Raw genomic sequence first — 62,835 nt, forward strand, 5'->3', positions numbered from 1 at the left:
TATGTTATATTTGATATAACATATAATATAATATAATATAATATATATATATATATAATATGACAAGTTAGTTATCATATTTATATTTATATTATTATTATTATTTTGATAATAGGGAAGGGGTTACAATCCTATCTTCATCTTTTCTCTCCACCACATTAGTGGGGGTGATTATTCTATTTGGAAAAAAGAGAATAAAAAGAAAATTTTTTTCTTTTTGTTCGATACAAAGAGAATTTTGGATGATTAGGAGAAAGTGTTTTATAGAAGTGTTCTGTGTTTTTGTGTTCTTGAGGGAATTCTCAATCTTCCTTCTCCACCTTAAACTTTCCCTCTTAACCAAAATGGTCAGAGCCCACCACTCTTGGGTTCTCACCCTGAGAATACAAAGGTAACATTGTCGTAGTATCTAGTTTTGGTTCGAGGTTTATCTTGAAGAAAGTCTTCAAGAAGTTCATGATCCGCTCGAGGGAAAATCATGAAGAAAAGGTCTTCAAAGGTGAGGTTTCTTGAAAACTTTTACTTGTAAAGCATACTGTAATTTAGATTTAAATGTAAATATTATTGTTTGTTTACTGTAAAACTTTGTATTCAATAAATTATGGAATTTGGTCAATCCGCTTTCGCTCAAGGTTATCTCATCAGAGTTCCTTCAACTTAAACATGTATGTGGTGACATGCAAGTATATCATGTTTAAGTAATAACCTGAATGGTCTATAGTATATGGATAAGATTGGGTATCTTATCCTAATGATACTATAGATATGGCTCACTTTGTAATTGTTACAATTGTTGTAAAGTATTATAAATGATCTGATTTTGATCATTCATGTGGAGACATGTGAATGGGGGCATCCTATATAAATAATTTATATAAGACTGGACCACGAAATGATTAGTATCTCTTTATAATACTGTTGCTTGAAGAGACTTACATTTCACTAGGATGACCATAGGTAACTTGACCTTAATCCTGAGTGAGTTGTGAACTCTGCTTATGAGGGCGATCCTTTGATCTGTATGGATAAGAGTGGCTAGATTTCCCGACTCAATATGTCTATCATTTTGGAGATTTATCCGGGTAAGGAGCTGGAAACACAGCTTTACAAGATGGAATTTACTCCTTCCCAATCATAAGGTAAGTAGATGAATTGCTCCCTTAAGGGCTGATTCTAGGTCTTTAACAATGAGGCGCCTCACCCTTCACTAGCCAAAGAGGGGTCCAGCTTATAGTTGGGACTATAACTAATTGTTCATTAGAGAATCAGTGGTACTTATGAAGTTAGCTATACCTACAGGGGTAAAACGGTGATTTGACCCGATTGCAGTTACGAGCAATTTGTAAAGGATCAACTTACTATTGATTTGTTATATTCATGGACATAAAAATATATTTACAGTGCGAAAAGTGTAGCTATCGGTCTTTAATGGAGTGACTGGCAGCTAATGAATATTGTTTAATTTAATTAAAGAGATAATTAATTAATTTTGTATCATTAGAGCTTTTAATCAGTAGGTTCATAAGGTTCCTTTGCTAGCTCATTAAAGGTTAAATAAGAATCAATTAATTTTTTGATTAATTTGAATTGTTAAAATTAATTAAGAGAATTAATTGTATGAGATGCAATTGATATAATGTATAAGGATACATTATAATATAAAGTTTGATGAGAGAGAAAAATATTTCAATAGAATTCAAACATTAATTATATGAATGAGATTCATATAAAACTATAGATTAAAATTAATATAAATATTATTCATATTAAAACTATAGGTTATGTAATAAAATATTATTTGAATATGATTCAAATAAGTGATGTTTATATTAAATATGATTTCATATAAAGTTTTATTTTAATTATATTAAATCTAATATAATTATATAAAGTTATTCAACATGCTAATGGAGATTATTTTGAATAACTCCCCATTAGCATGTTGAATAATTTGAATAACTCCCCTCCTTTCTCTCTTTACACAGAACATGACGGGGAATTTCACAGAACAAGAAGAAGAACGTTTTTAACACTCCCTCATCAGAAGAACTCTCTCAAATTTTATTTTACCCACCAAAAAGTGAAAAGCCCACAACTCCTTCTGGTTTTTATCCTTGAGAATAGCAAGGAAAAACTTTGTGTGGTGTCCCATGTTGAAGAATCGTTCTTGCTACGTTCGTGGAGCCACTATTTGTAACTTTTGGGAGAGGAAAAATGTGAAAAAAAAATTCTTCAAGGGTAAGCATTTCTTTTCCCTTTTCTCTCTACAATTTTACTAAAGCATGCTTAATCGTATTTTTGTTTATCCTTCCATATGTTTTTGTTTTCTTTGATTTTGAGTACTATCCAAAATGTAATACACTGGCATAAGGTGATTACTTGCTTCCGCCAAGGATTCAAATCGTACAAATATATGCTATTTAATAATTGGATTAATTAAATTAGGATTTAATAAATTAGATTTATTTAAATAATTAAAAGTAAATAACTCCACTTCAGAGTTACAACTCCCCTCCGGAGTTACAACTCCCCTCATGTATTAAATATGTAGAAGGTCTATATTTTGAAAAGATTATTTTTTTACAAAAAAGAAAAAGAACCCTTTCTCACAAAACTCTCTCAAAACATCACAGAGAAACTCTGCTTTTTCCCTTCTTTTCCAAAAGGTTCTTATTAACCTCCTTTTCCAAAGAGAATAGCAGAGAAGGCTTGTGGTCGTGTCTTACTCGTGGTTCGTGATCCTACTGTATATTCAAGATCTGGAGAGTTTTACAAAGGTAATTAATCTTCACTTTTCCTTGACAAACAATATCCTTAATCTGTTTTTATTTATTCTGCAAATCTTTTATCCCAATTCAAAAATAAAAAACGTAAAATGCTTCCGCATGGGATTCAATTCCTCTATTGTCATCTCCATCATCTCCCACCTTCTTCACTTTAATCAAGAACGGGAACAACAAGGAACAACAACAACAAAACCACCACTGTTGCGTCCTACAATATTGCAACTACAAACAATGTTTCTGCCTTGTGTATTGTTCCATTATCTTCTTCTTTTTTTTTTGGGGAGGCACAACTTTTTATCGCCATTCCATATTTGAAACAATGAGAGATCAGACAGAGAAAAAATATATATTAGCTATTTAAAATATATGTGATTACGAAAATATATATTAGCTATTTAAAATATATGTCATCGTAATCATGTCAACATCTTCATTAGTTATTTAAGGAGACATTAAATTCAATGACTAAATTGAATTACTTCCTAAGTTGAGAATAAGATAGCACAATTTTGAAACTTTAAGATTAAGAAAGCACGATTTTGAAACTTTATGGTGAAATATCCTATTGTTCAATTCTCATGAATCAAAACTGTTTTTTTTTTTTTTTTCCTCTACCGTATTCAAGGTCTCCATTGGATGGTTCAACTAGCTAGTGGACACTGAACTTGTTTGGGGTAAAAAGTTCCCAAGTGAGCACATCGTGGGGACCAAGCAGCACATCTAACAAAGATTAAGATATCAAAAATGTAATTTTAAAATAAATTTATAAAGAGAGATCATATGTCCTAATTTGATGTGATTACATATTTAATAGAAATTGAAAAGTTGGGAGACAAACTTTAGTCAAAAGTGATTTTGCGTGTTTGTTTGGAATTAGTAGTGCACCTCACTGATTGGCTACGTCTACCACTTTCTTACTTTATACCATTTTTTATGGCACCAAATCACGAAGCAATTTTAGGTCCCATTCTACTAAGAAAAATAAATAAATAAAAGAGAGCCTATTTTGGTCAATGAAATTAGGCCAAGTTTATCGATCCATAATTAAATTTATATAATGTAATGTGATTTCATTGATAGATCAATCATAATGGATCACAATTGTAAACGTAATTAAATTATTTTTATCACATTTACTTGGATGTATCTATCACATTTCCTGTTATCATTACAGTTATCATTTGATCCTAACGGTAACAGTAATGGTAATGTAATAGAAAATGTGACAAATTTATAGTTCTCATACTATAAAAACTATAGTTTCTTTAATGATAACGACAACAATAACGGTATCAGCTAGTGAGTTCCACGTGAAGTGGGCCCTACATGTCAGTACGAGTACGGAACACATGTAAACAACAACTAACGTAATCAACCAAGTCCCGCTTTTCAAATTACCATTTATTTATTATGTTTCCGTTAGGGTGAACATGGCCATAGGGTTTTGTTTTATTTTGGCAATTCATATTTATTTCATTAAATACCACAAAGATTTGAAAGGATCGAATCCCTAGCAAAAGCAATTGATTGCCTTTTACTTTGACGATTTAATTTAGAATTCACAGCACAAAAAAGAAGAACATACAACATTCACGATGCACTAAAATAGACTAAGCAAGAAAAATTTATAGGGAAAGAAGAAATTTACCTTTGAAGAAGCTTTGGCGTACAGTAACATGACACCTCCATAGGGTTTTCTCAACTATTCTGTTGGCAATGATCGGTTTGTGAACCTCCTTTTGAAAGAGAAAAGGGAATTTTTGTTGTGGAGGAGAGTTTTTACCGAGGAAACATTTTCTCAGTTAAAACTTGAGAGAAAGATAAAAGTGAAAGAGTGAGTTTTATTCTGCAAAAACTGATCCTTCATAAAAAAAAAACTTAGTGAATGACGTGACAATTAGTGATTGGTCCAAAATTTTTCCTTCAACAAATGCCCCTTTTTCGAGATTTATGCACATATGTGGGTGGATGAATCTCGAAAAAGATGAAGTTGGAGTCAAAATACAAGTTATTTGATCTTTAAACTCCATTTGATGTGTCAACCAAACTATGAATTTAGTACTAGAATTTGGAATATGGTCAAATTTTAATTTTAGATTTGCCTCTAATTTGATTTGGACTGAGGGCAAAAGTTAAACTCGATTTAAATTTGAAATAAAATTTGGAATATATCCAAATTTTAATTTGAAAGAAATTTTAGATTTTACCTGCAATTTGATTTAGAAATAGGGATAAGAACCTAAATTTGGATGAATTTGAGATAAAATTTGAAAGATGCCCAAATTTGAATTTTACATCATGAGACTTTGTCCTTAATTTAATTTGACTTGAGGATAACAATGTTTGTAATTTGAATTTTGGATAAAAATTGGAATATAGCAAAATTTTAATTTGAGATGGATTTGAGATTTTATTCTTAATTTAATTTGACTTTGGGGATAGGAGGATAAATTTGGATGATTTGAAATCGGGGATGAAATTTGAAATATGTCCACATCTCACTTGAAGATAAATTTGAACACAAAATTTAAATAAAAAATTTTTTTAAAAAAACTTTGATAGTGGCAGAATCCTTAATTTGATTTTTTTTAATGTAATCCAAAATTAGGATAAAATTAAATTAGGAAATCTAATAAAATCTAATAATTCAAACAAAATTTTTATCTCTATAAATAGGACCCCAAACCTCTGCATTCCCAATTCAAGCAGCCCTGCACAAAGGTAAAAAATAAAATAAAATAAATAAATAAATAATTTCTTTCTTTCTTTCTTTCTTTTTACACATTTTTTTCTTCATCTTTTTTTTTTAAGAATTTTTTGCTTTTTTTCTATTTTTTCTATTTTTTTTTCCTTTTTTTCAAAAATTTCCTTTTCGTTCTTCAATCTTTTTTTTTTTATTTCCATTTTCTATCATTTGGAATTTAATTTCTTTTACTAATTTGCCCCCATTTTTTTATATGAATTAAAGCTACTCGTAACTTGCATTCGAGGGAGTAACTATTTTTATCTCACCAACTCATTATTTATTTTGCAAAGGGTGAGTTTTTTTTTTTTTTTTTTTTTCAACAATGTCCAATATGTGACCGTCGCCTTGACACACATGGGGATGACCTTGGAAAGGTCTAAACAACCCTATTATATCGTCACTTCTAGATCAACATAGGGATGGCCTCGAAAAGGTTTAACAACTCTATTTGATCAATATAGGGATGACCTCGAAAAGGTCTAAACAACCCTATTATATCGCCACTTCTTAATCAACATAGGGATAACCTCGGAAAGGTCTAACAACCCTATTTGATCAACATAGAGATGACCTTGAAAAGGTCTAGACAACCTTATTACAACACTTCTTGATCAACATACAAATGACCCGAGAAAAGTCTAACAACCCTATTTGATCAACATAGGGATGACCCCGAAAAAGTCTAACAACCCTATTCAGTCAATATAAGGATGACCTCGAAAAGGTCTAAACAATCTTATTACATCATCACTTCTTGATCAATGTAGGGATGACCCCGGAAAGTTCTAAACAATTCTATTACATCATCACTTTTTTTATCAACATAGGGATGACCCCGAAAAGGCCTAACAACCCTATTTGATCAACATACGGATGACCCCTGAAAGGTTTAAACAACCCTATTATATCATTTCTTGATCAACATAGGAATAATCCTAAAAAGGTCTAAACAACCCTATTACATCACTTCTCGATCAACATAGGGATGACCCTGGAAAGGTCTAAACAACCCTATTATATCGTCATTTTTTTTATCAACATAGGGACGATCCCAAAAAGCTCTAACAATCCTATTTGATCAACATAGGAATGACCTCAAAAATGTCTAAACAGTCTTATTACATCACTTCTTGATCAACATAGGAATGACCCTAAAAAGGTCTAACAACTCACTAGAGATTAGTATATAATAAAGTTTTATGAGGCTTACTCTTATTGTTTTTTTATGTTTAATTGCCTATAGATTATGTCATCGAGACTCATTCCTTTATGGTAGTTTTTTGTAGAACGATGGTTCATTTTACTGAACACATCTCGTCTGGTGAGAGATACCTCATGATTTTGGTGACGCCAATAAAAAAATGGACCTAGCTTTCTTGTGGAAAATCATTAGTTGGCCCTTTTGCAGATCTCTGGCCAAATTTAGACAATAACATGATTCTTCCTAAATTATCAATGGAAGTGCCTTTGACTTAGGGAGAATGCGTGTGGGTCTTACAATCTTCCATTCACGACAAGGTCCCTACTCCGACCAAGTGTTAACTCTCAGACATTGTATAATTGAAGGTCAAGTTCACTAGAATGCCATAATAAAGGTTCCTAGAGAATTTGGCTTTACTGATTGCTATAGGGAGTGGCTTGAATTCGTAGTCAGCCAAAATGAGTGATTCCTTTACGATGTCAATTTATTTGGTGCAGTGATGGCTTCTCTATACACATATGATCATAATAGTTATCGTTCGAGCCTTTTGCAAAGCTTGGTATCCTTCAACCAACATTTTTCACACTATGGAAGGAAAATTATCAATTTCTTTATGGGACCTATGGTCATTTGGAGGTTTTATAATCAGGGGGAGCTTTTATGAGGTGGTGATTCCTTCCCTGGAAAAGGTCGAATCATCTTGCCCTTAGTGAGGGTCGAATCATCTGACCCCTAGAGAAGGTCGAATCATCTTGCCCTTAGTGAGGGCTGGATCATCTGACCCTGATGAATCGTCTCACTCTTAAAAAGGGTCAGTTCATCTGACCCTAATAAATCATCTCACCCTTAGAGAGGGTTGAATCATCTGACCCTACCAAATCACCTCACCCTTAAAGAGGGCATAAACTCGTTAAAGCATCAATGGATCTTCGGGTGTAAGCTTGGTGAATCATCAATGGATCTTCTGACTTAAGCTTGGTGAAGCATCGATAGATCTTCGAGCATCTGCTTGGTGAAGCATTGACGAATCCTTCGCACTTGAGCTTGGTGAAGCATTGGTGAATCCTCTACACTTGAGCTTGACGAACCATCAACAAATCCTCCGTACTTGAATTTGACGAACCATCAGCGAATCTTCCGCATTTGAGCTTGATAAAGCATCAATGAATCCTCCACATTTGAGCTTGACAAAGCATTGGCGGATTTTCTGCATTTAAGCTTGACAAGGCTCAGCAAATCCTCCACATTTGATTTTGACGAAGCATCGATGAATCCTCCGCATTTAAGCTTGAAAAAGCATTGGCAAATCCTCCGCACTTGAGTTTTACAAAGCATCGATGAATCCTCTGCATTCTATTGGCTTCGATCTTAGTGCTTGAGCTAATCTTGCATATAAGGAAAAGTTTGGTAGACCGAACATGGAGTCTGATAGATTAGACTTGATCGTGCAAATGAAGCAAAGCAAGGCAGACCAGACTTGATTGTGCAGTTGAGGCAGAGTCAGGAAAATTGAACTTAATCATGTAGATGAGGCAGAGATAGGCAAATCAACTTGATCTCTAGAGATGAGGTGGAGCCCAGTGAAATATATGAGGTAGAGCCCGGCGGACCGGAGTTGATCTTGCATATGAAGTAGAGATAAACAGGTCGAAGTTGATCTCGCATATGAGGAGGAGCTAGACGAACTGGAGTTAATCTCGCATATGAGGCAGAACCAAGTGGACCAGATTTGATTTTTGGAGATGAGGCGAAGCCAGACGGACTGGAGTCAATCTCGTATATTAGGCGGAGCCAGCAAACAAGAGTTGATCTCGCGTATAAGACGAAGCCAGGCGGACCAAACTTGATCTTGCATATGAGGTGGAGCCATACCAACATTTTTGGAGAGGAAGTGAAGTTGCACCGAAATTTTGGAGAAGGAGCGAAGCTGCACCAACATTGTTTGTGAGGGAACAAAGTTGCACCAACATTTTGGAGAAAAAAGGAAGGTGCACCAATATTTTGTAGAGGGAGCGAAGCTGCACCAACATCTTTTGTGAGTGAAAAAAGCTGCACCAACATTTTGGAGAAGAAAGAAAGCTACATCGATATTTTGAAGAAGGAGCAAAGCTATACTAAAATTTTAGAGAGAGAGCGAAGCTGACTTCAAAGAGGAAGTGGTGAAGTCTCCGAACTTGAAGATGGAAGAGCATTGATGAAACTTCTGAACTTGAAGATGGAGGAGCATCGACAGAACATCTGAGCTTAAATTCGATGAAGCATTGACAAATACTTCAAACTTGAATTTGAAGAAGCATCAGCGAATTTTTCAGGCTTGATTTTTAACATGCTTCGTCGAAGCCTCTGATCTTGAGCAAGTGAAGTAAAGAGACCCATACCAGAATTTGAAGCTGAAATGCCACTTCAGATAAGCAAAGCCTCAATGTTGAAGATAAAGGATGCCTTAAACCTAAGGATGAAAAAGCAACAATGAAGTCTCTGAGCTTTAAATTTGATGAAGCATTGACAAGTCCTTCAAACTTGAATTTTAAAAAGCATCGGAAAATTTTTTTAACTTGATCTTGAATAAAATCTATAGCTGAGGTTGAAGAGTCGAAGTATAGACGAGTGATGCTTTGAACTTGAAATAAGTGATGCGTTATTTTATGAATCGAAATATGGATGATATGCATTGATGGATTGCGTTGTGCACTCAAGTTTCCCCAGCGGAATCCAAGTGTAAATTTCTCTGAGTTTCTTGATAAGTCCAAGGTCAAACACAGGGACTTGTGAAAATAGTTGCGTTAGTAATGTTTATGAAAACTTTGTGGTAACCAAGTAAATAAATAAAGTGTGGGTGTGTTGTTGCATTGATGAAAAAGAAGTAAGTAAAGTCAGCGGATTTGAGAAAGATAGTTGCGTTGATAGATGCAATGAGTATGCGATGAACGGATTGAGAATATCTTTAGCTAACGTTACTCAGGAATGCGTCAAACTTTGCGATCATGTTATAACCATGCATAGCAAGTCATTTCCCAAAGTAAATGCGATGCTCCTAATTCTAGGATGCATGTATTGAATGCAAAATATCCATAGAGCTTATCCTTAAGTCTCTACTCTTGTCCTATGCATTGATGCAAAATGCATGAAAGCAAGGTGACCGCATACAATCATATCTTATTGCTAAGATGCATGCGATGCGTTAATAACAAATAGTGCACATTTCTAAGCGCCTATCTTCTATTTATGCATTCTAATCTGGTTTTTCCAAACCTAGATTTTGACCTGACCTTCCCAAGTCTAGATCCTGTCTTTAGACTACCCTCCCGAGTATCTCTAATTGACGAATGAAGCATATATAAATAAGATGATCGCAAAGATGAAGATTCTCTCGTTGTGCTAGCTAACTACTTCTCAACCCATTCAACTAATTTAGCTACTCATGCATAAATAACAGAGAGTGAATAGATATAGAGAAAGACATTCAATTCTTATAACTGAGTTGAGTACAAAATGACAATGGAAAGTAAAGGTAGAGAGCCTGGTAGCAATTCTTTGCTGAATGAGGCACTGAATCTCTATTCTGATCTACAAATGTTCTCGCTTCCACAGGCGTCGGCCCTCTCTCTGTCTTGGAGCTTCTGATGCTTTCCCAAGCTTACTGGAATGATCTACCGGCACACCTTCTTCCTCGCGTCCGCCGTAAAATGAAAGAAAACTATGGACAAAGGCGTGAACTTGTAAAGTGATGAAGTAATCGACTGCTTAACCCCTTCTCTGAAGAACACACTTGGTATTTATAGAGCTTCCATGGTGAAAGGCGGTTTCTCTCTCCCGGTTGTACAGATGGGATAGCTTTAATTCCTGATTGATGCGTCGAATAATTATTACGAATAAAGCTAAATGTACTTTGTGATCGTTATCGGCTGTCAACTTAATTTGGATCCGACTGTCATCAGCTTTCTATCCCATCGCTCTTAATTATCCTTTCACCCGGATGTGCCCACCATGTTGCACTAACCAAGTTGCGGTAATTCTTCTTGGGCGAATGTTTGCGAGCACGATCAATACAAAGTCTTGCGGTGAAGTTGCACTCGACCAATGTATTCCTATGATCGCACTCTTTGCATTGCGTTAACGCATATTCTGCACAAAAAAAAATGTAAAGATAAACTGCTCTAATGCGTTGGACGTATGAGACTGCAATATTATAGAATTTATGCTTAATGGACGCAATTTAACATATTTCATCAACGCAATCCAACATTGTTTAAGAACTTAGTACTATGATAACGTGCATTTCTACCCATTATCACACCCCCAAATTTAAACAATGCTTGACCTCAAGCATAAGCTAAAGATTCCTTTAGCAAGTTTACCGCAAAGTTTTCTTTCTCTAGATTTCTCAAGGATACTTCATTCAAATCCTATATGCCAGAATTTCCTTAAGTCTAATTCAAGTCTCTTCCTAAAATATTTCTAAGACTTAGGGATTGCAAGCTTAACTTCAAAAGAACTTTACTAATTCCGAAACATCGCATGATTTATTTCAAAAAGAAAATTTTCCTCCAGGGTGTCAAATGATTTATCCTTGCACAAAAATTTTCTTTATTGCTATTTTTTTCTGACCTTCCGCTGATCCGAGTGCCTTGCCTTCATTTTGGTTTGCTCCCACGTGTGTCATGCGGACATCCAACTACGAGCAATACACTCTTTCTCAGACTAAACTCATATCGATTTGGTAGTGGAGTTGTGATCATTGATTTATACGTTGATCTTGATGACTTACTTTCGTTTTGGCTTGCCCCACGTGTGTCATGCAGACATCCAACTACGGGTAAGTGCCTTTCACAACTTAACTCTTATCAATCATGGGTTTCCCATTGTGTTGACAGTGGAGTCGTTATTCTCAAAAAAAAAAAATTATAGCAAGGTCGAAAATAAATACCACACCCTTAAATTTAAAATGCGGCAATATCCTCATTACCAAAAGAAATTAAAATAGGTCATGCGATGGTCATAAAATGCGTTGTAAAGAGAGTTTGAAAGAAAGCTAGCAAACCCCTAACTTCTAGAAATATTTCATAAGGTGACTATCTTAAGATTAAGTTGACTCTGATATATACAAAAGACATAGAAGCATATTTTTCATCATTGAAATCTTACTTGGCAAAGAAACTACATGCGGTAAACTACTAAATTTATCTACTTGTCAAATGATTGTGGTAATCAAGGAGGATGCGGTGATAAAACTTTGAAAAGTGAAACACAATGTGATTGCGCAAAATTTGAAATAAAGATAATGAAGAGTACACCCCCCAAATTTGGCATTGTCGCCCGCATTGTGTATTGATGCATCCATCCTTACGGCGATCTTTGCTTCTATGGATTGCGGTCATAAAATGAGATCATTTGCTCATTGCAATCTTGTGCTTTAATCCTTGTAAATAGACAAAGAGATGGTCAAATGATTTTAAAACAAAACAACAAGTTTTTTTTTTTAGAGAAAGAAATAAGTGAAATACAGATAATAGTAAAGTGACGAAGAGTTAAATGTTCAAGAGTTGAGTAAGAGATAGTCCGGGTTTTTCAACTTTGCAGAGACTGTTTCTGGCTGGAAATCTCCTCTACAATATGCCTTGATCCATTGTCCATTAACTTTAAATATTCGACTACCATCCTCGGTGATCAGTTCCCACTACACCATGTGAAATATTTCCTTGATGATGAAGAGACCGTACCAGCGCGATTTTAATTTTCCTGGGAAAGAGCCACAATCTCGAATTGAAGAGTAAGACTTTTTGCCTGACTTGGAGGTTTCTATCGCATATGCGTTTATCATGCCAGCATTTGGTGCGCTCTTTGTAAATCTTCGCATTCTCATATGCGTTGACCCTCTATTCTTCTAGCTCGACCAGCTGTAGTTTTTGCGCTTCCCCTATTTTTTTCAAATCAAAATTCAGTTTTTTGACCGCCCACAATGCTTTATACTCCAGGCTTCAAGGCAAATGACATGCCTTGTCGAATACCAACGCATAGAGGGACATACCTATTGGTGTTTTAAATGTGGTCCCGTATGCCCACAACGCATCATCAAGCTTTATTGCCCAATCCTTACATGAAGGTTTTACTACCTTCTCAAGTATCAATTTAATTTCACAATTAGACACTTCAGCCTGGCCATTTGTTTGCGGATGGTATGCGGTGGCCACTTTGTGAAGGATATTGTACTTGCACAGCAGCTCCTTTATATTATGATTGACAAAATGTGATCCTTCATCACTTATGCCGTGCCAAAACGAGTGAAAATATTTTTCTTGAGGAACTAGAAGACTACCACCACATCACTTGCGACACATGAAATTGCCTCTACCCACTTAGAAACGTAATCGACGGCCAATAAGATATAATTCTTGCCATGCAAAGGAGGGAATGGTCCCATGAAATCAATCCCCCAGACGTCAAATAATTCCAGCTCCAAGATAGTGTTCATTAGCATTGCGTTCTACCATAAGATTTTGTCGGTGCGTTGACACCAATCACATTTCATTGCGTAGTCAGCAGCATCCTTAAATAATGAAGGTCAAAAGAATCCACTTTGCAAAACTTTAACTGAAGTGCGTTGCCCTCCAAAGTGCCTTCCATATGGCAAATTGTGGCACTGTGACAATATGCGTTGTTGAGCAGCATTTGGTACGCATAATCGAATGATTTGATCTGCACCTCTTCTATAAAAATTCGGTTCATCCCAATAATAGTGTTTGTAATCATGCTTGAGCTTCCTCTATTGATGGTAGTTGTAATCTTCAGGGAATTGTTCACAAACCAAATAATTAACGATGTCCGCATACCAGAAAAATTCTTCTTTTTTGCTTTTTTTCTTTTTGTCTGGACTGAACTTAAAGTTTCCTTCAAACGTACCCTTTACAATGATAGGGATCAAGTCATAACGTAGTTCAAAAGAATGTTTTCTTTTTGGGTCGTTCAGCCTTTAAGCTCATGCGGGTCAAGAGTAACATGTAGTTTAGGCTCTTATGATAAGGAGCTCTTTACATTTAAATTTCAAAAGCTCCTGTTTCATCATGACTTTGATCATCCTCTTCATTTGTAGGATTCATTAATATGATATGCTTTGGCTTCACCATGAAGAAACCTTCTGTATTTATATCAATAAACAACTTCCTCTTCATGCGTGAAGGGTCACGATTATGAATCTTCTCGTCATTGTTTCCTTCATGAAATGTTATTGCCTTCAAGGTTTTCATCTTTCTTTTATGTTGATCACTTATCACCTTGAGACAATCACAAGCAGATGTTAAAGGTCGATCTTTCTTTGATGTGGAAATACTTAACCTTTTAAAGACTGAAGTTCGAGCAGAAGTAGATGTTGGACATTGGTTTCCTTCTTCTATTATGGCCATACTCAATCTTTGGAAGACTGAAGATCAAATAGTTGAAGGCTTGATATGATCGAAGACAGAAATTCTTTGCTCAATTTCTTTTGAGTCATCGACTTCTTTAGCAGTTATATATTTGTTGTTAACCTCCACTATGCTAATAGCGTGACATGTAATAACTTCTGATACTTCCTTTGGATGATTATCAAGGAAGTTCCTTGGTAAGAATTCAGCCAAAGTTACTTGTCATTGAAGTTAAGGGTCTTTGTCTTCTTTATTAGCAAACTTAGGCTTCCATGCCTTTTTTTTCTCTTTCTTTTTATGAGTCTTGTTCCTTTTCTATAGCTTCGATAGGAGCGTGACTCTTTTTTGGTGAAATTTGGTTGTCTTCTTTTGACTAGTCACGATGATCCACCCTTTGTCATTATCTCCAACAAGCTCATCTTTCTTCTAGGAGTCTGTCGTTTGAATCTCTTGTTTGAACCGAAGAACTATAGGCTCAAAGATTCCAAACTGGATCATGCTTTTTTTTATCATAAGACGCAGACAGTGTTGAAACACTAGAAGTCATTGCTATTGTAGTGTGATTTTCCTGTGCTACTTCGTTTAGATCTAGCTCAATGTTTCTTTCACGAGCCAACCTCAAAATTAGCTCCTTCAGCATAAAGCACTTTTCCACTAGGTGGCTAACAACCCAATGGTACTTGCAGTAGTTAGGATCGCCTATTTTTCCTGCTTGTTCCGGGCGCTTGCATTCCAAAAGTTGAATAAGTTGTTTTTCTAGTAGTTGCTCTAACATGTCCGCAATATCAGAGTCAGGAAATGGATAAACCTTTTCCTGTCTTTCTTTAAGAGTTGGGCAACACTTCTCCCTGCCATCATGTTTTTTTTTAGACTTTGTTTCTTTTCGTTTGGAGGAAAATTTCAGTGGGGTTGCATGAATGATCATAGATTCTTTTGTGATACTATTCACGATCTTTTCAATGCCCTTGGTTTCATACTTGTCCTTTCTACCTTCTAGAACTAGGAAATCTTTAGTTCCCCTGTTGGTGATGTTCAACTCATGTCATAAGCGTTGTTGCCAATTCCTCAAATATACGAGGTTTTATCCCTTGTAAGATGTAAAGAAGCTCCTAGTGTATGTTGTTGATGTATATCTCCACTACGGATAGTTCAGTGAGTCGGTATAGTCCATACTTAGAGCTCTCCATCGGTTGATATAGTCGATGACCGACTCCCCTTTCTGCTGCTTGGCATTTGTCAGCTCTATCATGCTAATAGTGCATCTGGTGTTGTAGAAGTGGTTGAGGAATTCTCTTTCAAGTTGCTCTCAACTGTCAATCACCTCAGGCTCTACGTCAGTGTACCAGTCAAAAGTGTTTTCTTTCAGGGTTTTGACAAACTGCTTGACTAGTAGATCTCCTCTAGTACCCACGTTCTCACATGTTTCAACAAAGTGGGCGATGTGTTGCTTCGAATTGCCCTTTCCATCGAGTTGCTAGAACTTCGAGGGTTGGTACCCAACAGGCATTCTCAAGTTATCAATTATCTGAGTGTACGACTTGGAATACATAAAAGAGGACCGAGATGGGCTTCCATACTAAGTTCTTATAGAGGTCATGATCATGTCTTGTAGTTGTTGAACCGATAAAGTGGCAACAGAAGTTGATTGCTGTAGTTGGTTTTCCTACAACACTGTCTTCCTTTTGTCATTTGCTTTAACAGCAAGAGTTTGGCTCGACTCAGTAGCTTCACGAGTCTGCATTTGTTCTCTTAAGGCAGCAATCTCATGATCTCGCTCCTCAACAACTTTCATCAGAAAATTTATTTTTCTTTCCAGTTCTACCATGGCCGACTCAGTCGTTACATCAGCCATCATGACAAACACTATGTCAAGGTATGATTCTTCCTTTGATTGGTCAGAAGCAGAAGTAGAGTTATCGAATAAGAAATTTTCTCTTATGATAATCCCACCTTTAGGAGATTCCGTTAGTTGTTCCCAGATTTTCTCTACAGTGACAGAACCTTGTTCTTGCTACTGCATGATCTTCTTTGAACGACTGCAAGTGACAAGTCCTGTGTATGTGTTGCTTGCAGTTGTTGCTTTGGATGCAGCTTTCTTTAGTGCCATTTTTTTATTTTTTGATTTGGATAATGAGAGAGAGATGAGAGGTAGAGAGGACACACTAGGCGTGCCAATTTTTTCGCTTGAGGTTTCCGGTGAAACTTGTTTCATGAAATATGAACCTTTGTGTATTGATTTCAATATAGCAAGTACAATCTCTAATATATAATTCTTTGATGCGTTTAAAATAAAATTTAATCTTTAAGTTGGTTTATCTTTTTGGATGATTGGCCTTTAGGCTTGTTAATCTTCTTGAATGATTGGCCTTTAGGCTTGTTGATCTTCTTGAATGATCGACTTTTTGGCTAGTTGATCTTCTTGGATGATCGACTTTTGGGCTTGATGATCTTCTTGGATGATCATTCTTTGGGTTTAATGATCTTCTTGGAGAATCAGTGTTCGCATGAGGCTTCCAAAGAAACATATTTCGTGGAGTTGAACTTAAATTGATGTAGATGTTAATGTTGATGGTGATATGGTTCGATCTCTAATACTTGATCCGCTGACTCTCTCTCAGCTGAATGCGTATACTTGACTTGAAGAATCGGAGCGTGATGTTCTTGAAGTCGAAGTCTTGGAAGAGTCTTTGTATCTTCAAGAGACTTGTGTCTTCAAGGAGTGTGCAGCTTCAAGAATCTAGGAGTCTTCTGATTGTTGGGAGAATTCTCTCTAGGCTCTCTAGAATGTGGAATTGTTGACCCCCACAAATGAAGATAGCTCCCTATTTATAGAGTTCTCTAGTGGGCTTCGTGGTTGGTCCATGGACCTGGCTCTTGGGTTCTATTAGCTGGACTTGGACCTACTTTGGTCTTTGGGCCAAATTAAGCCCATTTTTGGACTCAACTGGACTTTACCTCAAATTATAGTATCAAATTTGGTCAAATTAATTTCACTCAATCCAACGTTTATGATGAAAACACGCAACATCATCGGACTTTGTCAATTTATGTCTTCAACTTCAATTTTGGGACACATGTCAACTTCTAATTTGTCTCAAGTTCAATTATTTGGAGTTTCGTCATTAATTTAGTGAATGACGTGGCAATTTTTTATTGGTCCAAAATTTCTCTTTCAACACTCACATATAGCATGTCATATATTTACTTAGATACTAGCAAAATGATACTAATATGCAATAAATGTGGGTGTTACTAAGTATATATAAGGAGTCGATGGGACTTAGCTTGCATTAAACATCTCAAAGTAAAATGTGGAGAAGTGTATATGCTTAAATGTGGGTAAGTGTAGCATACTAACAAATACATGGAGCATAGAAATACCAACAATCCAAAGAGTAAATTAAAAAAAAAACTATAAATACATAAATACATATAAAATTATAATAATATCAAAATAAACAAGTAAATCTTCATGAGTATATACAGGGGCCCATGGGATCTAAGTTATGCCTTAAACATTTAAAATTAAATATTGAAAAGTGTGGCAGATCCCAAACTCCAATTAAAAATGATATTTTCAATAATGTTTTCTTTTTTCACGCAAAAATTAAAGTTGATTTAAGCCCTACCTTCACCATGAGAAAAATCCTCCATTATAAATATTACGTAAGCTTGTATATATTCTAAAATCTTATAAAAGTAAAAATTTATGCTAAATGAAAATTCAACAAAATTATTATAAAATATGTTCAATCATCTTAATTTAAAGGATATCGATTGAGGATTTGACTGTAAATATCAAGATATACCATGGGTATAAATGGAAAACAATAATTTTACACACCCAAATGCAACTATATAATTCACACCAACGGACTTTCCTTCTTTTAATTTTAAAAAATATATTCTGTTGAGTGGGATGGTTTGACTGTAAATATTCCAATATAATAAGGGTATAAATGGAAAAAATATATCTTCACAATCCTCCCTAAAAATCTACTAAACATTTTTGCAACAACACTTTCAAATTGGGTATTTTTCATTATATGGGGTATCTTTTGTAGGTATCTTCATAATTTTCATTCGTGCTTTATTAACTTCATATATCATGGACACTACAACTTCTCAAACCTCACAACTCTCCTAAATATTAAGTTGTTGCTAAGTTAAATAACAAGTTTAGTTTAACTTTTAAGTTTGAGTCTATTTAAGCTTCGTTTGAGATTGTGTTTGTAATGGTAGGAAGTGATTTTGAAAAATTCTTAACCGCCTTTATTGTTTGGTAAATCAAATTATTAAATAATCTAAGAGAATTACTTTTAAAATTATAACGTGTGAAAGCTAATAGTAGTAGCTTTTAGATTCAGCTTTTCTAAAAATCTTCTAATTTCTTAACCATTTAAATAAATATATTATAATAATATTCTTCCATATTGATTTATTTTTTACTTGTATATTTTCAAATTTTAATGGATTCATTTTTTATAACAATTATTTTTCTTAAACTTTTATAAAAAAAAATAAAGATTAGAAACAATGAAAATAATTAAAATAATAAGTCTACTTTGGTTCACGTAATTATATTACCCAATTTAGTATAAATTTATCAATACCGTAATTAGTTTTTCTAATTTAAAAATAAAATTTACCAAATATTATTTTACTTTCTTCCACATCTATTTTTTTTTTAAAAAAAAAAACAGAGTTGGCAGCAATTATTTTAAAAGCTACAACAATCCCAAACGAAACCTAAATCTTTAAAATTTCAAAAGTGTTTAATATATCCTTGGTGCCTAATAAACTTTCAATTTTATGTCCAACAGATGCCAACATTTCAATTTAATGTTCATCTGGTCTCTAAACTTTAAAATATTTAATAAATTCCTAAACTTTTAATTTTGTATCTAATAGATCTTGACATTTGAAAGTGTTTAAAAACTAAAATCTCGTTTGATAACCATTTGATTTTTTAACATTAAGTTTATAAATACTACTTACATTGAAGGCTCGAAATCTCATTGTTGATGGTAATATCGAGGTTCCAAATTTATGAAAATATCGATGTTTATGGAAGTTTCGAAAAACTTTATGGAAATTGATATGAATTTGTTATAACTAGTTAATGAAACATTGATTGTGGCTCAAGTAGACTATAACTGACCATTTTTAATCACCATTTCTATAAAGTTAAACAACATTTAGATATATATTGTAAATATATATGTAAATGTTGATGCAAGAGCTAAAATTTAAAAAAAAAGTAAATGAAAAACTAATACCAAAATAATGTCAAATATTGATAATTATTAATTAATTACAAAATCAAAGGAGATAAGAAACATTTCCATACAAAATAATGGTAAATTTTTATTATAAAATGTACATGTCTAATACCAAAAAAAAAAAAAAAAAAAAAAACTTTGGAGTATCTAATCCACAATCTTGATAATTCTTAAATGAATATGATAGGACTTAAACAACATAAAGACCATATTATATTCTTTTTTGTGGTTTTTTTTCAAATGTAATTTCTTTGGAAATGAAAGTTTTGGATTGAAAATAAAGTTGACAATTAAAAAAAATTGAAATTAGAAAAATTAGCATATTGGAAAACCTAATTATTGAAAAAAAAATAGAAAAAACAATATATAAGAAAAACAATATGACATGTCCGCGATATTTAGAGATATATGGATGATATATCAACAAAAATTTGATCTCACAATATCTCTATTGGTTACTTGATTTTAGGGTAATTTAGCGGTATTTCAATAAAATATTGTGATATTTTTATTGGTCATGGTTGGAAATAACATTGACATGTGAAACTGTACGATTGACATGTAATCATGTTCATAAAACTTAAAAAAATTAAATTGAACTGACAAAGCAATTTTTTTTAAATAATAATTAAAAAACCTCGAAGTTTGCTCGAACTTTCATGGAAATGGAAACATACACATGCTTCCACCCATGAGCTTATATGTTTTATTATCCATACTTTCTAATTATGTTTTCAAACATCAAGTTAAGTTTTGCAAATTTAAAAAAGTATGAGTTATTCGAAGACCAATTGATTTTTCATTTTTTCGTTTTTTAAAAAGAGGATTTGTTTGGTATCCAATTGGGTTTTCTATTTTTTTAATTTTAAAAATATTTTTAAAATGTTAAAATATTTCAAAAGTACAAAAAAACCATTTTAGCAGTTTTCTGTTAATAGAAAAATATTTTTTCACTTTTGTAATATCAATTTCCACTTTCTATATGAAATTTGTTAGCGATGACAAAAGTTTAGATATCTCCACCATGATATGATATTGTCCACTTTGAATATAACATTCATGGGTTTGCTTTTGGTTCCACCCAAACCCTTCATAGTATTGGAGATAGTTGTCCTCCCTTACAAAACTATGATCATCCCCTTATTTAACTGATGAGTGACTTTGATCAATTTTGAACAATCCCCCTTCTCCCGTACAAAGGACCACCGAACATTCCTTCAAAAATTCATTTGATCTCCAAATTATACTTGAGTGCACTGCAAACTCAACCATGGACCATCCGAATTACATTTAAGTATACTACATGTCTAAAGGCTCAACCACGAACGAATATCTAGTCTTGATTACATCTTTCGAGACCTCCAGTTCTTTGTTTAACACGAGAGGATTCCACTAAAGGGCATGGCTTGGATACCAATTCACAACTAAAAAACATAGAAAAAACATAAAAAGTAGAGAATCGACATACAAATTTACGTGGCTCACTAGTAGTGTGTTATCTACTTCCACCGGGCAGAGAGAGAACAATTTTATTAGAGAGAATGATACAGAATTACAAAATAATAACGCCTCTCTTGGTCACTCAAAGCGTCAAATAACAAAGACATTCCAACAAATCTCCATATTGACTTGAATTCTCTCAATGATAACAAATATACCAGATGCAACACAACATTGTCAAACATACCCAGACTTCTCCCTCATTCTTCATAGCATCCCTAAGAGGACAATAAACAATTCAAATCATTCAATAAGTCCAAACAATATTGGAACTTGTCATGTGAAACCGGCTTGATGAACATATCATCAGAATTATCAACTGAACTAGTTTTCATCACCTTAACCGTTTACTCACTTCTTAGGAAGTGATAATATACGTTTACGTATTTAGTCCTCTCATGATGAACTTGATCCTTGGCTAGGCATATTGCACTCAAATTATCACAATACACAATTATCTAATCATGATGTAATCTAAGATCACCAACTAGCTCTCTCAACCATATTCCATCTTTAGCAACTTCTGCCAAGGTCATGTACTCTGTATCAGTAGTAGACAAAGTAACTGTAAGCTATAAGGTTGCCTTCCAACTAACAACAGAACTACCTAAAGTGAACATATAACCAACCATAGACCTCCTACCGTCAACTCTAGCATAATCAGAATAAGAATAACCGACCACTAAGCACTTTGTATCATTCCTATAAACAAAACTAGCATCATATATACCTCTAAGGCAACGAAAAATTCTCTTAACAGCATGCCAATATTCCTTACAGGTTGATCCATGAACCTGTTGATAACACATAACATGGGCAAGATTAGGCCTAATATACAAAACTCAAGACATATACTTCTTTTCAGCTTCAGACTGTGGTGAAAGTACAGATGACAAGCAAGCATTTGTAGTATTGGGAGTATCTATAAGCATAGTCGATGACATACCAAACATGGACAATATCTTCTGAATATAGCCTTTCTATGACAAAAAAAAAAAAAAAAAAAAAAAAAAAAAAAAAAAACTTGTTTTGGTCTCCGTCCCTATAGATCTCCATACTCAAAATTTTCTGAGCAACACTCAAATCCTTTGAATCAAACTCAATGCTAAAAAGATCCTTCAACTTCTAAATATTAGACTTGGACTTTATAGCTATGAGCATATCGTCTACATATAGAAGCAAATAAATCGTCGAACCATCATTAGCTTTGTTGTAATATACACAACAAAATACGAACTCCCTTTATAGCAAAGTCCAACCATATAGCTATCTGTACCATTTGTATCACTGCCTTGGAGACTGCTTTAGTCCACAAGGATTTCTTCGACTTACAAATACAATCTTCTTTGTTTGGACACTGAAACACATCTAGGTGGATTATATAAATCTCTTCTTCTAGCTCTCCATGTAAGAAAGTTTCCTTCACATTAGTTGCTTAAGTTCTAATTCTATGCGCTACCACTACTAGTAACTCCCGGTAAAAGTATGTCAAATGATAACTTGTCTTTATAAGAAATGTCTCTTAGAATTAAAATATTTAGAAAGAATTGTTGAGAAAAACATTGAGATCATAAGAAAATATGGCAAATTTTCTTCTACGCATTCATTGAATTCAATATAAAGCTCAAGAACATTCACATTACTAATCAGCTAAATGTGCAAGAATACAGATGAAAATAAAGGAGAAAGAAGATATGTGTTGGACGTATTATGCGGTTGAATGATCTATATGATGAAGAAGCAAGCAAACGCATAAGAGGGGACCACCAACTACTGAAACAACCAATGTGAAAAAGTTGTCTGACGCGCCTCTATATTCCTAAGTGGCAGAATGGTCCCTATGCTTAGCTTTATATATATACTGAACCTGAAAGAGAGAAAAAGAAGGGAATACAGAGAAACATGTTCATCCCTAATTTGGTGATGAACCTTCCATCCATTTCCTGAGAAGATCTTCCTCGAGAGTAATCAACTACAGCGCACATCACCTCAAATCAACGGAATACAAGAAATGGCTACTGGCAACTAATTCTCACTTCATTCATCCCTACTATTTTTTGTTCATTTTATATTTTCTATATTTCTTTTATCTTGTAATGAATCATCAATGGTTATTTAAGACATATCATGACTTCCATATTTTTATCATTCATCTTCTCCACTTTTATTTTCTTTACCATGTGTAACTAAATCATTAAAGGGTTGAGATGAGTTAATCCTCATTTCGATGAGGTCAATGATAAATGAAAGTTCATTTAATTTAATGTCAGCTTAAATCCAACTCTTGGTTCCATCTAGCTAATTGAACCAAGTGGTAACAATCAACTACATAAGAGAGCAAGTAATTGTGGATCTCACTAAATCAAGTAAGAAGTGTTGTAGAGATAAATATAACCTTGTTTGAAATAACCTAAAGCATACATCATAAAGATATGATATATGGGGTAACTCACCGAGAGGTGGAATCCTTTAAGGTTATGAACATCAACAAAAGTTTGTCGACGAGTTCAAAGGATTGATGATTGCTCATCTCAACTCCTTCATCTCCTATATTTTTCTAACGCCAACAGTTGGTGTGTTCGTTTTCATCCACCACCACCTTGCACCAATTATACATTGTTCTTATTAGTAATTTCTTTAAATTTACGTATGACACCACATACATCCTTCCATTTTTTTATCCTCTCTCTATGAAGTTGAGTAAAGAACTATTGCATAATATAGTTTTGTTTAATTAATCCCCGTGTTCGACCTCGATCCTCGTCGAGACTACCTCTATTGAGTTATACTTAGGCTTTTTAGAAGAAAACTTACACTTATTTCATGCACTATTGAACATTGATCGAGCCTAATTTCAAAACAAATCTTACTACTGGTGAGAAGATCTTATTATAATAAACTCGTTCTCTTTGTGTGAATTCTCTGACAACAACCCAAGCTTTATACTTAATACTCTATGTATGTGATATTCCTTCTTTTTTTTCTTCAAGACCCATTTACAAGTGATAATTTCTCTCCTTAGGTCATTTAACTAACTCTTAATTTCAATATTTATCAAAGGATTCCATCTCATCCCCCATAATAGCAAGCCACTGAGCAGACTCACTACATGAAACAGTTTCTTCAGCAACCTATAATGCAGTGTTCATCATATCTTCAAAATCATATCTTTTTGGAGGCCGAATACCAACTCTTTTAGCCCAAAAGTCTAGTCTCGGGGAGTTGAAAGGCGGGATATCACAAATTATACTTGGCTAATCTACATGTGGACTAGAAGTCTCAGACACAACAACTTCTGAAATTTTAGTCACTTCAATTTTTGGCAGCGTGTTAGTTTCTATAGTAATGTGTTGATCTTCTCCACCTTGGTGTTGTAATTCATTCACAATGGAAGTGAATTGCATCTCTACCTATTGATCAATACTGCTACTTTCTTCCACAACAGTAGATGTGACAACATATTTCATAATTGAGTTAAGCCTGGAATTCTCATCAAAAATCACATTTCTACTAAGTATAACTTAAGACGCCTAAGCTCTATATTCCTTAACTCCATCCCCAAAACCCATAAATGTGCCTTTTTTAGCTCTCGATTCTAATTTATCCTCATTAACATGATAGTAGACAGTACAACAAAAAAAAATCTTAATAAAGAACGATCTAAATGCATTTTACAATAAACAACTATGTGAGGTCCACGGTTAATTAGATAACCTGTTGCATTTACCGCTTCTATCCAAAGCCTTCTAGCCAACCCAGAATTAAAGAGTATGCATCTCACTCTCTCCAACGATGTCTAAGTCATATGTACTGCAACTCTCTATTATGGAGTATCCCTAACAGTATGATGACAAACAATCCCCTCAGCTTTATAGAACTCATTAAACTCAAACCCATAAAATTTCAGACCGTTATCAATCGACAATCTTTTGATCTTCTTCCCAGTTTGTTTTTCAATCAAGGTCTTCCACTACTTTAAATTTTTGAAGGCTTCACTTTTATGCTTCATCATAAATACCCAAATCAATCTTGAGTAATAATTAATTATAGACATAAAGTACATGCTACCTCTAATGGACTCAACTCTGAAAGGTCCCCAACAGTCTGAATGAATTTAATCAAGTGTCTGTTTTGTAGGATGAATACCCTTTAGAAACTTCCTATGATGAAGCTTCCCAAATATACAATATTTACATAATTCAAGATCTTGCACCTTGTGCCACAGAGAAGATCCCTCTTTAACAAAATTTGCATCCCTTTTTCACTCATAAGACCAAGTCTCATATGCCACAACTTATTCATATCCTACAACTTATTCATATCCTCTTTGTGAATGAGAAATGATGGACAACAACATAAACTATTATTGTTGAATCTAATAGAAAGTACAATGTTCCATGTTTTATACCTCTTAAAACCACATCAGAATCCTTGTAGACATATATAACTCTACCTTTACCTTTGAAACTATAACCCATACTATTGAGCACACCAAAAGATATCAGACTCTTCATCATTAATGGAACATGTCTAACCTCGTCCAAAGTGTAGTCCCATCATGTGTTTGTACCCTGACTGAATCGATTCCAACTATCTAACACACAGTACCATTAGCCATACAAACATTCCTTCTATCTATTTACTGATACGTTGAAAACCACTTTTTGTTTGGACACATATGATAAGATGCTCAGAACTAAGAACCCATATACCATCATAATGTGAATGTTCATTTACAACTAGGCTAGATCTTCTTTAGAATCGACCTTAACTTTTTCAAAATCAATATCAACTTGTGCAATAGAGACAGAAGCTTCCTTCTTTTCCTACTGCCTTTTTTTCTTGTGACACTTGATTTTTCAATGGCCTTTTTTTCTTTACAATAATGAAAAATGTCATCAGACTTAGGACCCTTTGACTTCAAAGACTTATGGTTCTAGTTCGACCTTTTTTTTTTATTTTACTTCTCATGTCCCTTGCTCCCTGTAGTAGCTAACCCATATGCCTAACTTTCTATACTTGAACCAACTAGAGGACCTCTCTACTAAGTAGTGTGGATTTCACTTCTTCTAAAGTCGGAGTTTCTTTTCCTCCAATATAAAAATCAACAAAATTCTCATATGACAAAGGTACAGACGTTAACAGAATTAGGGCAGCATTCTCATCATCTATCTTAACATCTATGTTATGCAATCTAACAAAGTTTTATTCAAGTAATTTAGATGATCATGAAGAGATGTATCTTTCTACATATGTAGATAGTGCATACATTGCTTTAGAAGTAACTTCTTGATTAAAGACTTCGTCATGTAGAACTTTCCAATTTCAACCAAAGACCAGCAATAATTTCTTGATCTACGACCTTGATGACAAAATCATCAGCCAAATATAGCATGATCGTCAAATGGGCCTTCTCTTCCAGAGTCTTCCATTCTTCGTCATTCGCGACTGCCTTCTTCGACTTACCAATCAATGGTGCCCACAACCCCTACTACTTTGGCAAAGATCGCATCTTGATTTCCCAATGAATTCGATTTTTACATTCACAACAGACATCTTTAATTGTCGAACATATGCAGAATTTTAAAATCCTAACGATTAGGCTTTAATACTAATTTGTTGGAGATGATGGAACTCTAGATATCTCCATGATGATATGATATTGTCCATTTTGAGCATAACTTTCATGGTTTTGCTTTTAGTTCTACCCAATAAGCCTCACACTATTGGAGATAGTTATTCTCCTCTGGTCATCCCTTATTTAATCGTGAGGGACTTTGAGTGCATTCCCGACAAAATTGATTGGTAACTAATGTCAAAATATTTTCTAGTTTTACACTTTAATTCCACATCAATTGTCGTTTTTAATTCAACTATTATATCTCAAAACCTTTTTTCAAAAATTATCTTTTTAAAAAAAAATAAAACGATTTCAAAATTCAAAGTTAAAATTATGGGAAAATATGAACAAAATTAATTTGCTTCATAATTTTTTTTAAAAAAAAATCTTCCTAAGGAGTTTTTTTTCTTTTGTTTTTTTTTTTTTTACAAAGATACAAATTTAATGAAATGATATATATTTTCTCAAAAGACGCAACTCTATATCATATCAAAATAGACCAAAGATCAATTCTAACACAAAATTAAATATTTAAGAACCTATTAATCTCTTTTTATAATTTAAAAGACTTAATTAACACAAAACTAAAACATCACAAACTCATTAAACACAACTAATCCAACCATATTGAATAAGTTTGCAAGTTTATAGTTTTTCAACCCAAAAATAAGTAGGTGATCCAACACAGACTTTTGATTGAAAGGAATTATTGGAGTCTTCCCTCTCTTATTCCATTCCGTGGTCCTCATTCAAGAGATCACAACTAGTTGAATAATGATAGGAAGACACGTACAGAAAATGATAAGAAAACGTCCTCCAAAGTTGGTCATGGTATTGTCTTTTTGATTTGACACAATAGAAAGATGACAGAAAGGAGAAGAAGAGGGCCAACTGCATGGATGAGATTTGAGATTATAAAATCAAATGGAATGGGGCCATCCAATAACCCTGACCTATGCATAAGTATATTAAATGGGTTCTTTTGTATAACAAGGAAAGGATGAGTGTGTTGGCTAATGCCTTTTGAAGTTGCTTCTAATCTTGGGAATTTGGGATTCTTCAACTTAACTAGATTCCTTTGGATTCCTCTCTTTCCCATGTCCCACTTTCTCATACCCATCTTCTTCACACACACACCTGTCATCAACAAGTTAATGTCCTTTGATCTAATTTTTTTAAAGGATAAACTACTAATATCAACCTGAGTCGTTGAACTTTCAAAACGTACTTTTTTAATCTTTGAATTTTTTAATTTTTCAAAACATATCTTTTTTTAGTTTCCAAATTTTGAAGAATGAGTTTAAAGGTATTTGATCTGTCTTTTTATTTTCATTCTTTATAATTATAAAAAATTTTGAATTACAAAAATATGTTTAAAAACTAATTTTTTTAGAGACGTATTACTTTTTATGTAAAAAATAATAATTTTCTAAGTTAAAATGAATAAAAAATTATTTTAGGAAGCTTTTAAACCTACTTTAAAAACCATAGGGACAAAAAATGTATATTTTGAAAACTTAGGACCAAATGAACCTATTCTAAATGACTCGAAAGCTAAAAGGTTATGTTTTGAAAATTTAATGACCAAACATATACATTCTTCAAAATTCAGAGATTGAAAAGGTAATTTTTCTTTTTAAAAAAAATAATAAAAGATATTATCCATACTATCCATTGTGTACCATTAGGAGGAGCACGAACACGAGATAAGGAAGGATCCTAACATATGAGAGCATTATTGTATAGATAATTTTAATTTCACTCACTAAAATAGCGAAAGACAATATAGATAATTAAAACGTTTTCTTAGTGCACTCTAACATTGGCAAAGTGTCATCTTTGGTTATTCTAAAAACCTTGGGCAAACGGCATTACAACAACAAAATTAAGGTCATCCGAAAAGAAAAGAAAGGGAAAAAAAGACTCAAATATGATTTTTTTTTTTTTTTTTCTTTTTGGTTTTATCCATGAGCTAAACAAACCCACCATATTATCTTTCCTGAAAAAGAAAGTATGGTTTAACAGGCATATAAATAAAAAAAATTAATCATATTCCACTCTGCTTTTTCTTTTGTAATAAGTAATAATTATTGTTAGTTTGGATATACTTTGATTGGTTGAAATACTATAATTTTTATCTTAAGTTTCAACTCAACTCCATTATTTGAATATAAGGCTTTTTAAATATAGGAAAATGAATAACTTATATATAAATATAATAATTTGTCACTAATGATAGGGACAAATATTGATAGATGTCTATTAGTGTTACTATTTATTACTGATAGACGGTGACATTTTGCTAAATATTATCAACAATGTTGCCATTTAAAATAATTGTCCAAATATTTAAAAATTAATTAATTAAAAAAAACAATCAAGATGTATTAAGTTTAGGGTAGTTATTTTAAATGACAAAACTCTTTGAAATATTTTTAACTATAGCAAAATATCACGTCGATTAGTAATAGACGTGATAGGCACTGACATACATCTACCAATATCTTAGATGTATATCAATATCTATCAAGTGACTATCACGGTTAGACAATAATATTTTACTATTATTTATTTATAAAATAAGTTAACTCATTTTACTATATTTGAAAATAATTTTAAATTGAGTAAATTTCACAATTATTTTTTTTTTATCAGATTAAAGGGATTGAATTAGATTGTAGAGTCCACCTCAAAATTGTAAAATCATTCCCTAAAAAATGAGAGAATCTTGTTCAATCAAAAATCTCTTTAACCTCTTTATCTTTCTCCCTTAATCTATGGACCTCACAAGCTATTTTACAATCATTTTCAACCTATCTCCTCTACTCTAGACCCATAATCATTATTAAATAAACTAACAATTAAAATCAAATGATGTCTTCCCCCTACATAATTGCTATTCCTTTTTAAAAAGTTATATTAGCTTCTTTTTCTTTAATGGGTTAGAACTAAAGGGGTATTTTGATAATTATACTTAGATGTTCGTTTAATTATCCTAATACAAATAATAAGCAAATAGGAATAGTAATTTAATTCCAATATTAACAAAATGTAATTAAATGAAATGAAAGGAATGTCAATTGTCATTCTTATTCCTAATTTATACCATTCAAATTCTCTCATGTGTGGGTAAATAATAAATATGGTCAAAAGAACAATTAATCTAAATTTACTACAACACCCTTTTGTAACTTTGTAAAATTAAAATAAAATTTCTATTACAAAAAGGTAAAAATTAAAGTTCTCTATCTCTTCAACGTGGACTTCTCGACAGTAATTGATATGCATTCTCTTCCTCTTCTAACCTCCAATCCCCAATTATATTTTAAAATAATAATAATAAAGTTTTGAAATTCCTATGAAATCCTAATCTACTTTGCTTTTTCTTATGAAAAGCGTAAAGGGGGTAAAGTAAGGTAACATAATCCAGACGTACAGTTTAATTCAAAGTAATTCTAGAATCAGAAGTTTAATTCTCAAAACAAGTTATTGAAATCAAATAATTTCGAAAAAAAAAAAAAAAAACAAACGTGTATCAATTTTAACATTAAACATTCATTTTCATCGAATTATAAATTAAACTTAGACGAGTGTAACAATGAACTAAAAATGTTACAATTTTAGCCCTAAACTTTACTCTAAAAATCATTAATAAAAGCATTGTTATACATTTAATGAATTATAAAACATGACTAAAAATTGATAAAACTGTAGAGACAAATGATGTTAGAGTTTTTTTTATTTTTATTTATTTTTTTTTTGAAATTTTATGAATTTAGGTAAAGTTATTCAATAGTTAATTGGTAACTTGGTCAAACTTGTTATTGTGAACAACTTTATTTTCTTGAAATTAATAAGTTGGTAAAAAAATGTTTTCTATTGAAATTAATTAGGGTGTGAATCAGTGAAAATTAAATCAAAGGTAAAATTTATAGAATTTGTTTAAATTTAGGATTCAAATTAATACACTGACTCTTTTTTTTCCTAATATTTCTAAAGTTGAGTTTCAACTTTTGTCCTTGAACTTTTAAAGTCATATAATAAGTTTCAATTTTGAATAGTGTTTAATAAGTATTTCGATTTTGATGGTTCAAAAAATTAGATGTGTGAAATAAGTATTTAAATTTTGTGTTTCATAACATCATGACAATCAATTTAGGTTTAACATATTTAAAATCCATCAGAAAATCTGTCACATGTAAATTTTTTTAGTACAAAAATTATGGGGCGGGGATTTGGACCTCCGTCCTCAAAGGACAAAAGTCATGTCAATACCATTGAGTCAAACTCATTTTAACCTATAACATCATATTAACCTTTAAATTTTAAAATTTATTAGGCACATTAAAAGTTCAACACTCTAACATTTCTATCAAATTTACATTTTAGATGTCAAAGATGAATTTTTTTTATCTTAGGTTTAAATACTACTATGGTCATTTTTTGCTTTGGTTCATTTTGGTTTCTAAACTTTGAAAATGTTTATTATGATCCTTGTACTTTTAAATTTTGTTCATTTTGATCCGTATCCTTTATTTGTTTTCATTCTTGTACTTTTAAAAAGTTACCACGTTGTCTTTGATCATTCATTTTCATTGAAAGTTCAATTACTAAAATAAACCAAAGTTAAAAATACAATAACTAAAATAAATATTTTGTACGTATAAGAATAAAATAACCAAATTTTAAAATATAGTAACTTAAATGAACATTTGAAAGTTTATGGACGAAAATGAGTTAAAAAGTACATAAACAAAAGTAGTTTTTAAACTTTTAGCTTATTTCTTACTTTAGTTACTAAATCATCTCCAAGATTGGTTTCGCTTGGTAAAATACCAAACAAGAGAATTTCCATCAACAATATGAGTTTAGTTGTTATTGAACATAAAATATGTATTCTCACCGAAAAGTGGAAGATATAAATCTCCCACTATACCCTAAAGCAAAGGAAAATGGTTGCCTTTTGTGGAGGATTTCGGAGCGTCAAGAGACCATCATTGGCCACCAGAAAAGGATACGAAGAAGATAAATATAATTTCAGGGGAAAAAATTAAAAAAAAAAAAAAGATTACATACCTCATGACCATGACTTGGGTCCATGAAAGCAGAGTGGGCTTTTCTTATTTCTTGTGTTTCCTTGATTCACCAACAATCAACTCCTCTATTGGAAATTACGAATAAATCCCAACAAAGGATTATGTAGATACTTTGCTTTGAAGGAGCAAAGACCACGCCTCCAAGCCAAATAATCCTGAGAAAACAAACAAAACTTTACATATATTAATGTGAGAGAGAAACCCCATAAAGTAAAAACAGAGCACCAATAAATGGAATGATCCATTAAGCATACGATCCATCCAACCACCCATAACCCAATTAAGTGCAGTGTAAGCCAACAAACAACCATTTTCAAACAAACCCATTTCGTCTTATCAACCAAAAAACAAAACCCTCTTCCCAAAATCAAGCCTTCAACATCAATGGCGTAAAGCATCGCCAACATCTTGGCGTGTTGGGCACCACTAAAAGAGTCAAATTTTCACAAGATGATATAAGCAATCAATACACCAAATATCAACGTTATTTCATATTTGTTTGTTCATAGATTCTCATGCTTTGATCAGGAAGCAGTACAGAGAAGCAAGAGAGAGAGAGAGAGAGAGAGAGAGAAGAGTATTTGTCTTTATAGGTTTTGCTCTACAAACGTTTATGAGTAATATCTATAGAATTTGCCAACCTGGGAAAGTCCGGAGAGCATTTCCTCGATGGTATCTTCGGTTGCATCAATGAAATCACAGCAGCCCTTGCGTTTGCTAGGATGAGTGAATCAGCTTATAGGGTAGAAACCACATCCCGTCTTGCCCAATGGAGGATCGAAAATCTTGCTTCCTGTACCTACCGCAAATCCGATCCTTTCAAAATCGGCAAGTGGAAATGGTAAAGTTATTCTTTCTTTATTATTTTCGTTTTAAAGCTACAATTTTTGTGAAATGTGTTTATGTAAGAGGAATTGATTTGTATGTGGTGATGAAAGATGAGGATAAGATTCTATCTAACCATCTCCTTTAAAGGAGAGAAAATGGAAGTTAATGATAATAATCTGTTTTCCCGGTCATTGGAGATGTCTAATATTTTTTGTTTGGATTGAAGGCATATATCAGTGGAAAAAAACAAGCTTTTATATGTTAAATTATACCCAGAAATATCAAGCTTAACAAGGGATAATCCCCCGATTGTATCTTTCATCATCCGAGTGGTCTCATCTGCAGGGGATCGGAAGGCTTTGACTCATCCAGGTAATTTATTCTCCTCCTTTACTGTACATATTCAAGGCAGAGTGATTAGTTTTCAGTTTTTTTTTTTTTTTAAAAAAAAAAGATACAAAAAGAGACTATAAGCTGAAACATAAAAAGTGATACAATCATAAATTAACTAATCAAAACTTCAATGATGCTCTAGAAAAAACAGTCTAACAACGATAAATGTCATGAATTGAGATTCTTTCAAAGGATTTGGAGAGATGACACCATGAAGAAGCCTCGAGAGAGTTTGGGGAAGAATTCTGAAAAATGCGATGATTTCTTTCTTGCCAAAGTTGAGAAAGGATAGCCTTTACAGCTTAACCCATAGAGAAGATGCTTGTGATTTCCATCTGCTGCCACATAGAGGCTGTTGAACATTCTCTCTTAAAGATTTTGAGAAAACCCAACTAATACTGAACAATCAAATAATAGCCCCAACAAAAATGTGACCGAGAGATTCCCCATCCTTGTAACAGAGAACGCATACTAAGGATAAAAGGCAAAGAGATGGATTTTCTTATGACTCTTTGACTTCCAAACTGCCTGAAGAGTATCATTTTTCAGACTGAAAAGACATTCACCTTGAAGATATCTCTTTAGGTTCTGATTGATGAATATACGTTCAAATACTTGATATCTAAGATTGACCCAAATAAAACTATTGTCTGTAATTATTTGATGGTGAACCTGGCTATTCTCTGTTAAGAAATTTGATTGACTGATTGGACTTTACCTTCAGTTCTTCAAATGACCAATATTTTTATCCCATCCACATCCATGCAGAAATTATAGACAAGCAGCTTAAGAACAACGACGACTTTATTTGGCAAATTGAAGTTCCATTAACAGGGAAGTTCATCATTGACGTTGAATTCCTTGACTTGAAGATTGCATCACCAGAGGTAAGCATATTAATATTTGTCTGTTGCTATTGCATAGCATATTTCTTTCAAAGATGGTTGTGGGATTAACTATAATAACACAGAATCCAAGGATCATAGATAAAAACAAGCCACGGGTAGAAGCAATTGACAAAAGTTATCCCAGAAAGATAAAAAAAAATAATAATAATAATAAAAAAAAAAAAGTGTGTTAAAGAAAGAAGAATTTGGATACCTACTTAGCTCCTCTTTGAACTTATTTATTATCAAATTTCTAACAGGGTGGGGAACCATCCTCCATCTGGGCAGATGGATTGACACAACAACGATCGAATTCAAGAGCTCTTATTGCATTGGGTCGAATGTTGAAGGAAAGCATCCACACAGATATCATAATTAATGCTTCTGATGGAAGTGTTGGAGCCCATCGCGCTATTCTTGCTTCACGATCACCTGTTTTCCACAGCATGTTTTCACATGACCTGAAAGAAAAGGAACTATCTACCTTAAACATCTCTGATATGTCTTTTGAAGCTTGCCAGGCTTTTCTTAATTATATGTATGGTCATATCCAACATGAAGAGTTCCTGGCCCATAGACTGGCACTTCTTCATGCAGCTGATAAATATGACGTAGATGACCTAAAAGAAGCCTGCCATGATAGTCTGCTAGAAGATATTGATGCCAAGAATGTGCTTGAAAGACTCCAGAATGCATCTCTTTATCAATTGCCAAAACTGAAGACCAGCTGCATGCAGTATCTTGTGAAGTTTGGTAAGATACTCGACATCCGAGATGAATTCAATGTCTTTCTGCAGAATGCAGACAGGGATCTAATAGCTGAAATCTTCCATGAAATTCTTAATGCTTGGAAAGGCTTCTAGCTTGATGAAGGGGATGGTTAATGTTAGTGTGTTTATGGTATACACATAAGATTGCTACAAGGATTTAGTGTCAGAATTCAACCTTGAAGGTGATTCTTCTAATTATTTGTCCTGAAATTAGTCAGGTTTCTCATGATAGATGATTGTGTTATGAATACAAATACAATTGAAAGAAATGTAAATGCTTTGATGTTCTGTGTTTGGAATTTTATACCTACGTAGTTTGGCAGTTTGCCATCACACTCACAATACCCTCATATCCAAAGACCATAATGCACTAAAAACATCTACAAAAGAAAATCAACCCGATCGTTCAAATGCTTCGGGCTCACTCTCTCAACAATACTGCATTAATCATGGAAGATTGTAATATACACAGTAATATGTGCTGGAACCAGAGTATGAGTAGATATAAACGTTGGCCTCAGATTTGCATTGTAATGCAATAAGAAAAACATTCAACATTAGAACACTTTTGGGCTGCCAGAAACTGAAAAGAATCAACATAAACCTAACCAACCTTGAAAATAGTGAGCACATCAACCAAATTCTGCGAGCTATTAAAGAAACCACCAAGAAAAACTCCACTATACGCAACTGTATAGATACAAAAGCTTCTACTAATTGCAGACCAGACCAGTAGGCCGATCATTACATTACCAAACACCAGCATATTCTATTCCTCCGTATTATAGTCACCACATCTCCAATGTTGAACATGTTATGACAGAATCAAATTGACAAGAAAAAAGAACAGGAACACACAAATTTACATGGTTCAATAACGATATGTTAGCTACATTCACATGCAGACGAGACAAACCGACTTATTATCAGCAAAAAAGGACAAAAATACAGAGAAGAATTTAGAGGGTTTATATATGACGCCCCTCTTAAATCCTAAACAAAATTCACCCAAAATGAAAACAGAAACATAATTTCAACTTAGGGTGCTTTGTTCTCGAGATCGATCCCAACTCGCTAACTGGGCAGTAAGACCCGATTCTTATTCATTCGAAATGTCAGATAACAGATTCAAGACATCTCAATCGGACATAGAACATAAGAAATCCAAGGAAAATATGAGTCATGAAATCAAACACATTAGAATTCAATAAACGAATAGTAAACATAAAAGATCAACGATGCAGGAAGGAAGAACATTGGCCGTTGGAAAGAGAAGAGTAGAGGAATGGAAAATGCAGAGAAGAAGGAGATGAAAATGGGAAGGGGAGAAAGAAAGAATTCAGAATTTGGAGGTTGGAATAATGGAGGGAATATAGTTGGAATCTTTTATGCTTATGCCTTTTTTTTTCCCAATCTTTAAGTGGACCTGCTCTCATCATCCATCTCAACTTTTCCATTCACATTTTTCATCTGCCAACCGAAATTTTTATCCTTTCATAAAGAAAAACTGGTGAAGTATGATGGTAGAAACTTTTAATTGTAAAAATTGAGTTCGTAAGCTTCCAATGGTGTTAAAATTGGACCCTTCCAATGGTGTTAAAATTGGACCTTTAAACTTACGATAATTATAGAAATTGAATCCATCAAGGATAAAAATTGAATCCTCAAATTTAATTCAAATTTTATGGTTCAATTTTAATATTTGTATAAGTTTGAGGGTTCAATTTTTAAAATTAAAAGTTTAAATATATAATTGCAACTACCATCATACTCTGGGAGTGATTTTTGCAATTTACCTAAAAAATTATGAAACATAAAAAATACCAAAAATGTCACTAAAATGAATATTATATGAATAAAAACAATTTCAACTTTTTTCATAAGCATAAAATTTGTATTTATTAATTTTTTTTTTAAAATATTGTTTTTATAATTTCTCCAGAAATATCGATTCGATATATTGACATCTTATAAATATTTTCATTGACAATTCATAACAATTGAGACTTCAACATTCTAAACATTGATATAATTAACTCAATTTCTTGAAAATTTTGAAATATTTGAATGCCGAATTTTTTTTTAATGTTTGTAAGTATTTTTTTATACATGAAATTATATTTATATATTGTTAAATTACAAGTTTAGTAACTATAAAGTTTTTGTCTATTTAGTCTCTAAACTTCAAAAAAAGGTCAAATAATGGAGTCGTAGGTTATAATATTTCGTGGATAATAACATTATATGTTTGGAGTGCAGACTATTTAAATATGGGTTATAATAGTTTGTGCTAGTTCGGGTTGTTTTCTACTTTTTTTTTTATTTTATTTTATTATACAGGTATATTAAATATCATGTTTGTGCATATTTATTAAAATGAATGGTTTTATAGTCAAAAAGTTTTTTTTTGTATGACATGTTATTTTCCTCTTCAATAGAACTAGATAAAAATCTGGAAAAAAAAAATCATTTCCTTACATTTTTATATGTTATTTTCCAGCGTTCACACACCAGTTTTGAGGTCCATATATATATATATATATATAGGAAGAACGGATTAATTGGGTAATATTTAAGGTTAATTCCCATTTTACCTCTATTAATAAACTTAATAAATAAGGCTCCGTTTAAGATATTGCTGTAATTTTTAAGATAATTGTTGGTAGCTGTGCTTTTAACTGCTATAGGAACTTAATTAACATTTGATAAATTTCAATTTTAAACATAAAAAGCAGGTAATAGTATTTGGTAAATTCAAACTAGATTTGCGGTAGTTTAGCTATAGTTACCGAATTAGACATTATCTAATTATTTACTTATTATTTTTATTTTTAGTATATTAAATTATTGTGAGTTATTTATTTCTAATTTTTATAGTTTAAATTACAAACTATATTTTACTCCCAAAAGTACCAACTACATGTTGTTATTTCCTTAAATTATATGATAAAAAGTTGAAAAAAAAAAATTTGTTGTATAAAATATTTGTAATGAAGAAATGTTATTTGAATTTAAGTACAGCCAAAATGTGAAAAAAAAAAAAAAAAAAAAAAAAAAAAAAAAAAAAAAAAAGATGATAGGAAAAAGAATGTGAAATCGATAGAAAAAGAGAGAGATTATAGAAACAATTGTTTATAGTAATAAAAAAAAATAATAAAAAAAAAATAATAAAAAAAAAAAGCGTCTGATTATTAAGGAATCTAAAAGATGAAACTAGTCTTCAGCAAATTTTGAAAACCATAAGATTTGGAAAGTTATTTTATATAAATTTTTAAAAAATCTAAATTACCAAACACGTAAAACGGTTAATATTTTTTCTAAATGGTTTAACATAGCCTAAGAGTCTTCCCTCTTGTATGAAGCACATTGTCATTTTAATAAAAGATTCACAATCTTGATTTAAGGGGATTGTTTCCATTATATATAGGAAAATTCTTATAAATAGAAAAAATTCGAAAAATATTTACTTTATAGCAAAAAGTTTCAAAAGTGTTGTATTTTTAAAACTTTTTGCTATAAAGTGTAAATATTTTTAAATATTTTTTATATTTAAAAATGCCCCTTATATATACTATGAAAAAGAATAGAGAATATTTTTTTTGTTCATAGGTTTTTGGTCAAATCTTTATTTGGTCCCTAAGTCTCAAATTGTTACACAAGTTAATCTCAAAAGCATTTTTATACACAAGTTTGTTTGATTTGCTATATTCAAAGTGTTTCGATTAATGACAAATTACTTTAAACTATAAAAAAGACTATCAAACACTTTGAACTGGTCGTCAAAAATAATTGTCAAAGATGGCTATCAAAAGGCATCTCGAAGTTAGTCGTTGGAGGTGGTCATTGCCAAAATTGGAGTAAGGTGGTCTTTGCCAAAATTGGCCATCAGAGTGAGCACTAGGTTGGCCACCAAAGTTAGTTGCATGGATGATTGTCAAAGGCAAAGGTAATTGTCGAAGTTGACCGCCAAATATAGTTGAAACTAGCTGCCAAAATTAGGTATCAAAGGTGATCTTCACCAAAGTTCACCACTATAATTGGTTGCATAAGTGATCGTCAAAGTTAGTCAATAATATGTTGTCAAACTCTTGCCTTACAATGCTAACCTATCCAATATGATAGTAACCTCATTATAACTTCATAATAGTTATTCTCATTGTTCACATCTAAATCCATGATATCCAGAACAATCAAAGATTTGGATAGGTTGTGTATTTGATATGCATGTCTAACAAAATCCTGCCTATAACAAATATATTTTAGACAAATTTATACCATTTCAAAATCACTATCAAACATGCATTTTATATATGTACTTCATGAATGAGCCAAGAGTATTCTTCAAACTACCCCCACGAAACATGGTTTAGTACTCCAAAGTTAAGTTAACCACTTGCGAGTTGAAGGAAAGTTTGAACATTTTTTATATCTAATTCAATGGGTAAGGAAATATATTAATACAAACTTGGAAAGAATATTTACCAACACTGAAGAAAATAAAATTACTTATAAGATCCTGACTTGTGGCTTACTGAAACAGGAGATTCGTCACATCATATAAATTGATCTTTAGAACAAGGAAGAAAAGACAAACATGAAAGCTTGAACCTATCCATTATAACATTAGAATGTTTGAGTTTTTGGTTTAACATAAATATTGTTTGAATATAAGTTTTAAATTAGAATAGCAAGCAGATGAATGTTTGTGGATTAAATTGATAAAAATCTAAAACAGATAATCCACAAAAGAAATGGACTCCAAACATTTTGTATTCAGATTACTCATCCAAAAAGAAACCCAGCTGCCTGCTCTTCATTTCCATCAAATAGTTTGAGAGCTTGTATTACAGCCTCTCTTTGGAATCCCAATTCTACGAGCTTTGCTACTTTAGCTTCGAATTCCAGACCCTGTAATCACAATAGAGGTAAAGCATGTGGTTAAATTATAAATTTAGTCCCTCAACTTTGATGATTTTGCCTATTTAGTTCCTTATCTTTGAAAATATGTCCAACTTTAAATTGCAAGACATATTTGTGGGTCAAATATTGCTTAATTCAGCGAACATAACAAACATGTGACAAAAGGGAAGTAGAGTTACAAAACATAGTATAAGTGGGGCGGGCAAGTATGTGTACTCGCACCGCCTTATTTTATCTAGCTGGACCATTTCTTTCTAGTTTCTAGCGCTTTAGTATGTTCATTGTCCAATAAGTATCTCATATCATCATTTGATGAGTGAAACCAACTATACATAAAATTACAACACAACTAAAGATAATAAGTGCAATTTTTTCAGTTTAAGGGAACAAATAGACAACCAACAAAATTTGAAGATTAAATTTGTGATTAGACATAAATTTTTACAAGAAATTTACCTGGGCTGCTCCCCCGACATTTCCTGCTTTTAAGAAAGAAAAAGGCAAAATAAAAGTTAGAGGCAAGAGTAAGAAACGAACACCTCTTGAGACTGTGTACATATAAAGCCTCACAAGTCTACAAACGAAAGTAGCAGCCAAGATGAACAATAAAAAATGCAGTTGGAGGAGAAAATATTATGATAGAATCTTCTTGGATATCCATAACCCTAGAAAGAGATTTTGAATCCCTGACCGCGTGACCATATATAAATGTTTTTCTTAATAAGAAATGAATCACATATTAAAACAACTAAACGAGAGACCATACAAAAGGGGGAGATGAGATATTTCCAAGGCTAGAGAGGTACAAAAAGGACTCCCAATTGGTTAAACCTAACATCTTTTCATTAGGAAAATACCAAAGATATCAAGACATCACAGTGTAGAGAAGTATACTGTTATAACCTGTAGGCTGGCCCGCTCTTGCATTTCTGCTGTTATCTGTTGGGGATGAAGCCACCTGGAAAAAGCAAGCAATGAAACGGACGATTCAGACAGACAGGCAGATGTGAAAATTTGTTCATCCAAGACACTTTGAATTCTTCTCGCGAGTCTAAAACATCTTTGATTTATATTTTACAACTGCTTTTTCCTGAAAGCATTATCTCCTACTCCTTAAAATATATCTAATAATTTTTTTTCTTTTTTTTTATAGGAAATATTTCTAATAACTCAATCCCTCTTCTTTGTTTATTATTATCATATAAATAGATAATTATCATTATATAATAATAATAATATAACCTTTTTAACATGTTATAAGAATAGACTTTGTTTTATGCAGAATTTTCCATTCAAGATTTATGTTTAAATTAGAATGTCTGTCTTTCCAGCTTGGTCTTTATATGTTGTTTGCTTTAGTATCTTTATTGTATTTTTGTTTTTGCTACTTTTGTTTCCTTATAATTTAACCACTAATCTCTTTTCATTTATTCAATGCAAAGTATCGTTTTCTTTTCAAAGAAAAAAAAAACACGTTACAAGAATAATTGTCATGATTATTGATTGTGGGGGGTGGCAACCCATAACCTTCTAGCCTACAATGGAGTTTGTCATGGGTGAAGACTGGAGAGTTGGTATTTTTAGGGTCTATCAAAACCAACAGGCCTAAGTTCTGATTCTATAAAATTGTCGCAAGGAATTGAGGGATAAATCAACTTCTTTGGAAGATTTTTGAGCCCCTTAATATCACAAGTTTAAATTATATCGAATATAGTGTGCGATCAATTTTGTAAATGACTTTATTTTTAAATAGACGCCAATTAGGAGCCCCTACCTGCAAGCACCATTGACCTTAGACTAAGTAATCAATTACAACTTTTATTTTCAATCTCACTCCAATAACCAAAAAGCATCATAATGAACAAACACCCATGTATTCTTCTTGAAATTCAACCCACATTCTTCTATCATACATAAAATATGCTAATCGGTTTGATGAAAAACAGAGTAGAGAAAGAAAAATAGCACACCAAGATTTACGTGGAAAACCCTAATCGAGGAGAAAAAATCACGGAATAAAAGGATTCTTATTAGAAAACTGATACACTGAATACAATGTGACTACCAGCTTAAATAGAAAAAATGGAAACCCTAGGGTACAATGAAAAAGACAAAAATGCCCTTAGAGTAAAAAAAACTCTAATTTCAACACTCCTCCTCAAGTTGGAGCGTAGATGTCAATAAGACCCAACTTGCTCACACATGCATCAAACAGCTGTCTGGGCAGTCCCTTTGTTAGGACATCTGCAATCTGTTGATTGGAAGAAATATAAGGAATACAAATATTGCCACTATCAAGTCTTTCCTTGATGAAATGTCGATCAATCTCCACATGCTTTGTTTTGTCATGTTGAACTAGGTTATTTGCTATGCTTATTGCAGCTTTATTATCACAGTAGAGTTTCATTGGACCAGTATGCTTTTGATCAAGGTCTTTTAAAATTTTTTCAAACCAAATTTCTTCACAGATTCCCAGACTCATGGCCCTGTACTCAGCCTCGGCACTGCTTTTGGCAACAACACCTTGTTTTTTACTTCTCCATGTAACAAGACTACCCCACACAAAGGTACAATACCCTGACGTCGATTTTCTATCTACCACTGATCCTGCCCAATCAGCATCGATGTAAGCATCGATGCATCGTCTTTCAGCTTTCCTAAACATCAAACCTTTCCCTGGAGAGGTTTTCAGATATCTCAAAATGTGTTCCACTGCCCTCATATGTTCTTCATATGGAGACTGCATAAACTGACTTACCATACTCACTGCATATGAGATGTCGGGCCTAGTGTGAGAGAGATATATTAATTTCCCAACAAGTCGTTGATATCTTTCTTAACTAACTGGAACACCTTTACTCATATTACTTAACTTTGCATTTACTTCTATAGGAGAGTCAACTGGTTTGCAACTTGTCATACGTGTTTCCTTAAGCAAGTCCAGAGTATACTTCTGTTGGGAAACTGAAATTCCTTCTTTCGATCGAGCTATTTCCATTCCAAGGAAGTATCTTAGTTTTCCAAGATCCTTGATTTCGAATTCCTCAGCCATCTTTGCCTTCAATCGGTCAATCTCTGAGGCATCATTGCCTGAAATAACAATGTCATCAACATAAACAATCAAAACTGCAATCTTCCCGGATACTGACCTTTTATAGTGAAAAGAGTATAATCAGAATGACCCTGTGTATACCCTTGCGACTTCACAAACATAGTAAACCTGCCAAACCAAGCCCTTGGGGACTATTTTAACCCATATAAAGGCTTCCATTTTGTTGAGGGGTGTATGCACAGGAACTCTGATGGACAACTCCTTTTGAGATTAAGAATTCTCGTAAGGTGTTATTAAGGTATTCTCGACCATTATCACTCCGGAGAATAGCGATTTTGGCGTTGAACTGGGTTTCGATAGAATTGTAGAATTGTTGGAAGACCGAAGTAACTTCGGATTTGTCTATTAGAAGAAAGACCCAAGTTAGTCTAGTATGATCGTCAATAAAGGTTATAAACCAACGCTTCCCAGTTATGGTAGTAACAGGTGACAGACCCCAAACATCACTATGGAACAGGGTGAAAGGTTTAGAGGGCTTATAAGGTTGAGACGTGAAAGAAACACGAGGCTATTTGGTTTGGACACACACATCGCATTTCAACTTAGAAATATTAATATTGTGAAACAGAGGAGGAAACAAATAATTTATATACTGGAAATTAGGATGGCCTAGGCGATAGTGCCATAACATATAATCAATTTCAGACATAGAAAAATGAGAAGAAAACAAACTAGTCCTATCACATATCCTAAATGAGGCTTTTTCAATGAGGAAATAGAGTCCCCTGTCATGCTGGGCAATGCCAATCGTCATCCCCGAGTTCAGATCCTGAAAAACAACAGCATCAGGTGAGAAGATAACACGATACTTCAAATCTCTTGTAATTTTACTAATAGATAACAGATTGTAAGAAACTTTTGGCACATGCAACACATCTTGGAGGATTAAGCCTGCAATGGGCGACACTCGTCCTTTTCCAACAACGGGAGCAAAGGACCCATCTGCAATTCTGATTTTTTCATTTCTAGCACCAGGTTGATAAGACAAAAATTGATCAAAGGAACCAGTTAAATGGTCTGTGGCTCCTGAATCTAATATCCATAGTTTATTACCAATTATACTCACAAGGCCAAAGGAGTGGAAAGTACCTGATTAAGCGATTGCACTTACTCCCACTGTAGTAGTAGTGCTCTAAGTGGTTTTCTGATTCTGAGGTTGAGTATCTCCAATAATAGATTCACCTACAAGAGCCCGGCTTGGCTATCGTTTCTTACCATTTGGCAGTCAGCCGTGAAGTTTCCAGCACTGATCTTTCATGTGCCAGGGTTTCTTGCAATGTTCACACATTGGGGGCGGCTTACTGATCTGCTTATCTTGGACAGGGCCTGATGTTTTGAAAGCAGCGGAATCTGTTGGTGTTACAGGTGTACTGTTCATGGCCCTCAACCTACATTCCTCCAGGCGAACTTCAGAACAGACTTCCATTAGGGAGGTCTGGTCCCCAATATATAGCTTCGCATAGTATCAAATTTAGAGTTGAGTCTGGCAAGAAAGTCAAACATGCAGTCAGTTTTCTCAGACTAATAATGTAAAACTCCTCCACAAGGACAGTTCCAAATCATTTCACGGCACAAATCCATCTCTTGCCACAAGAGAGACAGTTTATTAAAGTAAGCAGTAACGTCCATTGTCCCCTATTTGCATTCATGGACCTGCTTACGTAAGGGATATAAACGAGAGACATTCTGTCTCCTGGAGTAGAGTTTTTGGGCTGCCTCCCAAATATCACGGGTTATGGCTGCATATAATAAGGGTTTTCCAACCTGAGGTTCCATACTTCCAATCAAAATTGATCTCAACAAAGAATCTTCTCCTTTCCAAATTCGCTCTTGGGGATCACCTATCCTTGGTTTTGGTACTTCATCTGTCAAATATCCAAATTTGTGACGACCCTCGAGGGTCATTTTAATGGATTGGGACCAAGAGAAGTAACAACTTTTCTCCTATAATAAAGCTAGAAGAGTTGCCTATAGCTCCAGAACAAAAATTTGAGGAGTAAGTAGGGAACGAAGTCACCGAATTTTCAGAATATTGATTTGGATCTAGTTTGATATTAGATGTCGATCCCAGGGCTTCCCCAATAGCAACTATCTGCTGTTGGAACATCTCGTTTTGTCGTTTAATCTCCAGCTGCAACTGAGAAACTTGATCCTGGATTATACTCCCTTGGTCCTGGTGGTAAGATGAAGAATCTCCCCCTCCAAATTCACCCATGACTGGCGAAAACAGCCCCAATCTATTGCTCATATTAGGCTGAGAAAAACCCACAAATCTGTCGTCGGTTTTCTGGTTCGGCTGAGAGACAAAGTGGGTATGGTTCGAGGAACAGGGCATCGCCGGCGACTGAGACGAAGCGCCGGTGAAGATCTGGGCGCCGAAGACCTGGGACGGCATCAGGCGTGAAGAGTTGGGCGCCGGTCGTGACTGGGTAGCACCTATCGTGGCGCCAATCTGGTCGTGGCTAGCCTGGTCGCGGCTGATTGTGACTGGCGACTGGATCTGGTCGCGATTGGTCTGTTCGTGGCTGGTTGCGGCTGGGGACTGGATCTAGTCGTCGATTTGGTCGCAACTGGCTCGTCGGAATGGGTTTGGTGGTCATCACATTGAAAGTAAGGAAGAAGAGATTGAAAATATCTATCAATGGCTTTTTGGATAATACTGGTTATATCTAGATTATTGGTTTGGGATTCTCCTATTGGATTTTCCTCAATGGTGGCCAAGGTTTTGTCTCCATGCTCTGATACTATGATGAAAAACAGAATAGAGAAAGAAAAATAGCACACCAAGATTTACGTGGAAAACCCTAATCAGGGAGAAAAAACCACGGGATAAAAGGATTCTTATTAGAAAACTGATACACTGAATACAATGTGACCACCAGCTTAAATAGAAAAAAGGGAAACCCTAGGATACAATGAAAAAGACAAAAATGCCCCTAGAGTAAAAAACCCTAATTTCAATATGGTTAATGGAAAGTTGAAACCAGCAATGACATAAAATTTATCCCATCATCATCAAATCCAGAGTCGTACAAGAAACTTGAACAGATCAGTTTGCATTGACTTTTGGCAAACATGATACTACAATTTGGAAAGATTACATCCAGAAATTCAGGATTTAAATTTCTTTGTAGACGTTGGTGAAATGTACGGACACTATAACTTGTTTCCAAATTACTATGAAATGCAAATATAAGAAATTTAGCAAGAGAACAATATTTAAGAACTCACTGGTGCTCCAGAGCTAGAGGCTTCCTTAGAGAGCCTTTCCTCATCAAAAAGAGAAGCGGGAATATCTTTCTCTGCGCATAAAGTTTTGACACGAGAGGACACTTCAGTATAATTAAAAAATGTGTGGGTGGAGATCAAATTTGCAAACTAGAAATACCAACCTTGCAAAAATGGTACAGAGACCTCTCCTCCACCAACTCTCAAAACATTCTCCTTCAAATCAATAATACACTGCAAGAAAATAGCTACACTTTTCAAACAATACGAAGGAATGATATCAACAAGTTCAACCATGAGTTTCAAATCCAGTAAAGCATAGAGTGCTACCTGGTGTTTCCGTAGCATATCCAGACCAAATAGGAAGTCCATATTTGGAGAATCCAGTACCAGAAATGAGCAGGGGTAGAATATATTACCAATCTAAAAAAAGAGACCGGTAAAGATTTCAGACAGGAGTAAGCAAATTAAATTCCTTCACCAAACACAAGGAAATTTATTGATGAAAAAATGATACTCAAGAGTCAAGATTATGTAGCTTGGTTTACCAAGTGAAACAAAATTACATTACTGCACATAGGGCCTGGTTCAAACGAGAAAGAATACTAGTGACTCCATACCTTGATTGGAGCTACATGGATTCGACCTAAGATCTCTGATTGGCCTACTCCACGAGCAATACCCTTGTAGCGTTGATCTAAAAGCCTCAACAATCTGATGATCAGCCCCCCAACCCCAGAAAAAAAAAAAGGGCAAAATCAACCTCAATGTTTCGATCCTATATATAATATCTGCATTTGCAAAAAAGATACAGCAGCCATCTAAACAGCATTGGTCACCCTTCACTAGCACAGTCATAGAATTAATGATATCACCAGCAAGGAAATCAACATCGATAGTTAGAAGTAAATGACCAAGCAGATATTTTGTTGTAGATACTTCGAAGAGGCAATTGAAATAAAGTAAGATCTGGATTGTATTCAAGTGTGTGTTAGGTATCTAAAGTATATTATTCACAAGTAGAATATCAAATGGATGTCACACCACCATACAAGCCACCCACCTAAACAACTTCAACTCTCTAATTTTCAATTTAAATTTCCGGCACAAAAAGATACAAGATCAATATTTTACTCACTTGAATTTGATGAAATGGCGTAAGAACATGTAGAAAGGAATGATATTTGAAGGTGAAACAGTTCCATTTGGAACACATCTTGTGATACACTTGGTCCAATCTCATTGTTGAAAAATGTTTAGTCCTTGGGGATACAATTTACTAAACTAAGCACTCTTCAGGAATTTTTTTTTTTTCTTTTCCTCTTTTGATAGCTTTATGGACTTGGTTATGTCTACTGCATTTTTTTGGTGCAAAACTAAGCACCCTTTTACACATTATAGCTTCTCTTATTTAGTTTCCAATTAGTTATGCTGTAATCACCCTTTTTTTAATAGAATCAACAACTTTCAACGAGAAAAATGAAATAATATAGGGCATACAAAAGACAAGCCCACAAAAGCAACCCTCCTAAAGAAAAGGTTTCCAACCAAGCAAGATGTTACCCAATGAATAATTACAAAATAGCTTCAAAACCGATGTCCAATGTGAAACATGAAACCTTTTAAGAAAAAAACCTATAATCACCTATAGATGTTGGGGTTTCCCTTCCTTATTTCATTTAAGGATGAAATGTTTCTTTTCCCAAAAAAATACAATTTAGTAAAAATAGATAAATTTGCTTTAAGTCGAGTTGAGTTCAGAATATGAGTATGCATCCTGAAATATTTACATCATATAATTTAATATGTTTGACAATACTAAATAGTGAAGTCAGTAAAATATTTCCCAAAATCATAGTTTATTGTTAATATGCTTTCCATATTCATCTTTTCAATTTTTTTAGAAAATGATGCTCTGTAATGTTTCTATTTTTGGTTGTGCATTCATGTTCCTTTCAAGAAGTTTTGGGAAAATGAAAATGTCAGAAAGAAACCTTGCTCCTGTTACTAATAGGCTCTGTGGTTAATCTTCAAAAGTAAAAGATTTACTATGCAAAACTATTAAGAGAAACTATGGATAGGATCCTTCTGGTGGATTTTTTTTCTCTTCTTACTTTTATTATATATATTTGTGTGTGTGTCTGTGATAAGAAAAAGAGGTATATATGATGACCAAAAGAGGAAACAAAACAGTGTAAGGGATGGGGGAAGAGGGATCCCCTACCCTTATTATCCACTTCAGGTAACAGTAGAGTTGCCAATACATTATTATCTGTAGTTGTGTCATTACGTTAGGAAGGCTTCTTCCTTGGATGGAATGGTAGACGAGAGGAAGACTCTAGGTGGAGAGAAATGGAATTCCCTTGAAATGGAATTCCCTTCTCCATTACGCTCACTTTGTGTGGCTCCTAAATGTCTCCTTTTGTTGCATAATGTCCAAAGATTTTGGTAATGTCCAATTGATGTAGCTAAAGAAAAACCGGAGAATTCTCTCTAAGAATCCAATCAAGTCTTTATTAATAATGAAAAGTTGTATACAAGAGGGGATTCTCTATTTGTGGAGAATTAAATGCAAGACAGAATTCTAAAAGGATAACTAAAAGGAAACTAATTTCTAAAATAGAAAAAAAAATGAATTAATCAAGGAAGAAACCAAGTTATCCTAAATCCTATTACATCATATTCTATACCCCTCCTCCCTCCCCCCCCCAAAAAAAAAAAAAATCATCCTCGAGTTTTAAAACGAAAGTGAAGGTAAAAATAAAAAAGTAAGTCATTCAAATAGAAACATCTCTGAACATCGGGCACCAATAACAACTAAATTTCATGAGCCACACCAATATATCGAATATTTGACTCTTGAAAAATAAAATTGTTTCCATCAATATTATCACTAATGAACCCAAGAATTAAGTTGTTCAAAAAATCCTCTGTTCTCAAAATATATGCAGACCCCTCCGAGAATGGAGGAAAAAGATTTTCAATTTTCTTCGGATTAGGTTGCTCATGGATATCTTTTTCTTCCACACTTGAAGAATTCACATCCGGCCAATATTTCCTCTAATATAATCTTAATCTTGGTTGTTCTTGAACGATTCTTGGTAAATCTTGGGCATTTCTTGCATACCACTAGTGTTGTTCATTCCTTTGTTGTCTTCCTTGGTGACCAAGGTTAATTTCTACTCTATTCTCTTCTGGTGGAGAAGCTATGTGTGCCTCAATTAATTGATCTAAACGAATGGACACATTCTTTGCAGTGACTTCATCTTCTTCAACACCTCCATCTTTGATTTTATCAATTAATCGTTCCTCATCATCTGATACAAATTGAGCAACCTCTGTGTTAGTTCCATCGATTTTTTCTTCTTTCGACACAAGCTCCTCAATCTTTCTACCTTCCTTATTCGACTTGTCTTCAACTGATTTTTTTTTTTTTCTACTCCATTCATTTTTTGCACAATTTCACTAACCATTTTGATGAGTTCTTGATCCTCTATTAATCCAACAAGCTCTTGGTTGTATTTTCTTAAATTGTTTCTTTTTTGAACTCTTGCCATTGTTTTGGAAGTCGATCCATGTTTTGCGTCATCTTTCCTAACAAATGTGGGATCTCTAATACTCCCTCCTTTATTTCCTTCAATATTTCAAGATTGATATACAAATTGGGTGTTCTTGAATAAGTTTCAGCATCATAGTTGTTGTAGGACTGATTCTTGGATTTTCTTGAATATGTTTCAACCTTTCTTGGTCGTTCTTCATAACCAAGATAATGATTTCTTCTCCAAAACATATTAGTTCTTCTATAAAATTCCATTATGGGATAATTCTTCAAATTTCTTCACACTTCTTGAATTTAAAGGGTTCCCCCTAGTTAGGTGTGTGTTGTTCGGCAACAAGCACAACTCACAAAGCTCCCTCTTGTGATCAGCGTCATAAAGAGTTTTCCGGTCTTTCCCCAACAGCAGTCAACATTGGCTCAAACGACTGTGATACCAAATTGATGTGGCCAAAAGAGATAAAAGGAGAATTCTCTCCAAGAATCTAATCAAGTCTTCATTAATAATGAAAAGTTATTGTATACAAGAGGGGGATTCTCTATTTATAGAGAATTAGATGCAAGAAAGAATCCTGAAAGGATAACTAAAAGGAAAATTAAAAGGACACTAATTTCTAAAATAGGAAAAAAGGAATTGATCCAGGATTAAACTAAGTTATCCTAAATCTTATTACACTAATGGCGTGCTTGCACATTTTAAACAAGATTAACATAGGTTGGTTGGATCCTTCTTGGTGATTAGACCCATTAGAAATTTTGATAATGTCGTGGCCAATGGTTATAAAAAAGTAGAATTAAAAAGAAAAAAGGAACAAAACAACATGCAGCGAATTAGAGCTGGGCATTATAACAGTTATTTTCTTTCTTGCTAGATTATGTCACATGTTATGCATTTTAAAAATCTAATCAGGCAATGAATAGAAATAATGATGATGAAAGCCAAGTACTAATGCCAGTATAGAGGGGAAAATCAGACGATGCATAGATTCCACATACCCACATTTCTCAGCGCAGCTTTTTGATATAATTGTTGATTGAGCTCCACTATCAACAAATGCCTAAAACAATACCATTAAAACACTTAAACCTTTTTCTCTTCTCAGTTGACGTACAGAAATAATGTCCATATATCACAAACAGTTGAATCTGTTCTAAAATTATTTATTTATTGATCAAGGACCATTAACGAAAGTAACAAGTTGAAATGCAGTGCCTTCTCACATTTTCTAAACTGTAGTAGAATAAAAAGTAAAATGAATTATGTGTGTTAGATCCACTTACCTTTAATGGAACACCATTAACTTCCATGTCAACGTATAACATGACCTGAAGAGTTACACATGAAACGTCAAACCATGAAACAAAATACAATACAAGTGGACAATGTTAGTCAATGTAACACTTACCACCCTTGCAAAAGCTTCAGGATTGTGTTCAAGAGCTGCAGCCCAATTTTCATCAATTCCTTTCTGTATATGTATTGGAAATTTAAAACAGAAATCATTTTCATAAAATGAAAACTGAGGTAACTATCAAACTAGGTTTAGTGTCAATAACTCTTCCATTTCAAGCAGGAGAGAATTATGTATGTGTGCAGTAAACAAAGAAATCTAAAACAAGACCCCATAGAGCCCTCTTGTTATCCTAATTTTGTGGTGGAAAAATAATCTTCATATGAGCCCTAAGAAGTTCTAACTCACCATTTGACCTGAAAATGTCACTGGGAAACAACTTGTAATTTATGCTGGAAGAAAACAAGATGATAAAATAATCTAACCTGGCGTATAGCAGCTTCAATCTTCTTTTGGGCCTCGACATCAAAAGGATCTGCATACAGAAGGGCCTAACAAACCAGAAACAAGGAAAATCAAAATCAGATCAGATCACTTAGGCTATTAATGGAGAATAATTAATAACCTACTCACCATCTCCTCTTCTTGTTGACGCTGTAATACAGATCTTTGACGATGACGCGCTCTTAAAATCTGTTGCAGATTATTAAGGTCGTTTCCAACAATAGCTTGTGCCAATTCAGGATCACTCTGCAGAGCCCAGGTATGACTTGAACAATTACTCACTAGTTGCATAATCATCAAAAAGAAAATGAAACTCAATACAGAAACAAGTTGATACATGTAATCAATTTCCCTGTGCTCGCCGTACATAGCAATCATGATCTAACATCTTGCTATCGTGTTTGTTTGTGTTTGAACTATTCAAGTACTGGAAATCAAATGCATACATAAGAAAAATCATATAGCTTGTTTGGTTCCCGGTTATGAGATGTGGAGCTTGAACACTTTAGGTCTGTGTTAGTTTCAGATAAAATCTTTGATTTCAAAGGTGGATGGTATTAAGTATTTGGAATATCAAATCATATGTGAGGTTGAGAGATTCAAACCAACCTCTTTCATCATCAGTGATGCACTATGGAAGACCAAAAAGTTCACGTAAACCAGTGTTTTTTAAAACTCAAGGTGAAATAAAGCACAATAGTCTTCTGGGTTTAAGCACAAGACACAAAAATAAGCGCATGCTTTTTTTTGTGAGGCATACTATATATAAAAGTAATACATAAAGAAGAGAGAGCATAGTTAAAATGGAAAAATGAAAAAAAGACCCCTAAAAACAAGAAGTTTTTGCATTTAGGCATAGTAAATTTGATTTTTTTAGTTAATAAAGAAGGAAAAACCCTTACTTATAACTATCATTTTAAAAATAATGAGAAAGTCCCAAGGCCCAGGGCTTAAAGCCTTGGGGATTCATAAAAGGTGCGTGCCTAAAGCACGCCTTATTTGTGAGTCTCACCTTGACCTGCGTCTTGAGCCTAGGTACACGCCTGAGAAGGCTTTTTAAAACACCGATGAGAACAAAAAAAAATAACAATTATGGTTTTGAGAATATCTTCTTGTAAATGCATCTGATTGCACTTCAAAATTGCTGTCCTTTTTGGAATATCAACCTAAGTATGTGAGCTAAGTCCAAAGGCAGGATGAACGGTTTTCATTTGTTCTTCCATAAAAAAGTTTTAGGATTTTCTCATACAAAAGATTTTGAATCTCTTGAGTTTGTTGTCCCACTATTGAGAATTATAGGCTTATAGTTCACAATTAGTTGAGGGAATAGATTCTTTAGAGACTCAAAAAAAATTTGTGGGTTAATATGATTCGAGCATTGTTTTAAGGAATTTCGGCTGAAAGGAATCCAATATTGTTTGAAGACAAATATTCTGGCGATAGGAGGGTAGGTGGGAATTAATTAAATATCAAGCGGCTTCTTGTGAGATAATTCTAGTGACTTCTGTAAGACTGACTGTTATGTAAGTGCAATCAATTCTAATCTGGCTTGCTTTCACGTAATCTTTTAAGTGGAGTCTCTATACCCTCACTGTAACTCTTGAAAAATCAATGAAACTTTGTTTTCTTGCCCGGGTAAAAAGGATAAGTTGTGACTTCTATCTCAATAGCAAATCTCGTAATGAAGCAATATGTTAGTTTTTACCTGAAAAAGTTGAGCCATTGTATTTGAATCACGTCTAATGTGTTGCTGGAAGGCTTCAGGGTTCACTGCAGAACCATCTGGATTGAAGCTCAAATTATTGGTAGAAGCACTGCAAGGTAATGGATATTATATTATGAATAAAAAGCATGCATGGGTGTGTAAAATAACGTGTAAATTGTATAGATTTAACAAGACAGAAGGCACAATTCAATTTCCACAAACATCAAACACATGATTAGTAAGAGAAAGGTGACTTCAAAAGCAATCACTATATTTCACAAAACTCTTCCCACAAAACCACGAAGAAGTTATTCAAGAACTTGTAAAAGAAACTCACCAATCCACTTGTTCCTTGAACAGTAAGGTAAAATAGTCTTGTTGGTGTATGTCCAAAAAAGAAGAACAAAAAATTATAACTGCTATTGCGATGAGTAGTAATTTGAGTTTCAAGGACAAAGTTCAAAGGAGCTTTCTGGTCATTTCTACTGAACCCCCTATTCCAATACAATACTCTAGTTTTTTGTTTAAAGAAGTAACGATTATGTTGGCTGTTAAAAGACAGAAATAGAAGACACGAGGTTTACGTAGAAAACCCGAGAACAAGGAGAAAAAATCATGATAGAGAGTCTCCTTTTTATTATTTTTAACATAATATGAAAGATACACAAGGGTTCTTATTATAAGCTCCAACAAGCCTTAATACAAAAAAGGAAAGAAAATTAGAGTAAGATAAATTACTATCATACCCCCAGGCCTATATACAATCACCCAAGTCCCTTAGTTTCAACACTCCACATCAAGTTGGGGTGTAGATGTCAATCAGACCCAACTTGCTAATACATTAGTCAAAAAATTTCCTGAGTAACCCTTTAGTGCGAACATCAGCAACTTGTTGATTTGATGAAATATACGGAAGGCTATGTAATCAGGTATCCTATAGCTATAAGGCTACACCTTCATATCAAAATTAAAGATGCTGCAGTCTGAGAATAAGAGAAAAGTACCTAGAATCGCCAACTGATACCATCATAATCAAATCTTCGTCTTTAACACCCAAAGCACTCAATTTTTCAAAATTTTTCATCTCCTTTCCATTGTACAGCAGCTGCTGCCGCTGAAGCGGTACTTGGGTCTGAGCAGCAACAAAAGTCAAAAACATAAATAGAATGAGCTAACCATAACCATTAAAAGGGAGAACTTCTCCAGGACTTAATCTTAAATGTACGATAGTTTTGGATCACAAAATGCAGCAAATTCGCCAAAGGGGCTAACTCTTTCCCCCGGTTTCCCCAATAAAGATCCAAATGTTCAACACCCACAAGTTCTAAACCCCAAATTTCCTCAGCTACCGATCACAATAATCAATATAAAAGACGAATTCTCACCTCAACCTCAAGCAGAGCTTTCACGTTCTCAACCTATTTGGCAGCAAAGAGGAAAAGCTTCAACATCAGCAAGCAATCCAGGGCAAAAGAAAAGTTGGGTAGGTATAATGGAAGGAAGAAGATAATGCAGGAAATTGGAGTTGGGGTTTTCTGAATGAACAAGATAAAGAAACTTACAGATTCATTGGGATCAACATCCAAGGAAAGAATCTGTTCGTCGGCTGTCATTACAGTGATTCTCATCTTCTTCTTCTTCTTCTTCTGTGAACTGAATCACTTTGGATTCTCTGCTGTTGCTCCACGATGTGAAAGTTTTCGTGGAGAAATCTGATTTAAATTACGGAGCTAGAATTCAACCTTACGAAGAACTTGGAGATTAAGAAAGCTTTTTATTTTCTTGCGGGGGGAGATGAGCACAGTCGTTAATTGACTACAGTATTCGGTTTTTCTCTTTTCCCTTCCCCTTTTCCAATTCCTCAATTCGATGTTAGTTGAGGCCGTTCAAAATCAAATTCTAGGGATTGGAATGCTTCATCATTAATTCTTTATACCAATAACTCTAAATTTAAATTTAAATTTGTTTTTATCTATTTGTTTTGTATCTAATGAGTGTTTTCTTTAAAAAAAAAAAAAGAAATGAGTACAATTTTGTGTTTTTAGAAGAACTACGTTCATCGTTATCAAATTTAATAATGATTTCTTTATAAAAATTTGGTATGTGATTATTATTAATATTTATGTCGTCAATTCATCCTAAATATGTGCAGCGAAATCAATTTTTCGATGAAATTACCACAGAACCAATCTCGAACGTCGAAGAGTGCAAATCTGTCATTGATAGATTGTGATCGATTTTATTCTTTTAAAAAAATTAAAATTTTATCGGTTTGGATTTTTGTAGAGTGATACCGTTCGAGTTCCTCCTCTTCTTCGATCGACCGACTTCAATCCAATCAGTTTGATCGATCGACTCGATTTTTCGATCTATCATGCTCACCCATAATTCATCCTATGCATATAATTACTGATATTTATCTTTTTCATATTTTAAATATCTTATTTTGTCACAATCTCAAAAATAAAATAAAATATAATTATCATTCATCTGATTTAAGGAGACATAGTCTCAATAAATGACTAAGAGATCAAGAATTTAATTTGTGGTGACCTAGTAATTAATTTTCTATGAGTTTTCTTGAGACTCAAAATATTATAGATCAAGTTGGTTGTTCCGTAAGATTAGCTTAGGTACCCGTAAATTGGTCCAAATACTACGAATATCAAAAAAAAAAAATCTTGCTTGATTAATAATATATGAGAATAAATTTAGAACTTTTAACGTATACACAATGTTACAAAATTTTATGTTGCTTTGTAATTTGTAACAAATTTGTAAACTGTGCGGTGTTTTATCTCACAATTGATATGAATTAGTTGCGCATTAGAAACTTTTTAATATATTTATTTAAATATGTCATATTTTTATTATTTTGTGATTTTGTTAATCTATTGGGATATCCTAATAATTAAGTTTGTTATTCAAATATTGTTTTTTGGTTCCAAATATTGTTTAATCTAATAAATAAATAAGAATTCAAATTATTTTATAATTTTGTTAATCATAGTTTAGTTGGAATAGAAAGATTCCTAAATTCAATATTTAACTAAAGTAAACTTAGGTCCCGTCTGTTTGTGCTTGAAAATTTGTCTTCAAAAATAAAAAATTAGTAAAAAACATAAATAAATTTTTATTTTTTACAATTTTCGAAAACAACGTTTGGTTTCAAATTAAAATTAATAAAACAAATGGATGAGAATGTTGACATTGAAAAAACATGATCACTTATTCTTTTAGAATTGATTACTTTTATTATATTATAGATGAAACAATTTTTTCACTTAAAAATAAATTTAAACAATTTCAAGTATACGAAAATATCGAAAATATTCTTAACTTCTTATTTGATATAAAATTTTTAAAGTCATTGGATGATGATAATTTAAAAAGATATTATATTAATTTTGGAAATACATTAAAACATGATACATTTTATAACGTTAACAGTTTACTACGGGTATCATAGTTGAAGGAACCTGTGAAGGCCTTGAGCGGAAACGTAGATCAGTCTCAATTTCAATTTTACACATAATGAAAATTATAGATCATGAATTCCCAAAATAGTAGGTTTATTGAGTTGGCGATCTGGCCACTCTCACCCATACAAATCAAAGAACCACCTTCATAGGAAGGAGTTCACAACTCACTCAGAATTTAGGTCATGTTACCTATGGTCATCCTTATGAAATGTAAGTCTCAATTATGAACGGTGGTGTATAATGAGGCTAGTCATTTCGTGGTCCGGTCTTATACAAACTCCTTTGTATAAAATACCCCGCTCACATGTTTTCATATGAATGATCAGGATAAGATCATTTGTAACACTTTACAACAATTGTAACATCTATAAAGTGGGTTGTATTCGTAGTATCACCAGGATAAGATATCCAGCCTCATCCATCTACTACAGACCATTTAGGTTATCACTTGAATATGATCCACCTATATGTCTCTACATACATGTTTAAGCTACAGATGATAACCTTCGATGTTAGTTTATTGGTTTGTGGGTTTAATGCTACTAAATGTCAAATAAAACATCTCATTTTTTTATTACATAAATAAAATGTTTAAACAATACAATTACAAACTACAAAACTCTACGAGATTTAGGGCATTAACTACAACAAAGATATCCTCTACAACTCGTAAAGGTTCAAAATAATACCTATCGGCTAACTGTATTGTTACGAATGTCTTTTATAAGTCATTCAACTTCAGATCAACATACACGTGGTAAGGTATAACATTTATCGATGCATCCAAATCAAGCATGGCATGACAAATCTTCCTATCTCCTATTACATAGGGTAGAGCAAACATACCTGGATCGTGGAATTTTTTGGGCATGTTATGTTTAAGCATGGTGGAAACATTCTTACTCACCACGACCCGTTCTTCATTTTTTTCTTTTCTCTTTTTGGTACATAATTCTAAGAATTTGGCATACCTAGGAATTTGTCTCACTGCGCCAAGGAGTGGGATGTTCACTTGCATTTTTTGAAGGTCCCAAGAATTTCATTATCCACTATGCTCTTCTTATGCTTGGCTAGCCTGTTGGAAAAAAGAGCCTTAGGCACAAATAGATTAGAGGAAAAAGGGGAACTGGACTTACTTAAGTGACTGGAGGCTTAGGTGCTTATTTCTAGCTCTCTTTACTTTTCTCTACCTCATTAGAAGTAACCACAAGAGGGATAATAAGAGAAGCAGCTGGTGGTGGAGCTACAGATGGAAGCTCCTTACCACTTCTCAAAGCCATGGCACTAACGTTGTGATGGTTAAGTTAGGAGTTTAACTGAGGACTTGCTTTCCAACCTGTTGATTATAGTCGCCAATTGGGTGATCTGAGTGCCAAGATTACTCAACCCCATCCTAGTTTTCTGCTGAAACTAAAGAGAATCCTTCTGTAGCTGATGGATCTCCTATTGGAATTTAAGAGAATTATCAGCAAAGGATTTAACTATACTTTCAAGTGACATACGTGAAGATGAAGACGGTTGTTGATTGTTCCCTTGATGGCCCCATTTAAAATTGGGGTGATCCTTCCACCACGGATTATACTGTTACTGTTGCAGTTGTATTTCCTTTGGTATCCTTCTATGGCGTTAACCTCCTAGTGAGCCTTTGGGCACACTTTAGATGTATGTCCATACACATTGCAAGCTCCACAAGCTTTAACTTGTTGAGTGCCTCCAATAGTAACCTGTTTCAAAAGAAAAGTTAAATAAAAAATTTGAGATTTTAATTCATTAATTTCCCTAGAGCTCGAGGTATCCACATCAGTTGCTCTAGTGCCAAACTTTTGAGAATTTTCTACCATGGTTGAAATCAGCTCATGAGCCTCTGTAGGAGTTTTTTCAGCTAAAACTCCATCTACAGTAGCATCTACGGTGTTCTTGCCACCTGCAAGCAATCCAGAATAAAAATATTGTTTGAGTAGTTGATCGAAAATTTAATGATAGGAGAAACTTCCATAAAGCCTCTTGTATCATTCCCAGTATTCGAACAATGACTCCCCAATTCCTTGCTTGATTTTGTTGATATTCTTCCTCATACTGTGCGCTGGGAAGAGGGAAAAAACTTCTCCATAAACCTCTTCTTTAACCCTTTCCAAGTCGTGATTGAGCCAAACGATAGGTAATAAAGTCAGTCCTTAGCTTCGTCTTTAAGTGAGAATGAGAATTCCTTGAGCTTCAGTTGCTCCTCATATTGGGGTTGATGCCCTAAAATCTCGTGTTTTATAGTTTGTAAATAGTTTGTACTAATGCTTGTGTTGTATAATATATGATATTTTACTTCAAATCTTGATTTTGCTCAGTTGTATGTTTTATTTGCTTTACTACAAACCAATAAACATTAAATCCCTAGTTATCTGGATGTAACTTAAGTATGTATGTGGTGACATACAAGTGGATCATGTCTTATGGTGACATACAAGTGGATCATGTCTTAAGTGATAACCAAAATGGTCTGTAGTATATGGATATAGGAAGGAAACCTTATCCTGATAACGCTACAGATGCGGCTCGCTTTGTGGAATGGTCACAAGTGTTGTGATTTGTCACAGATGGTCTGATCTTGATCATTCGTGTTGGGGACATGCGAGCAGAGGCGTCCTATATAAAGAGTTTGTATAAGACCTGACCACGAAGTGTTAACGTCTCGTTATATAACACTGTTCATGACAGAGACTTCACTTCATTAGGATGACCATAGGTAACATGACCTCAATCCTGAGTGAGTTGGGAACTCCTACCATTGAGGGTGGTCCTTTGATTTGTATGGGTGCAAGTAGCCAGGTCATCGATTCAAACCTACCATTTTGGGGATTCGCCTGATTTGGGAGCTGGGAACTCAGCTACACAAGATGGAATTCACTCTTTTCCCGAGGCCAAGAGGCAAGAAATAAAAGATAGCTCCCTTAAGGGCTGATTCTAGGGTTTGAATGATGTGGCGTCACACACCTTCTCTTGGCTCGAGAAGTGTTCACACATAGTTGGACTATGTTGTATTGTTCATGTAGAGGAATCAGTGGTACTTAAGGAGTGAGATGTAACTACAGGGGCAAAATGGTAAATTGGCCCAATTGTACTTACGAGCATCTGTGAAGGATCATCGTAACTCATGATTGGTTATATCAATAGACACAAATATATCTGTGGTAAGAAAAGTTCAGTTGTTGGTCTTTAGTGGAATACTTGGCAGTTAACGGATGGTTAGATCTCGTGGCTAAAAGTTTAGTCAGCTATTCACGTACCGTTGGAGCTTCGAGCCATAAGTTGTTCATAAGATCCCCTAGGTAACTTGGATAAAGTCGAGAATCAGTTTTTGGGGTCAGTTTAAAATGTTTCAAATTGACAAGAGGAAGTTCAATTTATATGATATAATGACTGGTTAATTATACATGATATATTGACTAATGTATGAGACATTATTTTGGAGGAATTAGATATAAATGATATTTATATCAGTGGAGGAAGAAATTACTATACGTAGATATATGATATTAAACTATAAGCGTAAGAATATAATATGATTATATTCATTTATTATTAAATTGGTTAATTATGAGATAATTGGCCGACATATTCTCCTCAATCGTGCGTTAGTGGGAGTAGCCATATTCGGTTATAGTAACCGAAAAATAAAATGAAAATTTGTTTCATTTGGCAAAGAGTTCGAAAATTCGCAATCGGTGTGAAAACATAAACGATCGCCTAGCTGAGAGCCTATACGATAATGTCTCATCGTTTAAACGATCTCACGCCTTTCTCTAAACGATCGCTTAGCTTTTCTAAACGATCGTCTAGTGTGCCACATTTTCTAAACGATCGTTTACCTATTACTAGACGATCGCTTAGTAAAACCTACACGATTGTGTAGCTTTTTCTAAAGATAAGAATTCCGCTATATGATAGTTTTCTCTCCCACTTGCTTATTGTCTACACAATCAACCTTTCCTCCAACCTCTATGAAAATTATCAAAGACCACACTTTGGATTCTCAATCCGAGAATACCAAGGGCTCCAACTGGTGGTGTCGTCCCCGCTTCTGCTTGTTCGTGTTGCTGCCGTTCGTGTAGATGACCGTGCTGTCATAGCCGATTGATTTTTTGGGTGATACAGTTCATAGAGGGTTATTTCGTTGTGTTGAGTTCGAGTTTGAAGAGAGTCTTCAACTGGTATGTGAACTCAATCCCTTGTAGTTTATTTCTCAAAGCATGCTGTTAATTAGTGTTAATTTGCATAACTGTCTTTTAGAATGTATATGTTGTATTTCGGTCACGATGAAATTGGAAAGATCCAAACGCGCTCATGGATGCTCTTCGACAAGAGTTCCTTCAATTGGTATCAGAGTCGGGTTCTGATATTCCAATTTCATTGTTGCAACGAATTGCATATACATTCTTGATGGATGCATATTTGCTCTGTTTAAGCGTTAAATTGTTGTGGATGTGCAGATTAATGGAGTTTTCTGGGATGTTAGCCCCAGTTTGATTTAATTCTTTTACATTTTCGGTTGATTGTAAAGACTCCTGTATTTTTTGGGCATTAATAATCATTATCGAGTCTGTAATTCAAAGTTCATTTAAGTCTTGAGTTGTTCGTGAAGAAGATCGGAGCAAGAGTTGCAGTTCTTCGAGGAAGAAGACGATCAAGGGTTGATCGGGTCGTGTAGACTATGGGGTTAGCGATCGCTGAGTATCGGATCGTGTAGATGATGGGATGCTCACATATCGTTTAACGTACACGCATACTAAACAATCGTTTAGCTCAGTAAGCTTCATCGCTTAGTAACTGACTAAACGATCGCTTAGCAACTCACGATAAATCGTTTACCTTTCGCCGCGTTAAACGATCGTCTAGACGATCAAGCTTCGCAGCCTCATTGTCATCTAAGCGATCGTTTAGCTTTGAGCACGAGAAGATCGATCTGATTGAGCAATCCACTCACGATAAATCGTTTACCTTTCGCCGCGTTAAACGATCGTCTAGACGATCAAGCTTCGCAGCCTCATTGTCATCTAAGCGATCGTTTAGCTTTTGCGCCTATTGTCTAGTGTACACTGGGGATCGTTTACCTTCGGTGTTGTACTAAACGATTGGAGTTCTTCTGGTGGTTCAAGACCCGATTCGCCTGTGAACCGATTTGCTCGATGGAAATATAATAGATAGGGTTATTTCATTCCGATTTTTTGTAAAGGCTCATCCCGTTCCATTAATCCTTAGTTTATTACATGCGATGTATGGTTTTTATATGTCATATGGTATGCACATATAGTAAATCCCACCTTAGGTTATGCAATGGTCATGCATCATCTTTTTTATTATAATTGTTATAATTTAGAGAAGCATGATTTAATTATATAAGAGCATGCTCATGCATCATATAATTAAGAGTTATATTTATCATGCATAAGAAGCATTGACATGCATCATCTTTTATATTATAATTGTTAAGTATAAGGGTGAATGTAAAGCATGTTTGCTTATTTATTACACACACACATATATATATATATAAAAGTTATGTATAGTAATGATAGGACATTGCATGAAGCATGACACATAGATTACTTTTAAAGCGTTATAAACAACCTTGTTGTGCGCAATAAGTTTTTTAGTTGTTTCTTTTTAAAAGTTAAAGAGAAATTAGAACTAAAATCAATAAGAAAGATATGCATGCTCACATTAGGTTTAATTCATGGTTTTAAAATGTTTAAAACTTGGATGACATAAACCTAAGATTACAGTTCTAAATATGATTAGCAACCCTACGACTTTAATCTTTTCACCAGTTTAATAAGATTAAATTGACTAATAAAAGGTTAAAGTGTAGTAAATCTATCTATAAGGGACCTTTTGTCTAAGGCGGGTTCTGTCTAGGCTGGGGTATTTAAGTTGACGGAAACGTAACACCCCTACTTGGGAACTTACTTAGAAAGGTGAATTAGATAGATTTAATGCATGCATGCAAGTTAAGGACAATCCATTAAAATGTTTAAATTTGACTACTTGAGCTTGTTCATATCATAAACAAATGTTGTTTATGAGCGGGAATTAAAAGATGACTTAGACTAAAAATCAGTAGTTGGATTGTCTAAGTTAATGAACCCCTAGGTAGAACATTCAGTGGGAGGTACTTGAGGCATAAGATGCTTCACTTATTCCTTTCACGTTTTCTCCTATATAGTCCACATCGTGAGTTCTACCTCGGCCTTGAGGCACCTTTGGCATGTCCTCCTAACGGATGGTGTTTGGGTAGGTCAATATCAAGGTGGATGGAGAGAGTGTTCATAGTAAGTGGGAGTGGGAAGTGCGACAACATATCCTCGATCTCCCTCGTTGGATTGAATAAAGTTACTACGCATCACCTCGAGGCACTCTGGGAGCGTCCCCCTAAAAGATGACAGTTTTGTGTATTTCTTTATTTGATCTCTGGTAAGAAGATAAGGTAACTTAGTCTCTTTTCCTAATATGCTTCTTCCCTACGGTGGGCTCATTAA

At 33.8% G+C, this 62,835-nt stretch overlaps 2 protein-coding genes and 2 long non-coding RNA genes across 5 annotated transcripts; 1 reads left to right on the plus strand and 3 right to left on the minus strand.

Moving 5' to 3' along the window:
* Positions 1-32,120: 32,120 nt before the first annotated feature.
* Positions 32,121-34,813, plus strand: LOC120085830 (BTB/POZ domain-containing protein At1g55760). The gene is made up of 4 exons (XM_039042041.1): positions 32,121-32,472; positions 32,686-32,831; positions 33,621-33,739; positions 34,000-34,813. Exons 1-4 carry the CDS (start codon positions 32,354-32,356, stop codon positions 34,600-34,602), a joined length of 987 nt encoding a protein of 328 aa, XP_038897969.1. The 5' UTR covers positions 32,121-32,353; the 3' UTR covers positions 34,603-34,813.
* LOC120085831 lies at positions 32,674-34,092 on the minus strand. The gene is made up of 2 exons (XR_005484039.1): positions 33,954-34,092; positions 32,674-32,852 (listed from the first exon to the last, which is right to left on the minus strand). It is a non-coding gene; the product is annotated as an uncharacterized LOC120085831 (long non-coding RNA).
* Positions 34,814-39,100: 4,287 nt separating the features above from the next.
* Positions 39,101-54,732, minus strand: LOC120086111 (protein DNA-DAMAGE INDUCIBLE 1). Of its 2 annotated transcripts, none has more exons than XM_039042557.1 (16): positions 54,389-54,732; positions 54,212-54,244; positions 53,831-53,958; positions 52,827-52,935; positions 51,251-51,367; positions 51,103-51,168; positions 50,732-50,794; positions 50,607-50,651; positions 50,322-50,383; positions 46,390-46,483; positions 46,100-46,192; positions 45,934-46,003; positions 45,773-45,843; positions 40,333-40,387; positions 39,886-39,911; positions 39,101-39,417 (listed from the first exon to the last, which is right to left on the minus strand). In XM_039042557.1, exons 1-16 carry the CDS (start codon positions 54,452-54,454, stop codon positions 39,292-39,294), a joined length of 1,224 nt encoding a protein of 407 aa, XP_038898485.1. In that variant the 5' UTR covers positions 54,455-54,732; the 3' UTR covers positions 39,101-39,291. The 2 variants fall into 2 exon arrangements, with proteins under 2 accessions (XP_038898485.1, XP_038898486.1); XM_039042558.1 differs by having other exon boundaries at positions 39,886-39,908; positions 54,389-54,731.
* On the minus strand, positions 41,429-45,766 carry LOC120086112. The gene is made up of 2 exons (XR_005484156.1): positions 43,631-45,766; positions 41,429-43,310 (listed from the first exon to the last, which is right to left on the minus strand). It is a non-coding gene; the product is annotated as an uncharacterized LOC120086112 (long non-coding RNA).
* Positions 54,733-62,835: the final 8,103 nt, after the last annotated feature.

Source organism: Benincasa hispida, chromosome 9 (genome assembly GCF_009727055.1).
Source record: "Benincasa hispida cultivar B227 chromosome 9, ASM972705v1, whole genome shotgun sequence".
Lineage (NCBI taxonomy): Eukaryota > Viridiplantae > Streptophyta > Magnoliopsida > Cucurbitales > Cucurbitaceae > Benincasa > Benincasa hispida.

Bases quoted from the DNA above. Each gene is read 5' to 3' on its own strand.
- LOC120085830 (XM_039042041.1), top strand. From the start codon at position 32,354: ATGAGTGAATCAGCTTATAGGGTAGAAACCACATCCCGTCTTGCCCAA. The intron at 32,832-33,620 runs GTAATTTATTCT...ACATCCATGCAG, and splicing joins GAAGGCTTTGACTCATCCAG to AAATTATAGACAAGCAGCTT. The intron at 33,740-33,999 runs GTAAGCATATTA...AATTTCTAACAG, and splicing joins TGAAGATTGCATCACCAGAG to GGTGGGGAACCATCCTCCAT.
- LOC120086111 (XM_039042557.1), bottom strand. From the start codon at position 54,454: ATGAGAATCACTGTAATGACAGCCGACGAACAGATTCTTTCCTTGGAT. The intron at 51,169-51,250 runs GTGAGTAGGTTA...CTGGTTTGTTAG, and splicing joins GTCAACAAGAAGAGGAGATG to GCCCTTCTGTATGCAGATCC. The intron at 46,193-46,389 runs GTATGGAGTCAC...CTCTTTTTTTAG, and splicing joins TCCATGTAGCTCCAATCAAG to ATTGGTAATATATTCTACCC.